The 72,089-nt window shown below is 33.8% G+C and overlaps 4 protein-coding genes across 9 annotated transcripts; 3 read left to right on the top strand and 1 right to left on the bottom strand.

The window, feature by feature from the left end:
• The first annotated feature begins 22,234 nt into the window (after positions 1-22,234).
• On the top strand, positions 22,235-28,354 carry LOC112282848 (hexanoyl-CoA synthase). Of its 3 annotated transcripts, none has more exons than XM_024520945.3 (14): positions 22,235-23,316; positions 23,596-23,722; positions 23,837-24,105; positions 24,344-24,548; positions 24,673-24,713; positions 24,910-25,038; positions 25,418-25,491; positions 25,631-25,851; positions 26,072-26,166; positions 26,344-26,560; positions 26,822-26,947; positions 27,030-27,128; positions 27,384-27,593; positions 27,683-28,354. In XM_024520945.3, exons 1-14 carry the CDS (start codon positions 23,045-23,047, stop codon positions 27,797-27,799), a joined length of 2,202 nt encoding a protein of 733 aa, XP_024376713.1. In that variant the 5' UTR covers positions 22,235-23,044; the 3' UTR covers positions 27,800-28,354. The 3 variants fall into 3 exon arrangements, 2 of the variants coding, with proteins under 2 accessions (XP_024376713.1, XP_024376730.1); XR_016502376.1 differs by having other exon boundaries at positions 22,272-23,316; positions 27,070-27,128; XM_024520962.3 differs by lacking the exon at positions 22,235-23,316 and having other exon boundaries at positions 23,943-24,105.
• Positions 28,355-28,365: 11 nt separating this feature from the next.
• Positions 28,366-29,922, bottom strand: LOC112282860 (uncharacterized). Its single transcript, XM_024520977.3, has 2 exons — positions 29,114-29,922; positions 28,366-28,860 (listed from the first exon to the last, which is right to left on the bottom strand). The coding sequence occupies exons 1-2, from the start codon at positions 29,708-29,710 to the stop codon at positions 28,588-28,590; spliced, it is 870 nt and encodes a 289-aa protein (XP_024376745.1). The 5' UTR covers positions 29,711-29,922; the 3' UTR covers positions 28,366-28,587.
• Positions 29,923-31,863: 1,941 nt separating this feature from the next.
• LOC112283598 (ATP synthase subunit epsilon, mitochondrial) lies at positions 31,864-32,568 on the top strand. Its single transcript, XM_024522515.3, has 2 exons — positions 31,864-32,172; positions 32,270-32,568. Exons 1-2 carry the CDS (start codon positions 31,968-31,970, stop codon positions 32,302-32,304), a joined length of 240 nt encoding a protein of 79 aa, XP_024378283.1. The 5' UTR covers positions 31,864-31,967; the 3' UTR covers positions 32,305-32,568.
• A 1,285-nt stretch (positions 32,569-33,853) lies between these two features.
• LOC112283582 (polygalacturonase QRT3) lies at positions 33,854-37,445 on the top strand. 4 transcript variants are annotated; one of them, XM_024522477.3, is made up of 4 exons: positions 33,854-33,992; positions 34,737-34,988; positions 35,359-35,598; positions 36,067-37,445. In XM_024522477.3, the coding sequence occupies exons 1-4, from the start codon at positions 33,939-33,941 to the stop codon at positions 37,207-37,209; spliced, it is 1,689 nt and encodes a 562-aa protein (XP_024378245.1). In that variant the 5' UTR covers positions 33,854-33,938; the 3' UTR covers positions 37,210-37,445. The 4 variants fall into 4 exon arrangements, with proteins under 4 accessions (XP_024378245.1, XP_024378259.2, XP_024378252.1 ...); XM_024522491.2 differs by having other exon boundaries at positions 33,875-34,142; XM_024522484.3 differs by lacking the exon at positions 33,854-33,992 and adding an exon at positions 34,031-34,202.
• The last annotated feature ends 34,644 nt before the right edge of the window (positions 37,446-72,089 follow it).

Here is a 72,089-nt window from a genome sequence, read left to right as displayed (position 1 = left end):
TGATTTTTTAAAAAAATTATTAAGAATTTTTAAGGTTTGGGTTAGGTTTATTTGAATGTAAATAGAATATAGGAAGATTTTTTGGATTATTCAAGCTTGTCAAAAAGGTGCTTTAAAACACATTGGGCATTATTTTTTTGGATTGTAATTCCAACTTTGAGGTGAGATTTAATTCTGCTATAACTAAATGCTTGGTATATTCTCAAGCTATTTTTTACATTTAATGACAATGTTAACAAATCCTTTTGTTTTTGATGTTAAGAATAATCTTTTATGATGTATCTTTTGAATTTGAATTCAAAGACAATATCTTTTATTATTAAAAAAATTTACACATTGCCACAAGTTAAATATAATTACATATAATATAAGCACAACATGAATTTCTTACAACAAAACACTTTGGATAAAACAAGTCTTTGAAGATTTTTCAAAGTGATTGTTGATGGCTCCAAATTTGGGCAAAATTCAACATTTTTGTTTATTTATATCACAATTATTTGTAACCAATGACTTTTTTAACATTGATCCAATTAACTTCTTCTATCTTTACCTATTTTAAAGCAACATTGTTTACATATTTTAATAAACTTCATTAAAGATCTTTCAATATCAAATTCTATGACTTTATTTTTGTGATAGTGAATTGTTTTATCAAAATGGTACATTTTGTACCATTTACAAAAATTATTACGAGTATAGAAACATTAAATTCTTCTTAGATAATATCTATTGATACCATCAACTTTTAAATGACATTAAATCTAATTGTAGGCCTTAGTTTATATCAATTTTTTAGAAAACACTCTTGAACATATTAAAGGTTGATATCAAGTTTACTTTAGCATTCCATGCACACTATAATCTATCATCTAAAGAAGATGAAAATCAACAACCAAAAGTTATAACAAAAGAGCAAAAGTTTTTTTTCATATTAAACTTGCCATTTATAATATTTTTTGGTTTTCATAAATTGAAATTTTTATTTAAAATTTGATTTAAAATTGGATTGTTATCAAGTAGGTTTTTTTGGTATTTACTTAAGTAATTATAAGAAATAATTATTAAAGTAAGTAAATAAAAGTGAAAGTAGAATAAATTATCTTATAGAAGATATTATCTTAGATAAGTTGCTAATAATCAAAGAATTGATTCTTGGTGGTTAAAAAGGGCATCTTATAGATATAGAATGAGGTTAAGGACCAAAAGTCAAAATCAAGAGAATAAAGTATGAACTAGAGAATATCCGAAGACTAGATAAGAGTAATTAGTATTTGACATAGAATATCTTTATAGTTAGTAAGATGCCAAAGGATCCTAAGACTGTGTATGTACAAGTTAATGAGTAGAAATTGTCTTCTAGGGTAGCAACCACCATCTATAAGTATTGAGTGTTGGAAATGAGAGATATCTTATTACATACTCTCTTTGTATACAACCTTGTTGATGCTAAGTGTTGTAACTTTACAGTGCTTGTTCTTCAATAGATTATGGGACCACTCACCTTTAGTTGTGAGTTTTGAAGTTCTTTGAAGTTTTATTTGTTATGAAGAGTAGATCTTTTGATTTTTGCTAATATTAGAATTTGATATCATCTACTTCTATCGTTGCATTTAGTTGTTGATGTAGTTTTGCTCTTACTTGTTGTTAAGTGCATTGATAATCTTGGAGGTTGTTAGATACCTTAGAATGATGTTTTAAAACACTAGTGTTGTATTTCTTTGCTGATTTATACCATTTGTGATCTAACATTATGATTTTATATAATAAACTTTCCTTGAGATCCTCTTATAGTGACAAGAAGTATTTTGTGAGGTTAGAAGTATTTTATGAAAGAAGAGAGGTAATTGAGGAGTGGCAAAGCTTGTACAAGAGGTTTAGATAGAGTATAAGACTTATAAAAAGAAAATTCAAGTGAAGTTGAGAGTGATTAAAGAGTGATATCAATAATTCACTCATCAAGAGGGCATTTTGGATTTCTAAGGCAGCAACTTTTTCTTGTTGATTTTGAGAGCTCTTTCTTTTCTTTTTTTGATTTGCTTTAATACACCTCTTTTTTAGACATGGCTCGAAGTGAAGGTGAGGATTTGAGAGTCATTGAGAAGTTTAGGGGTGACAACTTCTACCATTGGAAGAAGAAAATAGAGCTTTTGTTGGCTTCATTGGAGCTTTGGGATATTATAAATGAAAGTAAAGAGCTTCCAAGTGACAATGTTGATGTCAAGGTAAAAAAAGAATAAAAAAGTTGTGAAAAGAAGGCTTTTGATATGATTGCATCAAATTTGCATAATACCAATTTTTCACATGTAATTGCTTACAATGGACTAGCGGAAGCATGAAAGACTCTTTGCAACATCTATAAAAGTAGAAACCTTGCCAACATTCTATGGACAAGGAAGGACTTCTTAACGATAAAGATGGAAGAATGAGATGATCTCATGGATTATGTCAACAAGGTAAAAGCACTTACAAACCAACTAGCAATTGTTGACAAGCAAGTTGATGATAAAGACATTATGTTGACATTGCTCATAAGCCTTCCTAAGTCCTACAACTACCTCATTGTGGAATTGGAGTCTATTAACATGAAGGAGCTTACTTTGAATTATGTCACATCAAACCTTGCCTATGAAATAATCAAGAAGAAAGAAAAGGAGCTTCAAAGTAATGATTCTGCTATACTTTTAAAACAAGGCAAAGGTAGCTATTCTCACCAATAAAATAATTCAAAAAATAACATGAAAAATTACCATATTTGTGGAAAAATATGTCACTTTGCTAGGAATTGCTACAAAGTCAAGAAAAGAGACAAGGAGAATGCAAACAATGCTTGTGATAACTTTGATGGAGATGACTATGCTTTCATGGCCAGTGAAAGAACCTCCATGGCTCTTGTGTCCAAGTAGATTATAGATTCAAGTGCTACTAAGCACATGACACCATACAAATGCTTATTTGATACTTATGAATAAATTCTAGGAACCAAAGTTTAGTTGGGAGACAATGACATGGTACAAGCAATTGGAATTGGATCCATTGTTGTGGAAATTGTTGTAAAGGATCAAATCAAGAGGATTAGATGAAAGAAGTCTTACATGTACCAAAGATGAAGAAGAACCTCTTTTTAGTCAATAAACTTGTATCACATGGTTGTAAGATTCAATTTGATAAGAATAGATGTTTATTAAAGACATTGGATGGACAACATGTTGCCTAATGCCTCAAAGATAATAACCTCTACTTCATCAATTGTTAAAAAGTGAATAAAGTAGAAGTGGTAGTATTTGCTAATTTTCTATAAGATTAATTAATATTATCAAATAATTGTGTTCTTGATTTTAAAAAATATTCATCAAAAAATATTAATCATAATAATGTCTTTTGTAATATTTAATTATATTTTAGACACATATATATTATTATTAATATCATCCATCTTATATGTGTTTATTTGTAATTCATATTTTATGGTTATATATATATATATATATATATATATATATATATATATTCCATATAATTAGTATTATATGCATAATTCTATTTTATAGCTTTATTATTTTGATCTGGATTTAATGAAAAACTTTATATTTTTTGATTTTTTTAATGTTGTATATTATTTTTTGTAACATGAAAATAATGATTTTAATAATGGTATGATTTAATGAATTATTTTTATAGTATTATTATTATTGATAGTTATAGCATATTATGCATAATTTTTTTATTTTGATTAAATATGTAATTATTTTGAAATATGCATGTATGCTAAAATTTATTGTGTGTATAATTATAAACAAGATATTAATATATCACTATATATTTTGATTATACTACTTTATTATCCTATGGTTATTTGTATAAATAATTATTTTTTATTTGTGTCACATATTTGTTATTAATATTTATGTATTTATTTTTTATAACATATGTTCATGTTTATTGATTATATTCTTTTTTTGTTATTTACATCTATAATAATTTACATAACTTTAAGTGTTGTAGCATATATGGATTATTTTTTTATTTTGAAATAAATATTTTGTAAAAAAATTATTTTAAGTACATATAATTGTCATTATTGAAAAAGTAGAATTGAAGATGTTTATACATTGAGATTTGTAATAAGACCTTTATTTAAGAAATTTAAGTCTTTTTAAGAAATACAACATTATTACTTCGTATAATATATGATTTCTTTTTCTAATATTTTATTTTTTGCAAGGCTTTTATCAATTATATCTTTAAATAATATTAATATCAAGAAAAATTCATAAATAAGGGAATAAAATCAAAATAATAAGAAATAGGGAAATATGGTTTTTTTTCTTTGTTTTATTTGTTAAAACTATGTAATATAGCCTAATAAAAAGATTTTCTGATGAAAAATGCAATATACTACTTTTTTGAGTTCAATAATTGATTGCTTTACAATTGTCTTTAATTAATCACTTCTGCAAAGTACACATTTTAAAGAACTACAAATTTTAAAATTAAAATATTTTTCATTGAATAGAATCTTTCAAAAATGATGTGAAATTTTCTTTTGTACAAATGAATGACTATGAAGAAAAGATTTTTTGTAATGACCATAACTTTTGCAATCACAATCAATTCCATATTCTTTTGACATCTAAGCAAAAACAATTGTTTCCTTATTTGTAGTTATTTTGATTTTGTTTCTTTATTCATAAATCTTTTTTAACATCAATACATTAGATAGTGTTGAAGAATATAAAAGATAAAAATTTATGCTCAATTTTTTATATTATAATAATTTGAAGAAAATAAAAATTGTATCTTTTGAATGATTATGAAATTTGTTTTTGTTAAATTTTTTATTAGATAAAAAAATATTCTATATTTTTAAAAAAATTATTTAATTTATTGGATGTAATATTAAATTTATTTTACAAAAACTAAGCTTGTTTTAGTGATTATTATATTTTAATTATTTAAATGTGTATTAATCATTATTTTTTTTTTATATAATCTTAGCTATCAAAACATATTTAGAAAATTTGATGGTTTTCTTTTGTATAAAATTGTAAAAGTAATTTTTTAAAATTTAAAAAATAAAATTAATTAAATATTAATTTTATTGATATTAATTATAAAAAAAAAAAGAATACCATCAAAATGCTATCATAAATAATATAAAGGATTATTAATATAAATTATGATTATAAAATTATAGAAAAAAAATAAAGAAAAAACCTAAATTAATGTATTATACATATTGAGCATAAATATTAAGAAGTTTCAAATATGGCAATTTTACAAAACCAAATAATTAAAATTTAATATTAATATTTTTAAGATTACTAAAAATATCAAATCTAAAATATCACCATTTAAGCTTTATTATCTTTAAATATTTTATGAAATATAACCTAATATGGTGGTAATATTATTATATTGGAAAGTAGCATAATATGTAAAAATAATATAAAAATTTATAAAAAATTGAGCTATAATTAATAATATAATAAATAAATAAATAAATACTTATTTAATTTTTTAAAGTTTGTGCTTAAGTTTTGTAATTAAAAATAAAAGTCGTAGAATTTATTAATAAAGAATTTAGAGAGGCTTTGGTATCAAAGGTATAATATTTTGATTTTTAGGCCTTTCCATGTAGATAGATAAGGCAAGTTAATGGCTGATTTTATTTCTATTGATAGAAGGTCATATCCAATGGACTTCAAGATATTGTCTAAGACCATATTGGGATTTGAAGCCACTTTGAAATAGAAATTTGAGGTTCAAAGATTAGGGTTTATTAACTTGTATTGAAGGCTACAATTTTTGTGCAAAAATCAAGGAATTTAAAGTTTTTATGAAAGAAACATGGGCACTTCAAATTAGGTTCTTGAAATTATACCTACAACCACATTTTTTATGAATATAAGGAGTTATGTAAAAGCTTCTGGAGATTGGAAAGTGAGATTCAAAAGTTGACTTAAGAAACTACATTTTTTATAAAGAAACTGATAAATTCCAATTTGAAACAAGAAAAAAAGAGTTGTTGGAAGTTAATGCTTCACAACTATATTTTGTAAGTGATTTTTTTTATAAAGTTTTTGATTTGGACCATATCTTAAGTTTTTGAACAAAATTTTGGCTCAAAATTTCTATAAGTGTAGATGATTATGTTAAAAAGTTGCATATGAAATTTTATGGTATTTGAATATTGGATTTATAAGATATGGTGGATTTAATATGTACATGTGTAAAAATTGACATGTTTAGCATATATTAGGAATTAAGTGATATCTTAATATTTATAACAAATCTACAATTGATTTTTTTTTTTGTAGAAGTAGTTAAAGTTATAACTTAACTTGTAGAGAAGTTTGAATCCAACTACACAAATAGATTGGAAGTTATTGGGTGTTACAAATTTAAAAGGAATCTCTATAAGAATAGAAGTGGTTTTAGGATATCTAGTCACATCTAGAGGACTCTTGTCCATCCAAGACTTGTATATTTGATGTAATTATCTTCATGAGAGCAAGCTATAAATAATTTTTGTATTTTATTAATTTGTAAATTATTTGAATAATTAGTGGAAACTAGAGGCCTAATGCTTTTTTGAGACAATTTTTTTTTTTTTTATTACAAAAACATATTAAATGATATCAAGTTGATCTAACATGTCGACTTAACATTCTATGATCATATTTTTTTTTATTGTTTTTGTAATTTTTTATGCTTCCAAAGAAGTTTTTGAATCTTGTAGATAGGGGCAAGAGAAGTCATTTTGAAGTAAATGAGTATGCCGTAATTGTGTACTAACTGGAAGACCTAACAAATTTTCAAAAACTATACAATTTTGATAAGACTATCACAAACATACATATTTATTCTATTATTTATCTATATGTTTAAATAGAAGTAAATAAAAGTAGATTTATTTCATAATATTTTTTAGAGAAGCTTCTTAGAGGCTTCATAAATGCATCTTTGGCTTTATATGTATTTGTAATTGATTGTTAGGATAGAAACTTGATCAATAACTTAACCATGTCTTGGTAGCTTGCGAAATAAGCTAACTTTGTGGCGTACATATAGAAAACTTACCTTGCAAGTTAAGATACATATCTTGTAAAGTCAACACATTTTGGAGGTCCTATAGGATGTGGCTATGTGGCTCTTAGTTAAGAGTATATATGGAAGCAAGAATGAAGCCTTCTTCATTCTTATCAATGTCTTTCTAGTCTTTAGTCTTGTTTTAAGACTTTCTAGTTTTCTTGTCTTTTGTAATAGCCATTCTAATTTAATATTATATCATCTTTGAGTAACTTTATAATTCTTTGAATGACATAAGAATATATTAAGGATTTATTTTTTCAAGATTCATGTCTGTGACAATTTGACAAGAATGCTAATTTATTATTTTTATCTTATTTTAGGAATGAGTCCCACTTCTTTATTATATTTTGAAGGTTTTGGAGTATCCACCTTTGAACAAATAATCTTGTTTTCTAACACTAATTTTTTTTTTAAAGAAAGTGGTTTATCCTTTTTTATAGAAATTTTTATTTGATATTAGAGGTTACATATTATCTTCTTTTAATTTAATTTTTTGAATTTATTTGAATTATCTATAGAAAGAAAAATTATAGATGCTACATTTAATGGAAGTGAAAATAGATTTGTAACTATTGTAAATCTTTATGAGCTTGTAATATTCTAAAAATAAAATCTCATGTACTTCTAATGTGAATTATAGAAAAACTATTCCTATGCCTATGGAAGAAGTTCACACTCTATTTCAAGAAGTTGTATAGTTGAAGGAAGCAATTAGATCGACCTTACAATCAAATCTAAAACATTTTGTTTTTATAAATATGATGGGAACATGGATTAGTATGCTTAAAAATTTTAATGGAACAAAATCAAAATTTTGAGGATTTCTATAACAAGTCAAGCTCTATCTAAGGTTGCATCTCTTCTAATATTGTAATAGATTTATTCAAGTTAGATTCATACGTGCAATTCTATCAAGAAGTGCTCTCTTTTAATTTTTACCTTTAATGGAAAAAATTTTGTTACTCTTTTATAATTTGAATTCATTCCTATAAGCATTTATAGCTGCATTTTGAAAAAGTGATCAAGAAAGAGTAGTAGAGATGAATCTCTTATCTTTATAGCAAAGATCATGGTTAGCTACCATATATATTACTAAATTTCAAAACCTCACTTGCAATATGGACTGGAATATTAAAGCCCTTATCAATGAATTTTGATATAGATTAAAGAACAATATCAAAGATTTATTAGTGACAATGCCAAAGGAAAAATCTTTGGAATAATGTATTGCTCAAGCCATTACATGTAATAATTTATTATTTAAAAGACATAAAGAATAAAAACTTGGCTAGAGAGGAAAAAGTCAAATAATGATGGTAATTCTCAAGTTTTCAAAAACTTATTCATTAAAGCTAAAACCAATGCAAATTGATATGATATTTTTAAATTCTTTATAGAAAAGGAAAATACTTAATAATATCAAGATGGTTTATGCATATATTTTGGAGAAGCTAAACATACTACTTAACATTGTCCAAAGAAATAATGCAATGAAAAAATGAGAAGCATGGTTACCAAAGAAGACAATGTATCAAAAAATAAGTTTTTTCAGCTATAATAGGATTTGTGCAGTTGGAATCTTGCATAATTCATAGTTAAGGTTATATTATCTCCTTACTTCTCTCACCTTATTTTACAATAGAAGTTTATTTGATACCACAAAATTACAAAATCTTAGCTTTATTAGATTCAAGAGCCTCAACCTATTTTATAGATAAAGATTTTTTCAAAAAATAAGAAATATTATTAGTTAAAAAAATCAAATCCATACATTTAGAAGTCAAGCTTATTTGCTATCTTTTAGAAATGTTATTCATAAGACTATTGCTTTAAATTTAGTAATTAAACATCATAATAGCATAGTAATATTTAATGTAATAAGATCTTTGTCCAATTCATTTATTTTAGGATTATCTGGCTTAAAAATATATAATTTTGAGACAAATTGGATTTCTCATAACCTTAATTCTTTTGGTAGTTTAATTCAAAATTTTATTAAACTAAGTAGAAATATATAAGTCTAATATATGAAAATATTTACTAATGGGTACAAGATCTTTTATGCATACTACAAAAGAAGTGTCATTTTTTGCTATATATGCTACACTTATTTTTGATGGTGAATAGACATTAAGTAATATTCCTAGTCTATATTAAGATTTTTAGGACGTTTTTGAAAAGAAGAATGTAGATATTCTTCCAAAGTATCATTTTTATGATTATTCTATTGATCTTTAAGAAAGAGCTCAACCAATATTTGGACCAATCTTTAGCCTATCACAAAGTAAGTTGATTATACTCAAGAAGTATATTGATAAGAATTTGGCCAAAAATTTTAAATTCTATTCTAAATCTTTAGTTGAGGCTCCTATCTTATTTGTGAAGAATAAAGACAGATCTCTATAAATGTATGTGGACTATCAAAGACTCAACAAGATCACCATCAAAAATAGATATCATCTATATTTGATTTCAAAACTTTTTGATCAACTCAATCAAGTAATGATCAATATAAAAATAGATCTACAAGGAACATATAATTTAATATGCATTAAAGAAAGAGATGAATAAAAAATTATATTTCAAATAAGGTATGGATATTTTAAATATAATGTCATGCCTTTTGGACTCACAAATGCTCTAGTTGCTTTTCAACATCTAATGAATGATGTCTTTTATGAGTTTTTTGATGATTTTGTCATCTGTTATTTGCATAACATCTTAATCTACTTCAAAAACATAAAAGAGTGTGAAATTCATATTTATCAAGTATTAAAAAAACTTAGAGATATAAGATTATATGCCAAATTAAAAAAGTATGTATTCTACACTATTCAAGTTAATTTCTTAGGATATATCATTTTGAACAAAAGACTGATGATGGATTTGAAGAAGGTCCACATTATCATGGATTGGAAGATTCCAAAAACAATAAGAGATGTATAATGCTTTTTGGACTTTGTTAATTATTATTGGATCTTTATCAAGAATTTTTTTTAAGTTGTAGCTCTACTTATACATTTGACTTGTAAAGACAAACTTGAGTGGAATAAAGAAGCCAAAGTATTATTTGATGCTTTAAAAAAAAGATTTATTTTTGCACCAATCTTATATCTTGTTGACTTCTCTAAAGCATTTTTTATGGAAACAAATGTATTAGACTTTGCCTTAGATGCAGTATTGTTACAAATGGTATTACATAACAAAATCCATCTAGTAGCTTTATATTCTAAAAAAAAATCAATAGCGGAAATTAATTATGAGATCCATGATAAAAAAATTCCTTGCAATTGTGGATTTATTTTAAGGATGATGTCATTATCTAGAAGGTGCTTTAAGTCCAATGACCATGTATACAAATAACAAGAATCTCAAGTACTTCATGTTGATATGTATTTTGAATCGTCGCCAAGCTTATTGGAGCATGTCTTTATCAAGATTTGATTTCAAGATTGATTATCAACTTAATGTCTTATTATAATTTTTTATATTATATAAAAATTATCTAAAATATATAATATATTTATAAGTATTGATGTACATTATAAAGATTAGTATGTTAATTTAAGAGAGTTGATGTAAGAAAATTTATTTTAAAGTTTATTTATATTGATTATAGTATTTAAGTTATATAAGTTTTAGCTATTTAGTATAAAATTTAAAGAGAGGATTGGGGCTCAAAGATGAAGATTCAAACCTCTAAGAAACTTATTTGGAGAGATGAAAGCAAGGTATAGATGGATGAAGGCAAAAGATGAAGATTTTTATTCCTATTAGTCAAAGGCCATGCCTAATAGGCATTTAATAGATTGTCTACGACCATAACAAAGATTTTGGTGACTTCAAAAGATGCATTTGAAAATTAGAAGTTAACATTATAAGTTTTAAGATTTTAAAAATAAATTGTGTATAAATTTTAAAAGATTTGGAATTAGAATGATGAAATTATAGCCATTTAAAATTTAAGTGTCTTTTTAAGACATATTTTTGCTCTTTTGAGTATACAAGGAGTTTTATATTAGATTTTGGAAATTAAGAGATAGAATCATAAGAGTGATTTGAAGGCCTATGTCTTTTGTAAAAGAATTTTTGTATTTGAAGTTTGTTTAAAAGAGTTATAGAGCGTTGAAGATAGTACATGTAATTCAAAGGTAGTAAGTGAGTCATTTTATTAATAGTAATGGTTGGAGCCATATGTTGAGTTTTTGGATAAATTTTTGGCTCAAAATTTTTAAAAGTATGTAATATTAGCTTAAAAAGTTATATATCAAAATTTTATGGTATTTTATTAATTAATTTATAAGATATAAAGAAAATTTCACATAGATATATGTAAGTAAGGATTTAAAGCTACTATTAGAATTTTGGCAATATCTCAAGATCCATAATGAATTTACAATTGAAATTCTTTGTGGTAGTTTTTAAAAATACATTAATACTTTACAAAAAAAAATGGTTTATTTGGATGGTTTGATCATGTAATATATGATGTTGAAGTTTAGAAAAAAATTATATTAAGGATATATAAGATTTTATAATATTTTTATCACATTTTTGGTAATCTTTGGTACTGAGGACTTATGTAATGATATAATTGCTCCTATAGGGATAATTTTATATATAAAATTTTTGTTTGTTTGTTTATTTTTTATTTTTTATTTTTTTTATCTTGAGACTTAATTGAACAATTAGTAACAATAAAAAGCTAAGTACTTTCTAAAGGAAAATTCTCTCTATCCTCACACCAAAAAATAATAAGGTTTATTGGATGTCCTTCCTAAATGTTTTTATCTTGTACCAAATGAACAAGATGTATCTTTTAATTAATAAAAAATGATTATCTTGAAGCTGAAGCATTTTTACTTCTGAGTAATAAAATCAACATTGATTATTGATTCAAACTTTATCAAGCAAATTCAATTAAGTATTTCCTCTGATCTTCTTATCCATAATATCAAGAATAATTCTTTTAAATCTTATGATACTTCTAAGTTTGAGTTCAAGAACAACCTACTTTATTTCAAGGAAAAATTATACATTCTAGAAGGCAAGGCACAATTACGTATTTTTCAAGCTCATCATGATTTTTCAATAGTCAGAAATTTTAGATACAACAAGACTTTGGAGCTAATATCTAGAGATTTTTATTAGCCTCAAATCTAGAAGGCAGTCAAAGATTTTGTAGAATCATGTGATATTTGTTCAAGATCCAAAATTCCTTATTATCAATATTATAGACTTCTTCAGCCATTATATAATCTAAAACAACTATGGTCTTCCATTTCCATGGATTTTATCATAGATCTTCTAATCCCAGATTTGTATGATTTTACATTTGTCATAGAAGATTATTTTATGAAGATGGCATATTTTATACCATGTACAAAATCTATCATAGGTGAAGAAATGGCTAAGCTTTTTTTTGACAACATCTATTGCTATCATAGATTGTCAAGGATGTTATATCAAATAGAGAGACTAAATTTATATCAAGATTTTAGAGAATCCTTTCAAGTTTCTAAAGGTGGATATAAAGCTCTCTTCAGCTTTTCATTCTTAAATTGATAGACAAACAAAATAGGTAAATCAAGTTCTACAAAAGTATTTGAAGTATACTACCAATTATCATAAAGATGATTGAAAATTATTTTGCCATTGATAAAGTTTGCATATAATAATTTAATACAATCTTTTACTTAACAAACACCTTTTTTTTACCAATTATGATTATCATCCATGACTTGATACTTTTGACTTTTTAAAAGTTGATAATTTTACAACAAAATATTTGGTAAATTTTTTATCAAAATTATATATAACAATGAAGGTGTAATTAAAAGAAATTTAAGAATGGCAAAAGATCAATGTAAATACCTATTGCAAGAAATAACTACAATTGAACATGAGTGATAAGATATGATTACTTTGTCATAATATCAAGACTACTTTTTCTTATGGCAAGTTAGACTATCATAGGCTTGGACCTTTTTTTATTTATAAATAAGTTAATCTTTTTGCTTATCAATTATATCTATTGGAGTCTATGAAGATCCATCTCATATTTCACATATCTCTTCTTGATCCATATAAGATAGTGAATATCATGAGAAGAAGAAAAATTATATCTTTTTTTATAGAAGTGAATAATAATTAAGAATTCAAGGTAAAAGAAGCCTTAGATTGAAGGCGGTATCGGGGTAGAGAAAGTTTGCCTCAAGAAAGCGCTGGGCTTCTAGCTGCCAATAAATGCTCAATCAAGTCTAAGATATAAAAGTACCAAGTTTATATATATATATATAACATATTTCCTTTTAGAGAAATTACATCAATACATAAGCCCAAGTACCAAGATAACATCCAAATATATGATAAAGTATCTTAAAACCTTATATATCCTTATAAGAAATGTTTTTTGAACTTCAACAGCTCATATTTCATGATTGGACCGTCCAAACAATCCTTAATTTTACATAAAGTATTGATATACTTTCAAAAACTACCACAAAAAAATTTAACTACAAATTCATTACGGATCTTGAAATATCACCAAAATCCTAATAGTAGTTTTAAACCCTAGCTTATATACATCCACGTATTATTTTCTTCATATCTCACAAAATAAGTACTCAAATACCATGAAAATTTGATATATAGCTTTCTAACCTAATAACTCATATTTATAGAAATATTTAGCCAAAAATTTCTTCTAAAAACTCAAGATATGGCTCCAACCATTACTATCAACAATGTGACTTACTTATTGCCTTTGAATTATATGTGCTATCTTCAATGCCTTATAACTCCTTCATCCAGACTTGAAATTCATCAAATATTATATACAAACTGTAGTTAAGAAAGTGTTCTTTCTAACTCTAATCACTGATCTTTTATTGCTTTCCATATACATATGTTAGGCTTCAAAGAGTGACAGTAGGTACAAATTTGATACCTTAATTTTGAACACCTATATCTCCTTCATAAAAACTCGAAATCACACAAACTCTTCATCCAAATTATATCCAAAATCTTAAACTTATTGATCCTAGCCTCCAAAGCTCGAATGCCCCCAAAGGTGAAACCCTAATCCCTAATAAGGCTTTAGGCAGCCTCCTTGAAGTCCATTGGATATGGCCTTCGACCAATAGGAATGAAGATCTTCATTCCTTGCCTTCATCCAACCATGCCTTACTTTCATCCCTCTCAATAAGCCTCCTAATAGTTTAGACCTTCATCTTTAGACTCCAACCTTCTCTTAAGTTTTATACTAAATATCTAAATCCTACATAATATAAACACTATAATCAAAATAGATAAATTTCCAAATAAATTTTTCTATATCAATTCTCTTTAAATTTATTTACTAACCACTCTAATCTACATCAAGACTTACAAACATATTATATCTCTTAATTAATTTTCACATACTATAAGCAATTACAATATGACCGTGGTGCCAAAATAGGTTGAAATATCTTGTTCATTAGCACAGATATGATATTAATAAGCATACATGGTAGCTAGCAATGAATCTTGCAAATGTAGTAAAGAGAGTTGAAACTTTTCATTGACAACATCCATCAAAATCAAGATAAAGAATAGCAAATCTTTAGTATAAAAAAAATAAGATCTAAATAAGATAACATCCTATCTTGTAACTCTGTTTATAACTTCTCTATATTTGTGGCATTAAGGAAATAGAGAACCAACAACCAACAGATTCAACTCAAAGGCTTTTATTTGTTGATTTACTAAACAAGACATTGTAATTGTCACAACCTTCAATACAACGTAATTAAGCTGAAGATCTTCAAAAATAACATGTCTTGTCTCAAATAGATGGAAAAATATAACATGTTTGATATTACTACCTTAGAAGACACTTCTGGTGTTTAATAATTTTATTAGTTGTAGGAATAATTTTTGACGGTATTCCAAATGTTTTATTTGAAGGAAGTTACAAAGGCCTCAACAATGACCAAATAATAGAATAATCTTTTCGCCCTAGTATGAGATATTATTGATGGCTTAGAAGACCTATCAACTATCTTCAAAAAGAATTAAGACCAAAATATATAGCACATACAATTTGTTACATCTTAGATTTCTTCAACATATAAAGACCACTCTTCAAGGAACTTATCCTTAGAATGGAAGATACTATCACAAACATACATATTTATTAAAATATTAATCTATATGATTAAATAGAAGTAGGTAAAAATAAATTTATTTTATAATATTCTTTAAAAAAGCTTCTTAGAAGCTTCATAGACATTGCTTTGACTTTACATGTATTTGTAATTGATAGGTAGGATATGAACTTGATCAATAATTTAACCATGTATTGATAGCTTGTCGAACAAGTTAATTATGTGGCATATGTATAGAAAACTTACCTTATAAGTTAAGATATATGTCTTACAAAGTCAACACATCTTGGAGATCCTATAGGATATTGCAAAATAGCTCTTAATTAAGAATATATAAAGAAGAAAGCGTAAAATCTTTCATAAAAGTAAATTCTAACTTTCAATCCAAATTATAAGATTGCCTCAATTAAGAGTTGTTTGAAATTGGTGGTATGAAGTAGAATTTGCAAGAACAAGAATAAAAGAAGCATAATACAAAAATAAGTGAAACAAGAGCAATCAAGTAATTGTATACAATAAAATTAATCACAATTTATTCACTGAGTTTTCATCCAATAAAAAATAAAAAATAAAATTAAAAAATAAAATTTTAGAAAGGTAATTTTATTGTTCTTTTAAAAATGTAAGAAATATATAAATCCAAATTACTATGAATAAGTTATGAAAGATTAAAGATAAAAGATAAATAATAAAAAAATTAAGTGAATAATTTTTAGTTCAAAGATAACTTGCCTAAGAGATGAAGAGTTTCAAATCTCACCAAAGTTCACAAGTAGTATATATAGGTATCTAAAAGAAGCTACAAGGCCTTAGTCTTATCTTCCTAACTACCTTCAAGGTGCTATAATCTATATGGGATTTGTGCACCTTCTTTCTTACATGAACTACATTAGCTGCTGATCCTCTTATTTTTTTACTAACAAAACCAATATTTTTATATTTTTGACTTCACCATGGTATTTAAAAATATTTTTTTAGCTTGAGAACCTTGAGTGGTCTTCAAATCTTGCTCCATTTTTTTATAATAGCTCCCAAGGTGGTAAAACTCATTTTTATTAAAATCTTAAAATTTATTCTAAAAATTCCTAAAATCTTTTAAAAAAACTCTAAATAAACTCTAAAAATTCTTATAATATTTTTATAATATTAATCTCAATTTAAAGCTATATTTTCCTATCTTAATAATTTTTTATAATTAAAAAATAAATTTAAATCAATTATAAATCCTATTTTTTATATAACTAACTAAAAAGACATGAGGTTCTTTCTTCTACTTATTTTAATTATTAATTAAATTTTATTAATTTTTATTAGTAATAGATATAAATATAAGACTAATTTAAATATTAATCTTAATAAATAATCCTTGATACTTAATAATAAGTAAAAATACTAAACCAACTAAGACAATTGCCTCCAAGATTTACTAAAACTCCATTTCTACAACTAATATTCTAATTTTCTATTTGTCTAAGAATTTCTATACTATTCATTATATACTATATATTAATCACTCTAAATATATTTTTTTATCATAAAATAACTAATGAATAAATTTGATGACTCATACCTTCTTTATACTTGTCAACGCCTTTCTAGTCTTTAATCTTGTTTCAAGACTTTCTTATCTTCTTATCTTTGGAAATAGTCATTTTAGTTTAATACTATATCATTTATAAGTGACTTATTAGTTCTTTTGAGTTACACAAGAGTGTATTAAGGATTTCTTTCTTCAAGAATTATGTCCTTAACAAAGACAAAGGTATGTAGAAAGTAAAAAATTAAGACTAGAGCTTTATTATAGCTGGTTGCTCAAGAAAACAAGGCATTTAAGGACAAGTTTTATCTTTTAGTGGCTAATATGTTTAATTAATTGCATACTTTTAAAGCAAAATTTTTGGCTGCATATGATTAGTCAATTCATACCATTATTAGCATTGATGAGAAGAACTAGAGGCAAGGTATATACATAATATTTGTAAAGTTGGAAGATGCTTATCTATCATTTGTAAGGATGCATACTTTATACTAGATGAGGCCAAACGTGACATTTTTTATAAGAGGGATTCCACCATAATAACAAATACAATCTTGCCAATGTCATTGCAAGATTTTATAGTAGTATCGATTATCAATTCACCATTATTGTCACCTGATTTGAACTTATTGCCTAAGAAATTACTACTTGAGAATATATAGGAGGCTTAATTGTAAGACAAACTTAATAAACTAGAAAAGGTGTATAAAAATGAGCATAATTTCTTGTTCTTTTTTAATTTTATTTATTTTCTATCTTTATCACTAGCATCACCTTCCATAAGACATCCATTGCTTGGCGACATTACCACTATGATTCCAAAAAAGAAGAATTAACCGTTCATTTCAAAGCAAAAATATATATATTCAAAGCAGCATTGCACAATAGCCAATGCATTTGCAGAGTCATCATAACTAAAAATTTCCATAATATGAAAGCTTTTGATTCTATTAAATCAAAATAGTGAGAGAGTTAAAACTTCCTTATAAAAAGAGCTAGAAATGAAAGAAAGCTTGAAAAATAATAAAATGGAATATGAAAGAGAGAAATTGGCTTTAGAGTAAGATGAAAAGAAGATGATTCAAAAACATAATAATAAAGACAAGTTTTTTGATCCAGTCTAAGCTCAATTAATTTAAAGAAAGAATATACAAGAAATTTAATAAATTATAGCCCTTTTGAGGAAAGCATATTAATAAAAAAATTGGTTTATAAATTAAATTATAGTTTATAAATCATGTCTTAAATTTTAGAATTTATTTTATGAAGTTGCTCCATTGTCAATCCTAAAACCTAATACATTGGTCCGAATTTAATCATGTAGAATTAGCATGGAAAGAAATAAAGAAGAAAATGTGAGGGGTCTAGATGGCTTAAGTTTTATAAGCCTCAAATATAAGGTTTTGGAGGCATTGAATTCTAGAGATGATATTCTCACGAATTATTGCATAAGAGAGTGGAACTCAACACGTTTTGTCATGTTCACTTATTATATAGGCCATAGCATCTAGAACTTGAGACTTGATATATATTCTTATAAAATTTTAGAGATAATACATTTCATTTCTTGCAAAATAGCCGATCTTATAAATTTCTAGCCTTATATCTTTTCCTATATAAAATTCAAAATTTAGAAGAAAATAAATAAATAAATAAATAAATACATACATAGTTTTTATAGTTCTATACAAATTTTGATAATACATTTTGAGTCAATTTCGATAATAAATTTTATTTCTTGATCAATTACAAAATTGATTCACTTGACTCAATTTAAAGATTTTGCTCCTTGCAAAGTCTTAAAAACTAGTATATTTCTCCACAAAAGTCAAATACTTGAAGAACATAATTCAACCAAGATAGATAAATCGTTAGAATTCAATCTTAACAAATAACATAAAACTTTATTGATCTTCTTTAAGATGAAGTTCCTAACATAGGTTGCAAATCTTGTCCCAAAAAAATATTGATATTCCTTGAGGTCCCTTGTTAAAACATAGATACCTTAACCAAGGGCAAAATAACCTAGTTCTATGAAGAATTCACTTTGACTCAAGATAGATAGATATGTCTCTATGACGTAGTTGCTTTAATTCAAGACTAGCAATTATATTTATACTTTATTGCAGTGTCCCCTATTTTTTTCATTATTCTTGCTCTCAATTGATGGATCATAACACTGCATAGAATTTACAAGACAAAGAAATTATTTAAGGATATTGTGTTGCAAATCCAATGAAGAATTAAAAAATAGAAGCTATAAGATGTAGAGAATCAACTCTACTTGCATCAAAAGACAATTATAAATTAAAAAATTACCATCACAACTAAATTAATTAAGCAAAGTTTAAAATAATATCTCACTAGTGATAGCCCTTTGAAAAATCTTCTAAGGCACTCTACAACATCAATTTTTGTTAATTGATGCAGCACCATTCAAAATACGATAAGATATTGTATTGAAAAAAGATGATAGGAGAAGGAGATGGAGGGAAGTGAGGTGTATGTAAGTTGATAAAATCTCTCAAAAACATCATGTAAATGACACCCTATTACACTTTCTATTTTGTTCTACCCACAACATTGCTTCTATATCAAAATCACCCAAAATATAGCACTTCTCTTATATTACTTATTCCTTGTGCTTTCACACATTTAATAAGCTAAATATAGGGTATTAATACAAAAGTTATCACTATCATATATTTCTAGCATATATGAGGTATAGTAGCCATATAGAAGGAGCTAAGCTTTGCTTGTCCATTTTGTATTGTTTTTTTTTAAAAAAATATATATATTAATTTATTTTTTACAATCTTGGATGCTTCAAAAATAAGATTTTAGAGGCCTTGGTTTCACAATGTATTTCACAACAATACAAAGAAGACAAAAGTTACAATAAGATCCAAAACTATTATACTTATTTTCACTTTCATAATACAAAAAGAACACCACATAAAGATAAACTAAATCTTGATGGCTAAAGACTCAATAGCAAACCTGATTACAATCTTCTAGTTTGAATCATACATTGATAAAACACCCAATATATAATTGAATGCCATGGCTTTGTTTTAAATCATTTCTTTGAAGAGAATTGCCTCTTTTAACATGATAGTAGAATTTTCTAATGGCTCTTGGCCAATCTTAGTCAATATAGTCAACCTCATATTGTCCAAATGAGGCAGTATATTATGAAAAATACAACAAGCAAAGATCCAATCCACAATGCATTTCATATCTTTTATTTGATTGAATTGGATACAAATTTCTTTAAGCAAAACCCACTTATCTTTTAAGATCTCAATGCAATATTCATTTGCAACTTGTGCTTTAGCTAAACAAAATGGTTGATCAACCATTTGGTGGTTAGAGACTTGTAGCCAAGAATGTCCATCTGTATCATATTATAGACTAAATCTACCAGCAAGTAATGTCTAGGATTAAACAAAATTTATGAGGTTTTTAAATATTTCTATCTTCATGAACATTATTGCATCTATATAAGATGCAAGCTAGTTAGTGATTTGATTGACAATATAGAAATCAAGGCCATAAACAATATACGCATTCATAGAATATTTATTCTTTCTAATAAAGAATGTGTCTCCATCATTCTTTCAATGCTACCTTAAGAAGAATGGTGTCTTGTGAGCAAATCCAATGCAATGTTTAAAGCCAAATAAGTTGAAAGATTGGCTAATTTGAAGCCTTTGGGTAGTATATGGCTACCATAGATATTACTATTGGAGTGACAAAATGGCTTGAATCACCTCATTAATAAAAAAAGCACACAATGCCATTGTCAATACCATAAGTCCTTAATCTTCTAATGCTAGTTCTATTGCCGTTTGATCTAAAATGCCGTAGTGCTAAAGCCAATTGTCAAGCAATATTAGTTTGTAGAAATGGCTTCTATTTTTAAAAATGGAGTAGTGTTTGATGGATGAAATCACCATTTGAAAGCCCTCTCGCAATGTTATTGTTGTTGGAAAAACTTGGCATTAAGTTTATTTATAAAATAATTCAAAACTAAATTGCACAATTTAGATATAAGATGTTAATGAACATGAAACAAGACTTGTTGATTATGCCATGAACCATTGCAAGTTCCTATGCATCATGAAATTCAAAGAAATTGTCTTGAAACTTGTTATCAACCTGCTAATAATGTTCTTCAAACAATTCATCAAATTCCTCATCAATTGTAGAAATGGACAACATTTCTAAATCTTAAAGGATTTGTTGATTTTCAAAACACCAAGGCATGGTAGTAGATAGTGTAGTGAGGAGTCAAAAAAGAAAGAAAGTTGAAGCAAGCAACATGATTTTTGATATTTGAACCATCCTTCTTTTGATATTTAGATTTCAAAATCATCCATCTTACTAGGTAGGTGATTTGGTGAAGTATCAAGTAATATTTTGAAATATCATGAGATACTTTGAGCTTGCATCAATATGTGAAATATCACCTAAAAAGGCCATGTTTGAAAGTCAATGACTTGCATGTTAAAGTCAATGACTTGCATGCATGAAAAAAATTCTTACAATGGCTTGATTTTTATTATTTTCAAAATTAAAAAAAAAATATATGCAGTAAAAAATATATATATATATATATATATATATATCCTACATCAATTTAAATTGGATGTAAGATATATATATATATATATATATATATATATATATATATATATATTTGGTATTTTTTGATGCATCCCAATCTTGACAATCTTTTGTTCCCTTCAAATGAATTGATATTGCACTAACAATCCAATTTCATATGTTATAACATAAAATTTTAAACCCGGATTTTGGATCTACACAATTAAAATTAAAAAAGAAACATACTACTTGACTTGCTTGTATAACAAAACAACAATTTTTATGGTTTTAGATGGAAATGTTTGCAAATTTTCAATATTCAAAACTTTCTTACAGGTTCACACACATTCAATTGATTGCTCCATTTTTTATTTTGAATTAATTACATTATTATGATTGAAAAAAAAAAAAAAAAAAAAAAAAAAAACACACACACACACACACACACACTTAGTAATTGTCATAGAGATTTTAAAATAGCATTTTAATCCACTATAACAAATATTATAATCGTTTCATTCCACGAATCTGCTACAACTCGAGTCTTTGTTCTATAGGCCTTTGTAGGTGGACCTTGAGAATCTCGAACATAATTATTTATAAAATTTCCATTTCAGAAGCAAAATTAAATTGATATTGATTAGTTAGGCCTAATTGGGGCTAAGTCAAAATTGGGGCAGCGGTAGCTCTCCGGTCAAGCCAGTTCGGGCAGGAAATAAAAGTTACTTTTAGGAGAGCCTAAAAAAGGAAAAGTGACGACCTGTTGCCATATCGGCAGATATCAGCCACGTTCCCGATGGGGGTAAGCGATGGAAGTGACGCCGTTCCCAATGAACCTCATGCGGAAGCCATGAAGGGCAAGCTCCGTCGTCGTCGTCGTCGTCGTCGTCGTGATGCAGTTGGTGCGTGAGATAAGAAGCCATCGATTTCCTTACGTGGAGTCCACTCGGCACTGCTCCTCGTCACCCTGACTTGTTGATCCGATCCAGCTTTCAATCCTCTTCCGATCGGGTGCCGGGGCGTTTATTTTCGTCCAGTATTGAATCTTTTAAAGCGATTCTTACTGTAAGCCTCGGCTCTTACAAGAGTGCGTGGGAAATCATTGCGGCTGGGAATCGAGGAATTCTTTTGAGAGGATTCGCTTCTGTTTCTGAGGAGGAGGTTCGTGATTGAGGAAGTTCTTTAGCTTTTGTAGTCGCTTCGGAGGGCTTTTGTGCTCACGAAATTGTGTCGAGGATCGGGCTGAGAGAGTGCAGAGAGATTTGGTTTTAGGTTGCTAACCCCTTGATCGGTACGGTCTTTGGGTTCGAAACGAGGCTGGAGAAGTAAAATAAGTGAGGGAGGCTTTATTCTAGTGTTGATGTTGTGGGGGTTCGGGAGGTGAAAAGGAATTGATAATAAGAGAGTGAAGAATTTCGACGTGCTGGGCTTTACCCGCAGCAGTACATGCGATTGAGGTGATGGATGATTATACGACCATGAGACGAGGCTGAAACAGGAAGTCTGATCGAGTTTACTAATTTGTAATTTGGCGAAAGGACATTGATGAAGATGGTTGAAAGTGCGTAATTAGAGGCCGAGGTGTGATTGCCTAGTGGTCAGGGATTTTTTGAATTGTGGTGCTCACTGGATTCTTCTAGACAGAAGTTTGGCTATGGCGAAGTGCAGAGACAAGATTTTTGGCGAACTCACAGAAATGGATATCAGAGATACTGGGCTGTCACCTTCTAAGGCCGAATTGTTTTGCAAGAACCTCATAAGAATCGTACAAAGTACTCAGGGTTCAGTGAATTTGTGGATCAAGATATCGCAGGCGCTGCTCACTCCAGCCCATCCTTTTGCCTTGCACCGGCTGCTCTATCATACTACCTACAAGAATTGGAATAGCGAGCTGCTTGGGCCTCCTCCTGCATGGACTCCTGCCTTGTAAGTCTAGCTCTTCCTTCTATTCGAAAACTGTAGACAAAGATTTGAGTGAAGATCCGCCCAACTCGTTTGGTTCCTGTCGATATGATCTTACGCCAAGTGTGGAATTTGAAATGAAAAGGTCCAATATTTACTTGTATATATTTATGGGTGGCCTAAATACAGCTCTCTGGGAATCGTCGTATCATGTGAGCTCCCTCACTCGCACCTGGTTCGTAGTTTGCTCGTTTATGGTGCAGTCACAAGTTTGTGGGCTTATGTTAATGTTGTGTGATCAAGGGAGGATGCGAAGCTCACCAACATTGGTCGCATATTGGTAGCACGCGGGGCCGAGCTTCTTGCCTCTTACAAAGATCCAATTGCAAGCTTCAATGACTTTTACCAGCTATCCGTGGAGAAGCCTGAGGTACAATATGGTTGACATTTATGGAAGGAAAAACATGTATGATTACATCTTAAGGGTAGAACTTAATTTAATTAAATTTTTGATTTTTATGAAGTGAGATTGTAATATGTGTAGGTCTATTGGGATATTGTTCTGAAGGAGCTCGGCCTTAAGTTTCACGAACGCCCCTCTTGCATACTTAAGAGCGACGAAACAAATTTTCTTGGTGAGCCTTGTCCAGGGGGGAGGTGGTTGCCAGGAGCAATTCTGAACGTCGCCGAATGCTGCCTTCAACTTGATAGCGAAGAAAGGGGTCGAGAGATAGCAGTTATGTGGAGAAATGAAGGTCAGGATGACTCTCCAATCAGTTGCCTGACGATGGCAGAGCTTCGAGAACGGGTCTGGTAAGATCTAAAGCTTGTGATGGTCAAATACTTGGCAGTCAAGTGATCCAAAAAAGCATCGCAGGATGAGTGTGCTCATGTAGTGAATTCGCTTCTTGAATGTTCAACCCCAGACATGAAACAGGTCGATTTGGTCATTGCTCCTTTTAAACACCATGCTGTAATATGGTTAAAGATTTCTTGCATGCCGATTTGCTAGTCTTCGCAATTAAACTTCCATTGTCTCATTCTTCTGCAGTCGAGTCGCAAATGCCTTGGAAGGAGCAGGCTTTAGAAAGGGAGATGCCATTGCTATAAACATGCCTATGGACGTTCATGCAGTCATTATTTACTTGGCTGTTATTCTTGCCGGATGTGCGGTAGTGTCAATAGCTGACAGCTTTGCACCTTCTGAGATCGCTAGTCGTCTGAAGATATCTAAAGCAGAGGGTATTTTTACACAGGTATGACAATTATTATCTTTGAGCATTCTAATGCATGCAATATTCAAGCACTCTTTTTAACAATGATTATGTTCCAGAACTTTGATGATAATGACACCTATTCCATATGATACATGGCTCACAGGATGTAATTCTGCGAGGTCAAAGGACTCATCCGCTATACAAGTATGTTAAATCCATTGGTTTTGTTTATGATAAGGATTAGGTCCCCATTTTATTTTATCAATGAACTGAAGGTTGCTACTCTCATTCATGTTTAGTAAGCCTCTTGTTGTTTAACAATCTAGTTTTTAGCTTTATGTTCTGGTGATCTGAAACGATCTGCTACCTTCTCATGCTGTTCTGGTGTTTTCGTGAATAGTCGAGTCGTAGAGGCAAATGGACCACGAGCCATTGTGTTGCCTGCTCGGGATGATGGGATTCAAGTTGTTCTTCGCGAAGGAGACATGACATGGGATAAATTCTTAGAGTTGACTTCCACAGTGGACAGGCAAGTGTAAAATCTGTCAATAAACAACGATGTGGCTACGTACACTTTTCTCTTCAAAAAAGCTAAGCACCTACAGTCTATACAAAATTCCCCTCTTTTATCCATTTAGGTGGACGTCAACAGAGTAAGATCTCAGTTCCTGGTCACAGAACAATTTGTGAACTTTTCAAGGGTATGTAGGTGTTGCATTGCAACAAAATGATGGAATATTCTCTAGTAGTATATGACCTTTTTTACGTCTCACCATGTAGGTTTGAGTAAGACCTTTTTATTGTAAGATTCTTGAGTGTATCGCTATTCTAGCTGCAGTACACTTCACTTCAAGTTCTGTCCTTAAATACTTGACATAGTGCTCTCATCTTTATCACACTATATGCAGGCCAGATGATTTCAATGCGGTAGCAATGAATATTGACGACACGTCCAATATCCTCTTTTCATCAGGAACTACAGGTGCGAACGTAGAGATTTTATCACCTTCGGTTCTTCCAAAAAATGGGATCTCTGTTCAAAGAACAGGGATTTCCTTAAAGAAGGGATGCACTTTAAACGTTCTCGAAAATAATATCTGGCAGTGTTTCTTTGTCAACAGGGGATCCGAAAGCAATACCTTGGACGCATGCAACTCCTATCAAGGCTGCAGCTGATGCCTGGGCACATCATGATATCCGACACAGAGATGTGGTGGCATGGCCTACCAATTTGGGCTGGATGATGGGGCCTTGGCTCATCTATGCTGCTCTCTTGAATCGGGCGTCAATAGCCCTCTACAACGGTGCACCACTTGGATACGGCTTCGCGAAATTCGTGCAGGTATTCTTCTGCTCGATTAGAGAATGCTTTTGTGTTCCATGTCTTTGCAGGTTGAAGAAGCCTCCGTCGACTGTTTACTTGTGCTGATGTAAACTGCAGATTTCAGTGGACTGTTATGTGGTTCAGCCGGATTTGTTTTGCGAAGCCTCATTTACGAATGTTTTCTTTCCTTTATCAGGTCCTAATGGATTTGATGGATCTTAATTTTTTGATATCGTAGGATGCAAAAGTTACTATGCTGGGGCTTGTTCCAAGCATTGCGAAAGCTTGGAGAAACACTCAGGTTGTACACGGCTGTGACTGGTTCCATCTGCGGTAAATCACACTTTTTCGAACAAGTTGCTGTGCTTAAATACCAGTACTGTGCTTGAGATGATTTGTTTTTCTACTGCTAGGCTGTCTTTGCATAGGTTTTCAGCTCTTTTAATTATAACTTTTGTATCCTACTTATATATGGATGACTTTGCTTGATTTGTGTTGTTTGAACTACAGGTGCTTCAGTTCCTCTGGTGAAGCGTCAAACGTGGACGATTACTTATGGTTGATGAGTCAAGCAAAATACAAACCTATCATAGAGTATTGCGGGGGAACTGAAATTGGTGGGGGTTTCGTCACAGGATCAATGTTACAGCCTCAAACTTTGTCAGCGTTTAGCACGCCTGCTATGGGTTGCAAGATTGTAATACTTGATGATCGTGGGCAACCTCTGGTTAGTGCTGAAATTGTTCGTGTTATGGTCATAACATTTTGAACGAGCAACTGAGTGTATTATAGACGTCACACGATTTAGAACTGTTACCTTTTGTAAAAATTTCTAGGATGCGTTCATCTAGACTATTGCCTTCCAGACTGAGTTCAATCTCTCTTCTTATTTCACCCAGACAGGTCTAGCTTCTTCCAATCAGTAGTTCACATGTTGCTGCATGGTATGATGATACTAATATCGACATGATGGTTGTATTTGGTCCAGCCATCAGATCTACCAGCCACTGGAGAGTGTGCATTGGACCCATCGATCTTTGGATCATCAACACGTTTGCTGAATGCAAGCCACTACAATGTTTATTACAAAGGGATGCCACAGGTTCAAGGAAAGGTGGGTGTTGAAACTTCATCTATGCTTTGAAGGATCAGGTTGATTGATGTCTCATTTTTTACGTAAATTTGGATTTTTCCAGATCCTAAGAAGGCATGGTGATGAGATTGAACGTACTGTAGGCGGTTATTACCGTGCACATGGTCGCGTGGACGACACAATGAATTTGGGAGGGATCAAGGTGCGTTTTCAGTATTCACTCGGCAAGTAGTCAATTCTAAAAATGTGGCTATAATTGGGTGTTCTCACTTGATGTATGTCTATTTCAATTTACCAGTTACGGTATTAGTACACAAGATACTCTTTGATAGTAGGGAATGAAACTTGCAGACACTGGCGATCCAATGAAACGATGTCTATTGGGTCACCATTGACACAATTTGCCGCCCTATTTATTATTTTTACAATTAATGAAAGGAACTATTTCGAACTGTAGGTAAGCTCTGTGGAAATTGAGAGAGTATGTAACGCTGCTCACGAAGACGTTCTAGAGACTGCTGCTGTTGGCGTGCCTCCTGCTGGTGGAGGACCAGAGCAACTACTAATAGTACTGGTTTTGAAAGATAGTAGAAAAGCTATTTCTTTGGAGGACCTGAAGAAGGTTTTCAATGCAGCAATTCAAGCAAAGCTGAATCCTTTGTTTAAGGTAGCTCTCTGAAATTCAAAAAAAATGAAAGTTAATTACGCCATTTCTGTCATATTACGTCAATCTGACGATAGTTTCCCCCTTCGTAGGTGAATGCAGTGGGGATTGCTCCTTCACTTCCTCGCACTGCCTCTAACAAGGTGATGAGGCGGATGCTTCGCAGCCAATACGGACCAGTCACTTGTCCAAAAAAATCCAGTCTTTAAGTGTTGAAGCACATGCTATGAAAAGAGGTGATCCTATTGATGATTCAGCAGCAGCTCGATATGGTTGAAGTTTCTCCCTTGAAGCCCAATCGCTATGAACAGTGAATGATAATTCAGGAAGGAAATTTGAATTTTTTTTCTTCACTATTTCTTTTTGTTTTGGAGCGTGAGAGATTCGAAACTCATGGAATCAGCATTCAGTTTGCAAGGGATAAGTATCCAAAAATTAGTCATGAGGTGGAGTTTCTCCGAAAACTTTTCCTATCGGACTGCAGCTATCATAAATTCATTAGTGTAATCCATAGTTTATGGTACAGATTCATCACATTTGTACCAAGCTACTAGTGTGATAAGCGATGGATTTAGAACAGGCGCTTGTATGATGACAGCTTTCAAATGTCACTGTGGTAGTAGAAAATTGTTCTGTTGATTACACAACCTGCTCCAGGCTAAGTTACGTCACCTTTCAATTTTTGTACATTTGTGGAGCAAAATTTATTTTTTAGTATGTGTAATATTTCAATTCGTGATCAGTGATAAAGTTTCCAAATCAAAGTTGTGTTCAATTTTTCAAAAAGCATGATAAACAACACATGTTATATGGCAAGTTACAATGGTACACATTATTGTCAGCTCCCCATTCCTATTTTCTGGACACCAAAAAGCATCTATAACTTGTACATACCTGTGATGATCTACACAGAAAGTGATCCTCAATTAAGCCCTCTTTCTTGTGCCCTACAACCTATTCACAACAATACCATTCCTACAGTTTGGAGTCAATACATCTAGGATGACTTCTTGTCCTCCTCTGACTTCTTGCCCTCCTCTGAGTGCGGTTTCTTCAGAAGCGAGGGAACTGGCAGCTTCGATGGGAGCATTGAGGACATGGAGCTCTTCTCTTGTTTGGGATGCTCAGCCTGGTATTGTGCTCTGTCGTTGAAGTAGGTCTCAAAGGCGCGAGGCAAAAACATGGGAATGAGAAAGCAAAACAGGTTGATGGTGTAGTATATAGCATTGGCTGCTGACAATGCACGACCGAAGTAAACCCAGTATTCGTCCTGTGAAATCATGGAACCATCTTTTAGTTCATGGTGAACGATAAATATTAATCTCCGAAAGGATTGGTAAAATAGTAACAGGATTGGTAAAATAATTTAGTAGTGCACTAACTATAGATTCCTTGCCAACAACGCCAACCCAGTGATTCTAATGTAACCAAGTATAACATCATAGAATATGGATTCAATTCAATTCCATTAGCTTAAACAGCATTAGTGCCAGAAAATGGGATATGAGAAGCAGAATTCATACCTGAATGCGGATATCTTGCCCAACCTTGTTGGTAAACCATGTGCTGATGACCCATCCATTTAACGAAAACAAGCGGCGCATACTGTACAAAATAGGCAGAAGCGCCCGAACTGGAACCGAGAAGATGTTCAACCCGGAAATAAGATTCTCCGACAACACTTGAAACGACAGCAGGAACAAGTGAGGTGTCGCGGCACGAACCGAGTCCTGATCATTCCGCGCAAACCCGCCTAACACATACGCTAGGGGCAAGAACAGCCCAATAACAGTCCCGAACACGACATACAGTTGAAACAAGCGATTCCCCTTAAAAACCTGCAGCGATTCTGCGTTCCCGTAATTCGGAAACACCAAAGCCGACAACAGAAACGCATAGATGGACAAGAACACCGGGAAAGCAAGATCCAAGAGGGGAACCAACCCAGACGCCGAAAACACGATGATGAACGCCACCAATTGAAGCTCGATCACGCGGAGGGAGCCCATGATACCTCCGAGACCGGCTGTATCGCCGGCTCGGCGATCATACTTCTCTCCGTGTGTCTCATCGATGTGCTTCGGAATGCGAGGGCCTGCAGCCAGCGTCGCCCCAGACATCGTCGGAAAACCTCTTCGAAAAAAAAAAAAAAAAAAAAGAAAAAAAAAAGAAAAAAACACAACAAAACTCAAACAACCTCCTCAGACACTCTAAATCACTACCTCTGACGTATAAAAAACAAAACCCATAAATGTATTCAATAAACAAATCTATCAAGAAAATTGGGTATGATGAGAGTGTAGAAGATGAGTCAATTTGTCTGCGAGAGATCAAGGACTGAAGTAAGAGTGAAGGAGTTGGCGCGATCGATATAATATGGTGGCGCCGATGTGGAAGGGGGGCATTGTTGATGACTTGGCGTTTGACAAGTGAAGGAGTCTCGGCATTGACACGTTGAGTCCACGTGTAGTGATATAATCTGGCCGAGGGCCACGTATTGTTGTTGGCACAGTCAACGAGATTCCGCAGTGTGGACAGGGTTTCCTCTTACGTTGTAGCACTTTAAAGTGGACCTTCAGAAAAACGTCTCCCACTCACTTTTAAAGTAAATTTGCCCTGAATAGGGTATGCATGATTATTGAATCTTTAAAATTGTAGGTTATGGTGTTAGTTAAAATGAAATTCATAATTGGTGGGACGAATTGCAATACAGACATTTTAGTGTACGTATAGATTTTTTGGATCAATTTTACCATCGAAAAAAATTAAATCAGAATAAATCTCTCAGCAAACGAGTGACTGAATGAATTCGTTTACATTTTTCAAAAAAAATTTCATTAAGAAAATTCATTTTTAAAAACAAGTCCGTACCACTCATTCTACCTTTCCATTCAGTGTCTAATTTCAACATAGATTAATTAGAATGTTTTGCTACTTAAAGTTGCAACATTTTATATGTCACAACAATATGCAATGATGTACGGATATAAACAGATTTATATATATATATATATATATATATACACGTATTTTTATTTTTTCATTCATCTCTTATGTACATTATACACTTCAAATTTTACTTTTGCTCTAATACCCACATTGATCTTGGAAATTGGGTAAAAGATGATAAAGTTGTTTTCTTCTATGCACATAGTGAATAACGTTCACATTGTCAAAATTAAAATTCAAACCAATGTTACACTTTATATGTGTAATGATTGCAATTAATAAAAACCAAGAGAATTATGTACAAATAAACTTTTAAAGTTATTAGAAATGACAAATGATGTGCTAGTATTTTACTTTGCAAATTGATGTTGTAAATGATCTTGATTTCTATACAGAAAATTGATCACATGAACAATAATAAATCCAAATCGGTTTTGGATTCAAATTTAAGGACGTGATCATTTATTTATAATTCATTTTATCTTAATGAATTGTGCTAAAATAATGAATAATGCTGACTCATTTGTAATTCAATTTGTATGTGTTGTTCCGACTTGTCATAAACTCATCAAAATTATATGAACATTTATTTTTAATGATTATTCTACTTAATGCCCAATGTGGATTATTTGCAGCCGTTACTCTAGCTATGCTGAAATATACTAATTATAAATGACTGATGGACAGCTAGTTATTATTTGTGAATTAGACCATTGATTAGTATGATTGTGTAATAATAAGTGAGAAATAAAGTAAAATACAATTTTATTTCTTACTATGGCTTCAGTTTTGTAAACAGCTATTGATTATTGTGAAGAGAATATTATTTTACATTCTTTGTATTCAAGTGTCATATCTAAATAATAAATTTGAAAAATCATTTAACAAAAATTGTGCTTTCATAAAAAGAATCAAATAAAGAGGAAAATTTCAGCTCAAAATGTCTCTCTATTCAAAGGTAAACAGTGGAAAATATTAAGATTTTAAATAACAGCCTCTCTATGAAGGCATGCATTTGGAGTTAACACGTTTATTATGAAACCGTCGTAGATAATCACGTTCATCCACAAATTATCATCCATATTGACTGTCTAGAACTTTCGGCGCAAGCGGCAAAGCTTGGGTAGACGGGAAGTGTGAACGGATCTCTGGTGGACGGGAACTGTCACTGGTCCATCAACTAAAGATGAAAGTATGTCCATGTACATCCGTCATTTGTTCTTCGTTGAATGGACGAACGAGAAGGCTACCGGGAGAACCTGGAAACTGTGGAGTCTAGAAGCCATTAGAATTTCGGAACCCTGATGTGGTAGAGCTCGTGATTTCAAGTGAAGGTGTGCGAGAGCCGATCGGTGGATTGCAGACTGTGTTTTGCTCACTTTTGTTTAGGGTTTGTGTGTTTGAATCGGTCGCTTCCCTTTCGTGACAATGTCGAGTGCAGCAGCGTCGACAGTAGCACAGGCGGCTGCTCCTTACTGGAGAACCGCAGGCATGACCTATCTTTCTTACGCCAATACATGCGCAGCCATGGTTCGCAACTGCTTGAAGGAGCCGTTCAAGTCCAAGGCGCTCCAGCGGGAGCATGCGTACTACAAATTCCAGCCCTACGCAGAAGGCGCTCCACAGAAAGCAGGTTTGTTGCTTGCTGTCCTCGTGGTTTGTTTAGAAAATTGGGAACCGTTTTGTCGAATGTGAAGTACTAAATCTTGCGTTGGGTTTCTACCATGTAGTGGTGCGAGAGACTGGCGCGCCGTCTACGAGTTAGGAAGGAGCGGGAGTGGGTGAATTTCTTTGACATCTAGATTTCGTGTCCAATCTCCTCGCAGAGTTGGTGAATAAAGTTGCATCTATTAGGATAGATCATTGTTAATGTGTGCACCAGGAATTGGGTCGAAGGCTAGTTTTCGAACCTGATATTGCAGATTTTTAATCGCAAAATCATGTTTCTCGTCAACAAAGGTTGGAAAACCCTTGATTGGAACCTTAGTGCCCAGTTGGAAACATGCATTTTTTACTTTGATCTGGCTTATCGGAAATGTCTAACTTGTTTAAGAGCTGGTAATTGTAAGCCAGATGAAATCATCTTACATTAGGTCAGATTGCACCTCTATCCCCATCCCCCTGTTGGTAGACCCCTCGATTTGCCTGCAGTTCAATTTCACTGAAATGCAGACCTAGGTTGTTGTGATGTATTGTATGATGGCTTCATACACTTAGCAAGGCGTTGGTGTTTTGACTTTGTTATGGGTTGCAGTGCGGCCTTGATAATGTCTCAAAATGGCCTAGTATTATATGATTTACAATTGAGTTGCGGTATGTAGTGCCCCTCGGAATCGATATTTGAGATGTACTTGAACTATTTGAGGAGCGATCGAGTCACACTGTTTACATGGTGAGTGGGGAAGATGGATGATTAATCAACACAGTTTCAAGATGACGAGTTTTATTTACAACAGAATAGACTAAATTACTGTAGCCCTGAACATTCGATGTGTGATCTATTACTTTAGAGTAATTAGCGTGTGTCCCTTCCAGCCGCATGTGTGGATTTTATCTTAAACTGATTAATTCTGATTTCAGCTTTTGAAGTGGCTTTTATACTACATTATTCAGAGACGAAGAAGTAGGTTAAACTTTCTAGGCCAAGCATTTGATGTTCGTCTTTGTAAACGAATTCTTATTATTAGAGAACAAAAGCATGATGACGCGACAGTTCTAGAAATGCATTGATCATTTTTCTCGGTTCACTGAAGATAGAACTCGTGATTAAACATCTCCAAAATTCGTTACTTGTAAAGATGCAGCTCCATTCTACAATGATTAGTGGTAAAGATCAAGAATTAAATCTTTTTAAGGTTCTTTGATAATAAAAAGTTGTAAATTTGAGAAGTGATTCTCTCCAAAGAATAATTGTCAAATTCCAATTTCCAAAAAGGCACTCTTACTCATAGTTATCTATGCGAACCACCAGATAGGAGGATTGAAATGAGCATAAAAAGACTTGTATGACATTTTCTCGTTACTGAGCTTTTGCATGTTGCACATGATCTGTCTGATAAGCCAACAAGAAGTCCAACCGTAAGTCATCAAGATTGATGTCAAATTCATATCACAAATATCTTGCAATATTTGCAGCCATGGAGAACATACTAAAATAAAATAAAATGATTCTCTCAGTTCATTAAGTAACAATGATGGAGCACACAGAATCATGGTTTGTAGCAGAATTATGCGTATAATAGATAGGCAACTCTTGTGTAATCAATAATTCAATGGAGGTCATCTAGTTCTGATTCTATTCCAACAACCACCGAAAAGAAGACCTGTAGTGAAGAAAACCATTGTGTCCTAGAAAAGTCTAGTACAAACATAGGCTGGAAGGACCACATTATCTTGACGATGCTGACGCAAGAGTCCTTTCTATCCGACACTTCGCACAAGAAAGCAAGCAGGGTGAGTGACGCTCCCGGGAAATTTTGTGCCTACAAGAATGGAGATTTCGTTGTTCAAGCTTGTGGAGTAGCCCCCAAGCGAAAGACGACAGTCTTCTTCTTTCGCAGGAATTTGTGGAGCAGTCACCATCGGTTGTCCCAATCAATAGAGGTTTGAAATTTGGACAAGGATTGATTGCTCCCATTGATGAGTTTTGAAGTGGAGCACGAGGTTCAAGTTCTTCGCATTCGACAACTGGGTCGCTGCCATTGCTTACAGCAGTTTTAGATTAGCAACCAATCACTGTCACGATGTGGGTGTGTCATGTGCTCGGAGCCGGGAATTAGAATTGGTTTTGTGGGTGGTTGCTCTCTGTGGCTAACCAGGAGGGCTTTGTCTAGTTGAAACTGTTGTTGAAGTCTGGCTGTGAGAATCTCTCGGTGTAAGTTAGGATGCGTAATTTTTTCTTACAGTTTGAGGATGGAGATTAGTGTGCAGTGCACAATTTGGCACGTCATGGGTCGGGTTTCGGCTACAAGCATGTAGAAATGGGTCGCCCAGTATTTTCCGATTTTGTTTGTTTGTTTTTTTTTTTTTTTTTGGTGTGTGGGGGGGGGGGGGTCCTGGATTGCAAGTTCTGGCAGTTTTTGAGGTTAGAGCATTGGGGCTGATGCTCGGCATCTATTTTTGAAGTAGGGGAGTGTATGTGCGACAGCGAGATGTTCTTTGGAATTATGTATTGAAGGGCTCTTGACGTGTGCGCAGGATATTGCAATGAGAGGTTTCCATTCGCAAAATGTGGTGCTCTTTGTTAGCATCTTTGTCTTGATTGCACCAGGGTACTGCTACCGTTTGTCGGATGCCTTGAAATCGGGTGAAGGGGATCTGAGGATTCCACGTTTTTCTGTTCAAATCGGGCACCTTCATCCCAGTAGAGAGAGAGCAGAGAGGTTGCAAGCCTCGATATGGCACAAGACGAAGATCATGGCTGCTGAGGAAGGTCGCTTGCATGCCAAGGTCTGCTCTCCACTGTTTTACATCTAATATGTTAATGCGTGTAACGCGTATATACCGTGGGTCTTCCGGATAAGACAGTCAATGCATGCGGGAAGTGTCTACTTGCGTTACTGCAATGTGGATTTCATATTTCGCAATTTATTTACATCCTTCATTATTGGGACGTTCCCAAGCGATTTATCTAGGTCATTTCGAAGGTTTTGGTGTATAAATTAGCTCACACATTAACTTGTGGACTTTTCTGGCATTTTATCGAAGGCTTGGCATTTGGAGGGCAGTTTTGGGAAGTCCAGAACAACTCTGACTTTCTGCATATTTTCATGAACTGAGAATGGTTTTCTGTCACTGACGCCAATCTATAATCCTGCAGAGGAATGGTGCGTACTCTAGAATTCTTTATGTGACGGATTACTCCGCTGATCCGACAGGTCAATACGATAGCACCCGTGCTCTGCAGACTGCAATTAATGAAGCCTTTAAGATTGCTACCAGACATGAGCTTCTTCCTGGTATTCCGGATCTTGGAGGCGTAGAGATTCACTTGGAAGGAGGCGATTACATTATCAGCTACCCACTGCAATTCCCCAGCAAAGGTGGTGGTAACCTTGTGGTATGGTTTTCACCTTTCAGAGATAACATTCATGTTGAGACGGCAGTGTCTTAGGAACGCGATGGACCAAAAACTCTTCTCTAAGCTTGTGGCCAGCTTCATTGCCTAGTTGCAAGCATTGGTTACTACAACTGTATTCGAGAGCAGAAGCATTACATTGAGATAGAGGGAGCGTCGAGATTCTATTGCTCAAATACAGCGTGTTCTAACCATCAAGTGCTGATGAAGTCGATGGAGAGGACATGGCTTTGAATACTGTTGTGGTTGCGTCGTGTGCTCAGCCTTTTCATTGAAATTGAGTTTGTGAAGATGCGATCTAATGAAACGTGAAACAGCTACCCCTTCTTCTTCTTCTTCTTCTTCTTCTCCTTTCCTCGACATCTGGTTAAAAGCAAGCTAAGGAAGTGGGTTCAACTCATGAATGCGGTGATATATTTCTGACATGGACAGTGGAAAGTTGAAATTCAGATACATGGTGGCACCATCAGGGCAACGTTTACATTTCCACGGGACGGTTACCTAATTGAGGCGTGGTCGGCTTACTCTGTGAGTCTGAGAGCAAATCAAACGAAAGCTTCACTTCGGGAACGCAAGCAACGTAGTTTGCCCTTATCCAAAGAATTCTTGGCCTATGAAGACATCATCATTAGAGATCTTTTGTTGGACGCTAATTTTAGGGGTGGAGGCATACTCTTAGTGGATTCTATCCGCGTAACTGTGGAGAATGTGTACGTTACTCACTTTGAGAGCGATGGTATCTTGGTGGAAGGTGGTCATGAGACTATCATTCGGGATTCGTTCTTTGGTCAGTTTATTACAACTGGCAAAGATCCGAGAGAGTCGGACTTCACAGGAATTGGAATCAATCTTATTAGCAATGACAACGTTGTTTCTGATGTTGTCATCTTCTCAGCAGCCTACGGAATTGCAGTCAGTGGAGTGGGAAACTTCATCACAGGGGTGCACGCGTATAATAAGGCCGCCAGGTTAGGTGGTGTGGGTATCTACCTGCAGTTACCAGGCTACACTCAGACGCGAATTGTTGGATGCCATTTGGAGGGTACAGGAATTATTGCTGAAGACCCTTTACAACTTGAGATATCGAGCAGCTTTTTCTCGGACGATGCTAATATTCTGCTGCGATCAACCAAGAAATCCCACGCTATTTCCTACTTGACAATCATAAACAATATGTTTACAGGATCATCTCGTGGCGTTCCTGTTGTGCAACTTGACGAATCTGCAGGCCGTTTCACCGCTGTGTATGACACGATAGTGGATCAAAACACTGCTTATGGGATGAATCTGAAGGCTACCGTCGCTAGGGCCACACTCGCATCCTCTTATACTTGGCGTCTCAATCTCAACGAGCGGCTCCTATTCCGAGATTTCATTCAAAACGTGCAGTATTCCCTCTACGTCAGTTCTAACTATTTTCCTAAGCATGTGTTGCGAAGTGTGAAGGACAATACTGTGGTGGTTGATTCAGATACACGAGTGTCAGGCACTGTGTCTGTCTTGGTCGATCAGAGCAGTGATTCACTCTCCCTCCGCACCAGCGTTCCTGAGGACACTGAGCTCACAAGATCTAGAGTCTTGTTTGTTCGGTGAAGTATCTTCTGTTGTTTTGACTATGATACTATCTTTAGTGTAATATACGGTGGCTCTTCTTGCTTTTGTGTAGTATTTGTTTACACCCGAGACGAATGGGCTAGGCTTGATACGCTAGCAGTTGCAACCGCAGTTCCCCGCAGAGCTTGAACAGTTTCCTGAGAAGTTCACGACTACTTTCAAAATTGCAGACAATGTACCGCCGTAAATATTTATTCCCTTGATGTCTAATGCTACAGCTTGTGTGGAGGTGTCTGAGAACCTGGGATTGAGAATGGTTTCTCATGTTGTTCGAATGCATGTGTTGACGATGCTGTAGAGCTTTGCTGCTAAGGCATAGATTATTTTGCTCATTCATCTTTTTCCTATAACACATGAATCCTCCCCAGTTATGTGTGGTAAATACTGTAGCTTGCATGACACTAGATGAATACCCATTCCACAATTATTATTACCTAATGCTTGAAACTGTTTTATCTTCTCCCTTTTTCTTGTATGTGTGCATATTACTTCCAACTACTTTTGTGTCTCTCTAAAATATTCTCAACATGTTATCAACATGACTTCTGAACATATTATAGACACAATTGCTCTTGTGCACCTTGTCCTTTGCCATTTCCTTGTTTGTTTTTCCTCACATTGCTACATCTTGCATGTTGTGCCTTGCAAGACATTGCTGCCAAACTACTACGCCTTGCCACCAAATTATTCACATCTTATTGCCTAATTATTGCGCCTTCTCACCGTGTATTGCTACCATCTACCACTACTACGGTTGTTGCCATAGTTTATTGTGGATCCTTGTTTCTATAAAATAATAATAATAAATAACATTTTTGATTTCAAGTTTAACTTTATCATTTTATTTGGCTTTACATTTCAAGATATATATTACTCAATCTTTTCTATTTGATCTTATATTTTCTTCTTAAATTTATTTATAATAAATGCTTCAACATCTTCAACTGCCTCTACTATGTTTCTAACTATTACCACTACATCCTAACATTTTTAAGCTCTTTTATTTCCATCATTGGTTGATGATGAAAACAATTATCTATTATGGGCTAAAATGGCAATAATAAATTTATTTGTAGAACAATTTTTAGATGGAATTCTGTTTGAAGAGTCTCCTATTGTAAGTACTTCTATTCTTCTTGCTATCCATTGAAAAGCACTTCTTTTCTTTCATCGTCATCTTATATCTGTATTGCAACATCAATATTTAAAAATGGAAGATTCAGCTAAGCTTTGGAAAAATCTTAAATTCAGCTTTGATCATCAAAAGACTATTTTCTTTTTGCTTGTATGTCATAATTGCACACATTTATGTGTCTTGGATTTTTCAAATTTAAATGCTTTTAATAATAAAATATATTATATTGTCTAAAAATTATAGTAATGTGGACAAAGCATCTCTGAAGAAGAAATGATTGAAAAAATTCTCTCTATATTTCTTCTTATATCTAATGTACTTGCACAACAATATAGGAATATGAAATTTCAAAGTCATGTTCATCTCATGTCTTATCTACTTCTTGTAGAGAAACAAAATGAATTACTCTTATATAGTTTAGAAGTTCATTTGTTAGAACTTTGGTTCTAAAAGTATCACAGATATATATATTTACCTCAGTAGTTACTTATATGATTAAGTAGAAGTAGGTAAAATAGAATAATTTCATAAAGTCTTCTAGAAAAGCTTCCTAGAAGCTTTATAGATGCGGTTTTGATTTTAGATGTATTCGTAGGTTAGAAACTTGGCCAAAAAGCTAACCATGTATTGATAGCTTGTGGAACAAGTTACCTCTGTGTAATAGCTTATGGAACAAGCTAACTACGTGGCGCATACATAGATAACTTCCTTTGCAAGATAAGACATGTGGCTAATAAAGTCAACACATGTTGGAGGTCCTATAGGACATCGTCACGTGGCTCTTAGTTAAATAGTATATATAGAGGCAAGAGTGAAGCCTTCTTCACTCTTGTCAACGCCTTTCTAGTCTTAATCTTGTTTCAAGACTTTTTAGTTTTCTTGTTTTTTGGCAATAACCATTCTATTTAATATTACATCACGTTTTGAGTGACTTTTTAGTTCTCTTCAGTGATAGAAGAGTGTATTGAGGATTCCCTTTCTTCGAGATTCATGTCCTTGACATTTTGACAAGAGTGCTAACATATTATTTCTGTCTTGTTCTAAAAGTGAGTGGATTACCCCACTTCTATTATTGTGTTTTGAAGGTTGCGAACTACCCACCTTTAAATAAAAAATCTTGTTTTCTAACATTGATCTTTTCCTTAAAGAGAGTAGATTATCCCTCTTTGTGGGATTTTTTTTTAGAGGTTGCGGATTACCCTCTTCTAATTTAACTTTTGAATTCGCTTGAGTTGTCTATAGAAGGAAAGATTATGGATGCTACTCTCAATGGAAGTGAGAATAGATTTGCAACTAATCTTCATGAGCTTGTCAACACTCTAAGAGTTGAAATCTCACATATTTCCAACGTGAATCATGGAAGCATTGTGCCTACGCCTATGGAAGAAGTTCAGAATCTGCGACAAGAAGTTGTGCAGTTGAAAGAAGCAAGTAGATCAGCGTTACAACCAAATCCAAGGAGTTTTGCTTCTACAAGTATGACAGGGACAAGGATTAGTATGCCTAAGAAGTTTGATGGAACAAGTTCAAAATTTTGAGGATTTTTGCAACAAGTCAAGCTCTATTTAAAGTTGCACCCTTTCCAATATCTTCATGGATTTATCCAAGTCGGATTTACAGGCGCACTACTATCAAGAAGTGCTCTCTCTTGGTTTGCACCTTTAATGAAAAAAGATTCACGACTCCTTTACAATTTAAATTCATTTCTAGAAGTATTTACGGCCACATTTGGAGAAAGTGATAAAAAACAAATAGCAAAAACCAAGCTTCTATCCTTACAGCAAGGATCACGATCAGCCACTACATATGCTGCAAAATTCCAAAATCTTGCTTGCGATGTGGACTGGAACCACAAAGCACTTATCAACCAATTTCGATATGGATTAAAGGATAGCGTCAAAGATTTGTTATTAACAATGTCGAAAGTAGAATCTTTAGAACAATTTTTTATTCAAGCCATTACATGTGACAATCATTTATTTGAAAGGCGTCATGAACAAAGATTTAGTTGGAGAAGAACAAGTCAAGTAATGGCGGCAACTCTCAAGTTTTCTGAAACATATTCATCAAAGTCAGAACCAATGCAAATTGATATGATACATTTTAAACCTCTCACAAAGGAGGAAAAGACTCGACGTTGCCAAGAGGCATTGTATTTATATTGTGGAGAAGCTAAGCACACTACTCAATATTGTCCAAAGAAGCAACACAATTACAAAATGAAGAGCACAATTACCAAAGAAGATAGTGTGTCATAAAATGAGTTTCTCCAGCTACAATAGGGACTGTGCGGCTGGAATCATGTGCAATACCTAGTAAAGATCCTGTCTTCTTCTCAGACCTCTCACCTTGTTTTATAATAGAAGTATATTTAGGACCTAATAATCACAAAGTCTTTGCCTTGTTAGATTCAGGAGCCTCAACATGTTTTATAGACAAAGATTTTGCCAAAAATCAAAAAATACCTTTAGTGAAGAAAGTTAAATCCGTACATGTAGAAGTCATAGATGGTTGTTCGTTGTCTTTTGGAAATATTATTCATGAAACTATTCCTTTAGATATAGCAATTAAAGATCATAATAACGTAGTATTATTTAATGTAATAAAATCTACCTCTAATTCGGTTATTTTAGAATTATCATGGCTAGAAAAATATAACCCTCAAATAGATTGGATTTCTCATAACCCTAACTTTCTTGATAGTATAATCAAAGATCGCATTAGCAAAGTAGAAGTATGTAAGTCCAGTACGTCCAAACCTTTACTAATAGGTGCAAAAGCTTTCATGCATACTACAAAAGAAGAATCATCTTTTCCTATATATGCTATATCTATTTCTAATAGTGAAACAATGTCAAGTGGTATTCCTAAGTAATATCAAGAATTCCAAAACGTTTTTGAAAAGAAAGAAGCAGATATTCTTCCCGAGCATCAACTTTATGATTGTTCAATTGATCTGCAAGAAGGAGCTCAACTACTAATTGGACCAATTTATAGCTTATCGCAGAATGAGTTGGCTGCATTAAAGGAGTACATTGATGAGAATTTGGCAAAGAACTTCATACGCCATTCTAAATCTCCAACCGGGGCTCCTATCTTATCTGTGAAAAAAAAAGGCGTATCTATAGGAATGTGTGTGGATTATCGAGGACTCAACAAGATCACCATCAAAAATAAGTATCCTTTGCCTTTAATTTCACGACTTCTTGACAAACTCAAACAAGCAAAGATCTATACCAAAATAGATCTACGAGGAGCATACAACTTAGTTCGTATCAAAGAAGGAGATGAATGGAAGACTGCTTTTCGAACTAGGTATGGACATTTTGAATATAATGTCATGCCTTTTGGACTCACAAATACACCGGCCACTTTTCAACATCTTATGAATGATATTTTTCATGAGTTTTTAGATAATTTTGTTGTTTGATATTTAGACGATATTCTAATCTACTCTAAAAATACAAAAGAACATGAGCTTCATGTTTGTCGTGTGTTACAGAAACTTAGAGATGCAGGATTATATGCCAAATTGAAAAAGTGTGTATTCCACACTACTTAAGTTGACTTCTTAGGATACATCATTTCCAATGAAGGCCTTATGATGGATCCCAAGAAGGTTCAAACTATCATAGATTGGAAGATTAGAAGAACAGTACGAGATGTGCAATACTTTTTGGGCTTTGCTAATTACTATCGAATCTTCATGAAGAATTTTCTCAAGTTGTAGCTCCACTTACACATTTGACTTGTAAAGACAAACTTGAGTGGAATAAAGAAGGAGAAGCATTATTTGATGCCTTAAAGAAAGAATTTATTTCTGCACCAATCTTATATTCTGTTGACTTCTCCAAGGCATTTTTTATGGAAACATACACGTCAGATTTTGCTATAGGTGCCACATTGTCATAAATGGAAACAAATGATAAACTCTATCCAATATTTTTCCATTCGAGAAAATTTTCAGCAGCCGAGATTAACTATGAGATCCATGATAAAGAGCTCCTTGCAATTGTGGATTCATTTCAAGAATGGCATCATTATCTAGAAGGCACCTCAAGTCCAGTTACCGTGTATACAGACCATAAGAACTTCGAGTACTTCATGTCAACACATATCTTGAATTGTCGTCAAGCCTATTGGAGCTTGTCTTTATCTAGATTCAATTTGAAGATTACTTATCGACCCAAAAAATAACAAGGTCTATCGAATGCTCTTTCTAGACGTTCTTATCTTGCACCAAAAGAAAGAGATATATCTTTTGATCAACAAAGATCAATTCTCTTGAAGTCCAAGCATTTTCATCTTCAAGCTATAAAATCAACATTGACTGTTGATTGAATATTTGTAAAGCTCGTCATGACATTTTGGGTACAATAAAACTTTGGAACTAATATCCAGAGATTTTTGGTGGCCACAAATGTAGAAGGTAGTCAAAGATTTTGTACAATCTTGTGATGTTTTCTCAAGATCAAAAACTCCTCGTCATCGACTTTATGGACTTTTTCAGCCATTACCTATTCCAGAACAACCATGGTCTTCTGTTTCTATGGATTTCATCATGGATCTTCCAATCTCAGGTTCTTATGACTCTATATTTGTGATAGTAGATCATTTTACCAAGATGGCACATTTTGTACCATATACAAAATCCATCACATGTGAAGAAACAACTAAGCTTTTCATTAACAATATCTATCGCTATCATGGATTGCCAAACGATATTATATTAGATAGGGGGACTCAATTTGTATCAAGATTTTGGAGAATCCTATTCAAGATTCTAAAGGTGGATATAAAGTTTTTTTCAGCTTTTTATCCTCAAACTGATTGACAAACAGAATAGATAAATCAAGTTTTGGAGCAGTATTTGAGATGTACCATCAATTATCATCAAGATGATTGAAAAACTCTTTTACCATTGGTAGAGTTTGTATATAATAATTCGGTACATTCTTCCACTCAATAAACACCTTTCTTTGCCAATTATGGTCATCACCGATGTCTTGATACTTTTGACTTTTCAAAAGTTGATAATCCTGCGGCAAAAGATTTAGCAAATTGCTTATCAGAGCTACATACAACAATGAAGATACAATTAAAGGGAGCTCAAGAACGACAAAAGTCCAACACAGATGCCTATTGCAAAGAACAACCACAATGTAATGTAGGTGATAAGCTATGGTTTCTTAGTCGTAATATCAAAACTACTTGTCCTTGTGATAAATTAAATTATTGTAGGCTTGGACCTTTTCCTATTTGTGAAAAAATCAATTCTATTGCCTATCGATTACATCTATTGGAGTCTATGAAGATCCACCCTGTATTTCACATATCTCTTCTGGAGCTGTATAAGATAGTGAATATCTTGAGAAGAAGACAAATGCCACCTCCTCCTATAGAAGTGGATAATAACCAAGAGTTTAAGGTGGAAGAAGTCTTAGACTCAAGGTGGCACCAAAATAGGTTGGAATATCTTGTTCATTGGTGTGGATATGATATTAGTGAATGCACATGGGAGCCATCAAAGAATCTTACAAATGCAACAAAGAAAGTTGAAGTCTTTCATCAACGACATCCATCAAAACCAAGATGAAGAATAACAAATCTTTACTATAAAAGAAACAAGATCAAAGGAAAATAACATTCTACCTTCTATCTTTCATTGTAGCTTTTGTGTATTTGTGATGAGATAGAGCACTAACAACTAGCAGATTCAAGTCAAGAGCTTTCATTTGCAGACTTACTAGATAAGACATTGTGATTGTTACAACCTTTAAGACGACTAAATCGAGATGAAGATCCTCAAGAACGACATGTCCTTCCTAAAATAGATGGTGAGATACAACGTTTTTGGTATCACAACCTTGGAAGAGAATTCCGATGTTTAGTGATTTTATTAGAGGTAGGAACTACTCTTGATGGTGTTCCAAATGTTTTATTTGAAGGAAGTTATGAAGGCCTTAAAAATGACCAAATAACAGGGTGGTCTTCTTGCCCTGATATGAGACTCTATAGATGGTTGAGAGGACCTATCAATCATCTTTGAAGAGAGCAAAGATCGAAGTATGTAGCAAATATAATTCGCTGTATCTTGGACTTCCTCAGTATATGAAGACCGCTATTCGTGGAATTCGTCTCTAGAAGGGGAGGAGGTAATGTCACTGACATATATATTTACTTCAATAGTTACTTATATGATTAAGTAGAAGTAAGTAAAATAGAATAATTTCATAAAGTCTTCTAGAGAAGCTTCCTAGAAGGTTCATAGATGCGGTTTTGACTTTAGATGTGTTCGTAGGTTAGAAACATGGCCATGTATTGAGGCTTTCTTTTTTCAAGATTCATATCCTTGATCAAGATTTATAGTCATAACTATTTCTACTCATATAGAAAGAATAAATATTTTATTACTAATTATAATAAAAAATAAAAATTAAAGATACATAAATATGAGATGATTGGATATTTAGCACATGCATGCTATCACAAACATACATAATTATTATAATATTTACCTATATGATTATGTAGAAGTAAATAAAAATAGATTTATATTATAATATTTTTTAGACAAGCTTCCTTTAAGCTTTATAGATACTACTTTGATTTTATGTGTGTTTATAGGTTAGAAACCAATAAGTTAATCACATTTGATAGCTTATAGAATAAGCTAATTATATGGCATACATATAAAAAACTTGCCTTGTAAGTTAAGATATGTGTCTTACAAAGTCAACACGTTTTAAAAGTCTTATAGGACATCACCATGTAGTTCTTAGTTAAGAGTATATATGGAAGCAAGAACAAAGCCTTTTTCACTCTTCTTAACGCCTTTCTAATCTTTAGTTTGATAAGAGTATTGACTTATTTTTTTTTTTCAAGTCTTGTTTTAGAAGTGAGTGGATTATTCCACTTCTATTGTTGTATTTTTAAGGTTGCAAACTATCCACCTTTAAACAAATAATGTTATTTTTTAACATTGATTTTTTCAAAAAAAATAGTAGATTACCTTTCTTTTTAGAAATTTTTATTTGATATTAGAGGGTACAAATTATTGTCCTCTAATCTAACTTTTGAATTTTTTTGAATTATCTATGGAAGGAAAGATTATGGATGCTACTCTCAGTAGAAGTGAGAATAGATTTGCAACAATAACAAATCTTTATGAGCTTGTCATCTCTCTAAAAGTAGAAAGGTAGAATGTAAAAGATAGAATCTTTCAAATAATTTATTGCTCAAGCCATTACATGCAATAATCAATTATTTAAAAGACTTCAAGAACAAAGACTCGACTAAAAAGAAAAAAGTCAAATATTGACGACAATTCTCAAGTTTTCAAAAACTTATTCATTAAGGCGAGAACCAATGGAAATTGATACAATAATTTTTAAATTCTTCAAGAAGTAGAAAAAGTCTCCACAGCATTAAGAAGGTTTATGCTTATATTGTGAAGAAGCTAAATCCACTATTCAACATTATCCAAAGAAACAAAACAACCACAAAATTAGAAGCATGGTTACCAAAGAAGATAATGTATCAAAAAATGAATTTTTCAGCTACAATACAGATTGTGCAGTTGAAATCTTGCATAATTCATACTAAAGGTCATATTCTCTCCACAAGAGTGTATTGAGGCTTTCTTTTTTCAAGATTCATATCCTTGACAGTTTGATAAGAGTATTGACTTATTTTTTTTGTCTTGTTTTAGAAGTGAGTGGATTATTCCACTTCTATTGTTGTATTTTTAAGGTTGCAAACTATCCACCTTTAAACAAATAATGTTATTTTTTAACATTGATTTTTTCAAAAAAAATAGTAGATTACCTTTCTTTTTAGAAATTTTTATTTGATATTAGAGGGTACAAATTATTGTCCTCTAATCTAACTTTTGAATTTTTTTGAATTATCTATGGAAGGAAAGATTATGGATGCTACTCTCAGTAGAAGTGAGAATAGATTTGCAACAATAACAAATCTTTATGAGCTTGTCATCTCTCTAAAAGTAGAAAGGTAGAATGTAAAAGATAGAATCTTTCAAATAATTTATTGCTCAAGCCATTACATGCAATAATCAATTATTTAAAAGACTTCAAGAACAAAGACTCGACTAAAAAGAAAAAAGTCAAATATTGACGACAATTCTCAAGTTTTCAAAAACTTATTCATTAAGGCGAGAACCAATGGAAATTGATACAATAATTTTTAAATTCTTCAAGAAGTAGAAAATGTCTCCACAGCATTAAGAAGGTTTATGCTTATATTGTGAAGAAGCTAAATCCACTATTCAACATTATCCAAAGAAACAAAACAACCACAAAATTAGAAGCATGGTTACCAAAGAAGATAATGTATCAAAAAATGAATTTTTCAGCTACAATACAGATTGTGCAGTTGAAATCTTGCATAATTCATACTAAAGGTCATATTCTCTCCACAAGAGTGTATTGAGGCTTTCTTTTTTCAAGATTCATATCCTTGACAGTTTGATAAGAGTATTGACTTATTTTTTTTGTCTTGTTTTAGAAGTGAGTGGATTATTCCACTTCTATTGTTGTATTTTTAAGGTTGCAAACTATCCACCTTTAAACAAATAATGTTATTTTTTAACATTGATTTTTTCAAAAAAAATAGTAGATTACCTTTCTTTTTAGAAATTTTTATTTGATATTAGAGGGTACAAATTATTGTCCTCTAATCTAACTTTTGAATTTTTTTGAATTATCTATGGAAGGAAAGATTATGGATGCTACTCTCAGTAGAAGTGAGAATAGATTTGCAACAATAACAAATCTTTATGAGCTTGTCATCTCTCTAAAAGTAGAAAGGTAGAATGTAAAAGATAGAATCTTTCAAATAATTTATTGCTCAAGCCATTACATGCAATAATCAATTATTTAAAAGACTTCAAGAACAAAGACTCGACTAAAAAGAAAAAAGTCAAATATTGACGACAATTCTCAAGTTTTCAAAAACTTATTCATTAAGGCGAGAACCAATGGAAATTGATACAATAATTTTTAAATTCTTCAAGAAGTAGAAAAAGTCTCCACAGCATTAAGAAGGTTTATGCTTATATTGTGAAGAAGCTAAATCCACTATTCAACATTATCCAAAGAAACAAAACAACCACAAAATTAGAAGCATGGTTACCAAAGAAGATAATGTATCAAAAAATGAATTTTTCAGCTACAATACAGATTGTGCAGTTGAAATCTTGCATAATTCATACTAAAGGTCATATTCTCTCCTTAGATTTTTTACCTTATTTTACAATAGAAATTTATTTAGGACCAAAAAATTTCAAAGTCTTAGCTTTGTTAGATTCAAGAGCCTCAGCCTATTTTATAAACAAAGATTTTATCAAAAAAAAAGAGATATTGTTAGTCAAGAAAACTAAATCCATACATGTAAAAAATATAGATGGTCGTTTGCTATCTTTTGGAGATGTTGCACATGAGATTGATTTTTTAGATATAACATTTAAAGATCATAACAGTATAGTAATATTTAATGTAATAATATTTGTATCTAATTCGATAATTTTAGGATTATCTTTATTAAAAAGATATAATCTTTACATAGATTGGATTTCTTGTAATCTTAATTTTTCTAATAGTTTAATCCAAAATCTTATTAATCAAATAAAAATATATAAGTCTAATATATACAAACTCTTATTGATAGGTACAAGAGCTTTCATGCATGTTGTTAAAGAAGGGTCATCTTTTGCTATATATGCCACATCTATTTTTGATGGTCGAAAGATGTCAAGTAATATGCTTAGTCAATATTAAGATTTCCAGGATGTTTTTGAAAAGAAGAATGAATATATTCTTGGAAAGCATCATTTTTATAATTGTTCTATTAATCATTAAGAAGGAGCTCGACCACCATTTGGATCAATTTATAGCCTATCACAAAATAAGTTAGCTACACTCAAGGAAAATATTGATGAAAATTTGGCTAAGAATTTTATACACCATTTTAAATCTCTAACTAAGGCTCCTATCTTATTTGTGAAGAAAAAAAAAAAAATTTTGTGGATGTGTGTATAGTATTAAGGATTCAAAAAGATCACCATCAAAAATAAGTATCTTCTACTTTTGATTTTAGGACTTTTTGATTAATTTAATCAAGCAAAGATCTATACAAAAATAGATCTATAAGAAACATATAATCTAGTATATATTAAAGAAGGAAATAAATAAAAAAAACTATATTTTGAATTAAGTATGGATATTTTGAATATAATGTTATGCCTTTTGGACTTACAAATGCTCCAATTACTTTTTAAAATATGATGAATGTTATTTTTATGAATTTTTTGATGATTTTATTGTGTGTTGTTTTGACGACATCTTAATCTACTCTAAGAACACAAAAGAGCATGAAGTCCATGTTTGTCATGCATTATAAAAACTTAGAGATGCAAGATTATATATCAAGTTAAAAAAATATGTATTCCACATTATTTAAGTTGACTTCCTAAAATACATCATTTCCAACAAAGGACTAATGATGGATCTGAAGAAGGTCCAAACTATTATGGATTAGAAGATTCTAAGAACAATAAGAGATCTGCAATGCTTTTTGAACTTTGCCAATTACTATTAGATCTTCATCAAGAATTTTTTTCAAATTGTAGCTCCACTTAAACGTTGACTTATAAAGACAAACTTGAGTGCAATAAAGAAGTCAAAGCATTATTTGATGCTTTAAAAAAATTATTTTTCTCCCAATCCTATACTATATGTTGACTTTTTAAAAGCATTTTTCATAGAAACAAATGCATCAGACTTTATTTTGGATGCTATATTATTACAAATAAGAATAGATAACAAATTCCATCCAATAACTTTCTATTTTAAAAAGATTTCAATAGTCAAGATTAATTATGAGATTTATATCAAAGAGTTCTTTGCAATTGTGGATTCATTTGAAGAATAGAATCATTATCTAGAAGGCACTTTCAGTCCAGTCACTATATATACATATCACGAAAATCTCAAATACTTCATATTGACATGTATTTTGAATCATTGCGAAGCTCGTTAGAGCATGTCTTTATTGAGATTTGATCTGAAGATTAATAATCAATCCAAAAAATAATAAGTTTTGGCAAATGCCCTTTCTAGATATTCTTATCTTGCACCAAAAGAAAGAGATGCATCTTTTGATCAATAAAGAACAATTCTCTTGAAGCAGGAATATTTTTATCTTTGAGCAATAAAATCAATATTGACTATTGATTCAACCTTTGTCAATCAAATTTAATGAAGTATATTCTTTGACCTTCTTGTCCATGATATCAAGAATAATTCTTTTAAATTTTTTGATACTTCTAAGTTTGAATTTAAAAACAACCTAGTCTATTTTGAAAAAAAATTATACATTCCAGAAGGCGGGGCATGATTATGTATTTTTTAAGCTTGTCATGACTTTTCAGCAACTGAACATTTTGGATACAATAAGACTTTAGAACTAATATGTAGAGATTTTTGATGGCTTCAAATATAGAATCTAGTCAATACTTTGTACAATCATGTGATATTTTTTCAAGATCCAAAATTCCTTGTCATCAATCTTATGGAATTTTTCAACCATTACCTCTTTCGAGATAACCATGGTCTACTGTTTCTATGGATTTTATCATAGATCTTCTAATCTTAGATTTGTATGATTCTATATTCATGATGGTAGATTGTTTATCAAGATGGCATATTTTATACCATATACAAAATTTATCACAAGTGAAGAAACGGCTAAGCTTTTTCTTGATAATATCTCTCACCATCATTGATTACCCAAAGATATTATATTTGATAGGGGGATTCAATTTATATCAAGATTTTACAGAATCTTTTTTAAGTTTTTAAAGGTGGATGTAAATCTCACTTCAACTTTTTATCTTCAAATTGATGAACAAATGAAAGGATTGAATTAAGTTTTAGAGTAGTATTTGAAGTGTACTATTAATTATCATTAAGATAATTAGATAATTCTTTTGCCATTGGTAAAATTTGCATACAAAAATTTAATATACTCTTCTATTCAACAAACATATTTCTTTTCTAATTATAGTTATTATCTACAACTTGATACTTTTGACTTTTTAAAAGTTGATAATCTTACAATAGAAGATTTAGTAAATTGTTTGTCAAAGTTACATGCAACAATGAAGGCATAGTTAAAGAAAGCTCAAGAACAACAAAAGATCAATGTGGATGCCTATTACAAAGAACAACCACAATTCAACATGGGTGATAAAGTATGATTATTCCATCGTAATATCAAGACTATTTGTCTTTGTAACAAATTTGACTATCATAGGTTTGGACCTTTTTCTATTTGTAAACAAATCAATCTTTTTGCTTATCGATTATATCTATCGAAGTCTAAGAAGATCTATTCCATATTTTACATCTCTTTTTTTTTAAGTCATATAAGATAGTGAATATCTCAAGAAGAAAATAAACGTGATCTTCTCCTATAGAAGTGCATAATAATAAAGAGTTCGAAATAGAAGAAGTCTTAGATTCAAGAAAATGCTGAAATAGGTTGAAATATCTTGTTTATTTGTGTGGATATAATATTAGTAAATGCACATGGAAGCCAGCCAAAAATCTTGCAAATGTAGCAAAGAGAGTTGAGGCTTTTTATCAATAATATCCATCAAAATCAAGATAAAAAATAGCAAATCTTCACTATAAAAGAAATAAGTTTTAAAGAAGATAGTATACTACCTTCTACCTTTATTTATAGCTTTTATATATTTGTGAGATTAAAGAAATAGAGAACTAACAACTAGTGGATTTAAATCAAGAGCTATGATTTGTTGACTTACCAAATGAGACATTGCAATTGTGACAACCTTCAAGATGACATAATTGAGATGAAGATTTTTAAAGATGACAAGTTTTTCTTCAAATAGATCACAAAATATAATATGTTTGGTATTACGACCTTGAAAGAGACTCATAATATTTGGTCATTTCATTGGAGGTAGTAATAATTCTTGGTGGTGTTCCAAATGTTTTATTTGAAGTTATAAAGGCCTCAACAACAATCAAATAACAAGGTGGTCTTCTTATATTAATATAAGACATTATTCATAGCTGAGAGGACCTATCAATGCTCTTCAAAGAAAACAAAGATCAAAATATGTGACAAACATAATTTGTCGTATTTTAAATTTTCTCAACATATAAAGTCTGTTCTTCTTGGAACTCATCTCCAAAAGAAGAGATAATATCATAGACATACATATTTACTCTAATATTTACCTATATGTTTATATAGAAGTAGATAAAAATAGATTTATTTCATAATATTTTTTAGACATGCTTCCTTAAAGCTTCATAGATGCTATTTTGACTTTACATATGTTTACAGGTTAGAAACTTGATCAAAAAGTTAATCACATGTTGATAGCTTGCAGAACAAGTTAATTATATGGCATACATATAAAAATCTTACTTTGTAAGTTAAGATATGTGTCTTGCAAAATCAATACATTGTCACGGACACAAAAATATAGGCTCGAGATCTAACAAGAAGTTCAAGAAGAACTGGCAAGAACTAGATTAATCAGATGAATACAAGAACAACACTAGAGAGGTGAGCTAGAGCTCTAAGAGATGTGTTGTCGAGACTAAAGAACTCTTCAGCCTCGATTCTAATATATATTCTTATTTAAAAAGCTTCTCAAGCAACTTCTACCAACTAGAAAGCTTCTATAAGGTTCCAGAGACTTACTTCTAGAAGGTTCTAGAAACTTGTCTCTAGAAGGTTCTAAGGACTATGTTCTTAACATCTTCTATCAATTAAGAAGCTTCTAGAAGGTTCTAGAGACTTGCTTCTAGAAGGTTCTAGAAACTTGTCTCTAGAAGGTTCTAAGGACTATGTCCCTAACATCACCCCCTCCTTTAGCTTCGAGGTCTCTGAGAAGCAATGTTGTTGTTAATTAGTATCAACGCAAGAAAATGAAGATCTGTCGCATAACGTCTGCTATGAACTCCAACTATTCTTCACGAGACAAGTGGTTCTTCGGCCCTTGAAGTCAACGATAGTGGCCCACTCCTTCAACTTCTGACCAAGCATGAACTTCTGTATCCTCATTGTGAAATTGTCTTGCAAATACGCCTTCTAGCTGACCATCGTAAGCACGCTCAAACTCAAATACAATCACCAGTGATCGGTTACTCGGTATCCTTTGTCATCGTCGTGGTGTAGGCGGTTCTTCATCTTGGGGTCGCCTTCGTGAGCTAGTCGGTTGAGATAATCTGACTGGCATAGTATCTATCTCTTGGCTATCCATATCAGAAGACCAAACTATGGCTACTGAAAAAATTCTACTTTATCTTGGAGAAAATAACTATATCAACTACGAATTTTGGTGGTGCTCTCCCCTTTTTTTATATTCTTGGGTGAGCAAGCTTTAGAAAGAAGCTATCGTCGAACTGGCTTAGGTTTATGAGGATGTTGTTGATGAAACTCCTGTACCTTTTACAACGCATTGGCAAGATTTTCAGTTGGCTCCGACGTTTGTTCATTAATGTCGTAGCCGCACCAATGAACAAGATACTCCAACTTGTCCCACCTTCGTCGTGAATCCAGCACCTTTTCAACCTCATATTCCTCGTGGTTCTCGATCTCAATACTAGGTGGCGGTGTCGTGTTGTAACACGAGTATACAGTGAAAATAAAAAGAAAGGGGAATTTTATTAATATTCAGTTACCTCGAATATTGGGAGCATCGACCAACTCCAGTACAAATACTGAGTGGTCAGGTTCAATCACTCCGTTACAGTCAGCTGGGGCATACTGAAATGCTCCATTCAATTCCAATAACGGGAGTCAACAGGAAGAGAAGGACCAATTCACACGACGGGTTCGAGGAGCCAATTGGATCCAATTTCGATAATCCAATCCGGGTCCTCTTATCCAATACGAGACCTGAATTGGCCGGTCAATCCAATGCAGTCTAATTACGGGAAATCCAGGTCTTACTACGGGTCTTAGCCAATCTGACGCGAGGACCAATTTGACCCAATTACGGGAACATCCAGGTTACTACGAGCATCTTTCCCAATATAGGACCTAAATTGGTCGGACGACTCAATGTGGTCCCGATTACGGGGTTCGATTCTGTTTCAGGCTATCTTGTTCTCTGTGCCATTTCAGGGAACGTTGTTTTCGGTAAATGGATTTCTTAAAGGTAAAAACGGAGGAGAAAGCTTGACGGCGAGAGCCAATTTTGGATCCAAGCTTGAGGTGGGAGCCAATTCCGGATCTAAGACGGAAGATTGAAGAAATTCAGAGGATAAGGTTAGGGGGGATATAGTTTTGAAGGGGGGGGGTTTTTTTCATTGGAGGTTTTGGAAGATCAAGGGAATTAGAGAGAGGAGCTTCATGCTTCGGGTCGGGGAAGGAAAGACATAGAATTTGGATTTTTCTTCTTCATAGAGTTTTGGGAAGATTGAGGCAATCGCTGCTGAAGTCAGTGTTGTAATGGTGAATCTGGATTTTTAAATGAAGTAGGTTTGAATACTCTTGACTGTTTTGTAAAATCGAGTTACGTCTGTGATTGAAAGATTAAAGGGGTGTCTATAGGATTGAGTATGCGAAGTGAATGAAATTTATTGGATTAATCTAACAGGACAGTCAGTGGATACAAGATCGTAAGTACAAAGGGGTATTGAAGATTAACAGTTTGGATTGTTCGGGATTCTTTGTAACGTCTAGAGACCTATCGGCTGGGGCAAAAAAAAAGACTTCGACAAGTAGTCGAAGAGCATCCGTATAGATTTACGGTACATTGTTGCAGTCGTTTATATTCCAGCAGTCAAAAACTAATAGACTGCTTGACTATCGGCGAATCTCCATACTACCTTCTACAGCCAAACGCCCGACGCGTTCTCGAGCAAGAAAGCACGTAATACGACATAAGTGGTGAACCCGACATGAATGCTTGAGGTAGAAGGTATTGGATTTTGGTTGATTTTATCTTTATTTTTATGGAAAACGAAAATAAAAATTTTGAAGGATTTTCGGGAGAAGTTTCTGGTGGAGAGTCTTCTAAAGGACAAGGTATGCACATGGATCCGTCTATTGCTAGTTTGTTTCAAGCCTTCTCATTGTCAATGCAGCAACAGCAAAGCAATGATCGAAAGGAAGCTTTGGCAACCAAAGAATTGCAAGCAGTGGTCAATAAAATTGATCAATTTGATGGGAGGAATATTTCAAGGTATTTAAGATGTTATGTTCGTGAAATGGAATTAAATCGGGTTTCTGAGAAGAAAATGGTTGCACTATTTGGACTTGCCACGATACCGGAGATAAGGGACCACATTACATCAATTACGGATCGTTGTGAGAATTCATGGGAGGATTTTTTACATGCATTGAAAGACGAATATTTCTTAGAAGATGCTGATCGCGTTACTAAGAAGCTGTTTCTGGGATGGATTGAACGGCCTAATAAGAATTTGCAAGCAACAGAGCTACTAAGGGAATTTGAGAGGCAGTACTCTCAATTATCGAAGGTAGAAAAATTGACATTGGAGCCGAACAAAGTTGATCTATTTCTTCAAGCTGCTGATGGAGAATTGCAAGAAAAATTAGAACCCCTTCTTGAAGACAAAGAAGAAGATGAAGGATTGACAACGAAGTGGAAGAACGTTGAAGATGCGATGGGGTTGCTTACAAAAAAAGAAAGGAAGAAGGATAGGAGCAATATTCCGAAAACAGTACAAGCACCCAAAGCTCCAGTACGTACAACACCACCGACAATGCCTACAGTTCAACCTTCGACATCCTTGTCAAAGAAAGCAGATATGGGTATGGAAGAAATTATACGAGGAATGCGAGATCTTCAAATCAAATTGGCAAGACTTGAAGAAAATACTTCTATAAACAATTCGAAGAATATTTCAAAACAAGGATATGTACAAAGATGCATTTGGTGTGATGATGCTTCACACACTAGAAAAGATTGCAATGAATTTAATAATATGATACGACAGGAAATTATTTGCTGGAAAGATGGGAAGATAGCATTGAAAGATAGGGAGGATCTTCTTCAAACCAATTTTGGCAAGGGAGGAATGAGAGCATTGGTTCAAGATTACTTAAAAGAGCATGAAACAATAGCACGAGAAAGTACAAGTTATGGTGCTAGAGTAGATGATGAAATTGGTGGAAGTACGGAAACTAGTGAGTTTTGGGCTTCTGCCGTTTCTACAATGCAAGAAGGGAAATTACCTCGAGAAGCGTTATTGAGAACTACAGCTACAATACGAGGAAGAACAGGTTGGGAGGATCCTGTTGAGTCTCTTTCAAATCATGCATATATTGCTAAGAGCCAACATGAAGCTTTGATGGAAGAAAAAAGACGAGGAAATTTTGATGATACTAGAGAAGGAAATTCTTTTAAGAGGCAAACTCGAGGAGACAAGGATCGGGAGGCAGCTTCACAAGAATTGCCTGTAAAGGATACCTCAGCATCATTGGGAGAAAAAACAACGGAGACAAAAGATAAGTGCAAATCAATTGCTTATAAGCTACTTTCTGACATTGAAGCGGCAATAAATTTGAAAGGGATGTTGGAAGAACGTATATTAAATGCTAAGGTGGAATTCACATTGAAAGAAGTCTTGGAAATTGCAAAGAAGGAGTTTCATGATGTTATCATTGACAGCATTAAGCAAAAGAGGCAATTAATGAGCGAAACTAGAATGAGTCATGCTATTGATGCAAGAATATGTAGAGATGAAGAAGAGGTTGATATTGGTTACAAGCAACCAATAAATGAAAAGAATGGGTATAATCAGCGAGTACGTTTCGAAGATTCTAGTGACAAGGAAATGGAAACTTTGAGCCATTATACTCGAAAGCATTAGGCAAGGGCAACTACTGAGGTATTGGTGAAGGTAGGAGATATAGAAGAACCAATAGTTGCCTTGGTGGACCATGGTTCTGAAATAAATCTCATGTCTAAAGATCTTTATAAGAAGCAAAAATGGCCAATTGATATGGAACATGGATGGGCAATACGAGCAGTTAATGACACACGAGGCGAGTTATATGGAGCTTGTCCAGATGTCAAAATTCGGATTGGGGATGTTGCGACGGAGCAACAATTCTTCGTTCAAGATACAACGTCTTATCCGTTGATTTTAGGACAACCTTATATCACGGCAACACGGATGGAAACAAAGGTACTTGACGATGGTTCTGCTTATGCAAGGGTACGGAGCGAAGATGGGAAGAAAGCTGTACAATTTCTAACAGTACCTCCTAACTATGAACGGAATTGAGATAGGTTGAGGGAGAAACCATTGCCAAAGATTGTTGAAGGATTTAAGGATTTTGGGGAGGTACCACTGTAAAGCGAGATTATGGAGGTACAAAAGAGGAGGTACTCTCGCGAGATGAAGGTGCCTTTGATGCGAGTTTTATTGGTATATTGGAGAATGGAAATATTATGTATAAGAAAGTTGATGATTTTAAAAGAAAAGAAAGAAAAAGATTATATGATATTGAAGGACAGTTACGCAAGATAGGTACATTGTAAGATGATGAGAGGATTTTGGGTGTTTATGAAGAAAATGGGCTGGAAGATTCATTGGAATTGATTACATCTATTGGGTTAGAGGATAATGATAAGATTGTTGAGATTCATTTGAGAGAGGTTTATACCATGCTTGAATCTTTTCAAGCACCAGAAGTCACAGTAGAGACGAGATATAAAACGGCAGATAAGAAGGTAAAGCCTGTTGCCGGACCATTATCAGAGGATTCTAAAGAACAAATGGGAGAAGCATCAAAAGAAGCAAGTTTAAGAGATCCAATGAGTATTGGACATCAGTTTACTGAAGAGACTTTTGAAGAATTGAAGATTGGTTCTGATGGTTCTTTATTGCCGAAGGAAATTACTTGCTTCAAAAAGATGTTGGCTAAACAAGGTAGATCGTTTGCCTTCGAATCTCATGAAATTGGGTGTGTGGATCCAAATATTATAACACCTATGGTTATCTTCACTGTACCGCATGTACCTTGGAATCTAAGACTGATTCCAGTACCGAGGGCACATTTACCTAAATTGGTGGAACTATTGAAAGAAAAGATAAAGATGAAAATATTAGAACCTTCATTTGCGCCGTATTCTAGTCGATGGTTTACGGTACCTAAGAAGAATGGGTCACTGCGGTTTATTCAAGATATGGAGCCGGTGAATGCTGTTACTGTCAGGAAGGCAGGAATTGGACCAATTGTGGATGAATTTACTGAGGCGTTTGCTGGAAGGGCGATCTATTCAATGGGTGATTTGTATTCAGGTTATGATCAATTTCAACTTGCCGAAGGAAGTAGAGATATGACAACGATGAGAACACCGCTTGGATTGGTTAGAATGTGCACTCTTCCTCAAGGCGCGACCAACTCAGTTGCGTATATGATGAATGGGATGAATAAGGTATTGAGAGATTTTATTCTGGAAAAGACTATGCCTTTTCTGGATGATGTTCCTATAAAAGGGTGCAGAGAAGGAGACAAGGATGAAACTTTAGATACGAGGGGGTGTCGCAGATATGTTGTTGATCATATACAAGATTGTGAAAAGATTTTAACTCGGCTTGGAGAAGTTCATCTTACATTATTGGGTATGAAGTCCGTATTTGGAGTGCGAGAGGTTGTAATTGTTGGACATTTATGCAGATCTTACGGAAGAAAACCAGATCCGACTAAAGTTGATGCAATAGGAAGGATGAAAGAGGATTGTGGTACTTTAACAGAGGTTCGCAGGTTTTTGGGTGCATGTGTATTTTATCGAATCTGGATCCCTCATTTTGCTCACATAGCAGATCCATTATATGAACTGTTACGCAAGGGCTACCGATTTGAATGGAAAGAAAGGCATATTCAGGCAATGCAAAGATTGAAGAAATTATTGATGTCACCTCCAATATTGAGGAAGGTTGATTATAAGTGCAATAGACCAGTGATTTTTACTGTAGACGCTAGTCCAATTGCCATTGGATGGGCGGTGGGTCAAGATGATTCGAATGGGAGTAGATTTGCAGTTCGATTTGGGGCTAAAGTTTTAAGCATTCGTCAGCGTACATATTCGCAAGTCAAAAGAGAACTTTGGGGAGTTGTTTCAGCTATGAAAGTTGAAAAGGACTATTTGATTGGGGCAGTAGTAGTAATTGAAACAGATTGCTTGCCATTGCTTGGAATGATTATTAACTGTTCAACGCCAGATATTGCAATGTTGAGATGGATTGCTTATATTAAGTCACTAAATCCTGAATTTAAGCATATCACTGGGAAGGACAATTTAGTAGCAGACATGCTATCTCGAGCAAGATACGAGAGGGAGGACGAAATGGTTGAAGACATTGATGATGTCGGATTGAAATTCTATTCAATATCAAATCTCAAGAGAGAAGACAAGCTATTTCTTGAAGAATCTTATGAAGGAGAATTATTGGATATTGGTCATTATTTGAATACCTTGTCTAAGCAGGGAAATTGGTCTATAGAAAAATTCAAACAAATAAGAAAAAAAGCATATGGATTTTTACTTCGAGATGGATTCTTATGGAAGAGACCGAAAAAAGGAATTGGGATGCCACAACGAGTGATAGGCAAAAAGGAAGAAAAACTAAAATTATTAAAGGAGTTTCACGATAGTTTATGGGCAGGGCATAGAGGAATCTGGGCTACTTTTGCTAAACTCAAGGAACGATATTGGTGGAAAAATATGTATCGAGATGTGCTCTCATTTGTAGAGTCATGTGAAATCTGTCAATCGTATTCTAATATCCGACATCGAGATGGTCTTCATCCTACGTATCCTCTGGCTATTCATTTTAAATGGGTTGTTGATTTGGTTATTATGCCGGTTGGGTTATGGCAGATGAGATATTTGGTTTTAGCTCGTGAAGATTTATCAAATCAAGTAGAAAGAAGAGCATTGAGGACAAAATCTACAGAGGGGATTTGTAGGTTTTTGCTTGAAGATGTCATTTGCCGTTACAAGTGCGTAGGAAAAATCACTGCAGATCGTGGAGAATTAAATGCACAAGAAGCTCGTAAGTTCTTTGAAAAATGTGGAGTTAAACTATCACTGACTACTGCTTATAATCCGGAAGGGAATGCGAAAAGCGAACGCGGTCACCCGCCGATTGTGAAAGCATTGGTTAAAGCTTGTAATGGGAAGGTTAAAGAGTGGCCACGGCTTTTGTCATTTGCATTATGGGCTGATCGAACAACACATAGTTTGGTGACAGGATATATGCCAGTAGAACTTATGACAGGTCAAAAACCAATTATGCCGATTGAAGAAAAGGTACTTACTTGGAGTATGCTACCATAGGAAGATGGATTGACAAGAGAAGAACTTCTGGCTATTAGGATTCGACAATTGGAGCAAAGAACGGAAGATGTCCAGATAGCATTGGGAAGGTTAAAAAGAGCAAGGTTAAAAAACAAGGTGCGATTCGATAAGCAACATCGATGAGACCAAAAGCAATCGAGGAAGGTGACTGGGTACTTGTTTATGACAATAGTCTGGATAATCAACATAGTACTTTGCGGAAATTTTCAAAACGTTGGTTTAGACCATATGTTGTAACAACTGTTCATGATAATGTGACTTACTCATTACGGGAGTTAGATGGTACAAAATTGAAAATACCAATTGTAGGGAAGCGAGTAAAAATATTTAAACGAAGACACGCAGAGATGAATATGGAAGACCTTAATGAAGGTACAGAGATTCCGCAGCAAGAAGATGAAAGTGATATGGATAATGAAGGTGACGAAGACGAACTGGACAAAGACGTAGGGGATATATTCTGAATCAAACAGCAATTGGGTAAATTGGTGCATACCGGAGGATGCACAGGTTTAGAGGGGGTGAATGTCGTGTTGTAACACGAGTATACAGTGAAAATAAAAAGAAAGGGGAATTTTATTAATATTCAGTTACCTCGAATATTGGGAGCATCGACCAACTCCAGTACAAATACTGAGTGGTCAGGTTCAATCACTCCATTACAGTCAGCTGGGGTATATTGAAATGCTCCGTTCGATTCCAATAACGGGAGTCAGCAGGAAGAGAAGGACCAATTCACACGACGGGTTCGAGGAGCCAATTGGATCCAATTTCGATAATCCAATCCAGGTCCTCTTATCCAATATGAGACCTGAATTGGCCGGTCAACCCAATGCAGTCTAATTACGGGAAATCCAGGTCTTACTACGGGTCTTAGCCAATCTGACGCGAGGACCAATTTGACCCAATTACGGGAACATCTAGGTTACTACGGGCATCTTTTCCAATATAGGACCTGAATTGGTCGGGCGACTCAATGTGGTCCCGATTACGGGGTTCGATTCTGTTTCAGGCTGTCTTGTTCTCTGTGCCGTTTCAGGGAACGTTGTTTTCGGTAAATGGATTTCTTAAAGGTAAAAACGGAGGAGAAAGCTTGACGGCGAGAGCCAATTTTGGATCCAAGCTTGAGGTGGGAGCCAATTCCGGATCTAAGACGGAAGATTGAAGAAATTCAGAGGATAAGGTTAGGGGGGAATCGGGGGGGGGAGAGAGTTTTTTCAAGCTTTTGCAAGGTTACCAGTTCGGTTTCATTGGAGGTTTTGGAAGATCAAGGGAATTAGAGAGAGGAGCTTCATGCTTTGGGTCGGGGAAGGAAAGACATAGAATTTGGATTTTTCTTCTTCATAGAGTTTTGGGAAGATTGAGGCAATCGCTGCTGAAGTCAGTGTTGTAATGGTGAATCTGGATTTTTAAATGAAGTGGGTTTGAATACTCTTGACTGTTTTATAAAATCGAGTTACGTCTGTGATTGAAGGATTAAAGGTGTGTCTATAGGATTGAGTATGCGGAGTGAATGAAATTTATTGGATTAATCTAACAGGACAGTCAGTGGATACAAGATCGTAAGTACAAAGGGGTATTGAAGATTAACAGTTTGGGTTGTTCGAGATTCTCTATAACGTCTAGAGACCTATCGGCTGGGGCAAAAAAAAAGACTTCGACAAATAGTCGAAGAGCATCCGTATAGATTTACGGTACATTGTTGCAGTCGTTTATATTCCAGCAGTCAAAAACTGATAGACTGCTTGACTATTGGTGAATCTCCATACTACCTTCTACAGCCAGACGCCCAGCGCGTTCTCGAGCAGGAAAGCACGTAATACGACAGCGGACATTGCACTCTTCCAAGAAAAGACGACTCGATAAGGCTGCAATAGAGAAACATGAAAGACTGGATGTACCTTTATAGAAGCCGATAATTCCAAACGGTACGCTACTAGATTGATTTGCTTCTGGATGATAAATGGTTCCAATCTTCGATAGTCCAACTTATCACATGGTCGCTTGATCTTGATATTCCGTCAAAGAAGCCATACTTTATCTCCAATTTTGAAAGTAGGTGCTTGATTCTGAAATCTATCTGCAAACGCCTTGTAGGATTCTTGAGCGGATTGTATTTGAAGCTTCAACGTATTTTGAAGCTCTGATAGTTGTTTCGCAAATCCTTCAGTTGCTGGATTGTTATTTGTTGACGGACTCAATAAATCAAGCTTTGGATGATACCCATAGTTGGAAAAGAATGGTGTGTATTGAGTCAACGCATAGAGGGTGTTGTTATATGCAAACTCGGCTACCAGCAGATATGTGGTCCAATTGTCTTGTTGATAGTTGATGCTACATCGTAAGTATTGTTCCAAGACTTGGTTCACCCGTTCCGTTTGGCCGTCAGTTTGAGGATGAAAAGCCGAAGAAAACTTGATATCCACCTTCAGTATCTCAAAGAGAGATCTCCAAAACTTTGATACGAATTGGGTTCCTTGATCTGATACGATATCATCTGGTAGTCCATGATATCGATACACATTATCGAGAAAGAGCCTTGCTGTGACTTCACTACACAATGTCTTCTTGCAAGGAACAAAGTGCGCCATCTTTGTAAGCCGATCTACCACAACAAAGATGCTGTCAAATGAATTCGATGATGGTAGGTCCATGATGAAGTCCATGGAAACTGAAGACCATAGTCGACGTGGAATCGACAATGGCTGTACGAGTCCATAAGGGCGATGCCGATGATTCTTGGATCTTGAACAGATGTTACAGGAGAGGACAAAATTTTTCACATCCTTCTACATTTGGAGCCACCAAAAATCTCGAGAAATAAGCTCCAAGGTCTTATTGAATCCAAAATGTCCCGCAACTGGAAAATCGTGGCGAGATTGAAGAACTCGGAGTCGTGCTGGTCCTTTTGAGATATACAATCGCTCCTCAAAGTATAAAAGATCTCCCTCCACATTGAGTTTGTCGTCATTGGCACGCTGCTTGATATCAATGGCTACTGAATCTTTAATGGTCGCGACACGTACGTGATTCAAGAAGTCAGCATCAATTGGTACAATAGTAGCGCAAAGCTTAAATTACCTTGGCTTCAACAACGTCATACATTGTTGATCAAACGCTGCTTCTCCAACCTTTGGTACAAGATACAATCTCTTTGATAAGGCATTAGATAGTCCATGCTGCTTTCCAGGTCGATAAGTGATAACAAAATTGAACCTAGATAGCAACATACTCCATTGAGCTTGACGTCGATTTAGAACTTGAGTCGACATGAAATACTCCAAATTCTTGTGATCTGTGTATACGGTCATTAGGTGTGCAGCTCCTTCAAGAAAGTGATGCCATTCTTGGAAAGAATCCACTATAGCAAGAAGTTCGTTATCGTGAATCTCATAATTGATTTGAGCAGCAGAGAACTTTTGAGAATAGAATGCAACCAAATGGAGCTTCTTGTCTTCTCCCATTTGTGAAAGTACAGCTTCCAAAGCAAAATCCGAAGCATCAGTTTCTAAATAAAAGGCCTTTGTAAAGTCTGGATGTACCAAGATTGGAGCCGTAGTAAATGAGGTCTTCAGGTCTTGAAACGCCTTCTCCACTAGAGGTCCCCATTCTAGCTTATTCTTGCATGTCAATCGAGTGAGAGGAGCAGTAACTTGAAAGTAATTCTTGATGAAGATCCGATAGAAGTTGGCAAAACCAAGAAAGCATTGTACGTCTCTAACCGTCTTTGAAACCTCCCAGGACACGATTGCTTCCACCTTCTTGGGATCCATCTTCAAGCCTTCCGTAGTCGCAACAAACCCCACAAACTCCATCTCTATTTGGTGAAATAAACTTTTCTCCAACTTGGCATATAGTCCTCGCTCGCGTAGTTTCTCCAAGACCAAATGAACGTGCTTTTCATGCTCTTCCTCATTTTTAGAGAATATCAAAATATCATCCAAATAGATGACAACAAAATCGTCAAGGCGCTCTTGAAAAATGTCATTCATCATATGTTGAAAGACCGCTAGAGCATTGGTAAGACCAAAGGGCATGACATTATACTCAAAATGGCCATACCTTGTATGGAATGCTGTCTTCCACTCATCTCCTTCCTTGATTCGTACGAGGTTGTAAGCTCCCCTTACATCAATTTTTATAAAGTTCCTTGAACGTCCAAGTTGTTCTAAGAGACCAAAAATCAAGGATAACGGATAACGATTTTTCTTTATTACCTTGTTGAGGCCTCAATAGTCCATGCACATCCGCAACAAGCCATCTTTCTTCTTCACAAATAAGATGGGTGCTCCAGCTAACGATTTTGAATGACGGATGAAGTTCTTGGCTAGATTCTCATCGATATACTTCCGCAACTCTGCCAACTCCATCTGCGATAGATTGTAGATTGGGCCAAAAGGCGGTTGTGCTCCTTCCTACAAGTCTATGGCGCAATCATATGGTCAGTGTTCCAGTAGCATGTCGACATTCTTCTTTTGAAACACGTCTTTAAAATCCTTATATTGCTCCGATATACTTACTATCGAGATCTTCTCCCTGGTAGTTGGAGCCACATAAATGACAAATGGTGTGCCTTCCTTAGACGATTTTATAAATGCTCTTGCTCCAATGAATAAAGATTTCTCTATTCGAGATTTTTTACTAGGCTTGTTCTTGGGTAGTTTTGTGGGAAAGGTCATCTTTCGCAACATCCAATCTATGGATGGATTATGCTTTTTCAACTAGGAAAGACCAAGAATAACAAGATTTGATGGGGTTCTAATAATATTGAAAATAATATGATTACTATAGCCCTTAGACGTCACTTCTATAGGTTCTGATTCATGGGTGACACTACCAGACAATAAAGGTCGTCCATCTATGACCTCAACGTGAATAGGTTTGGATTTTTGTACTAAAGGGATCTTATGACGCTTTGCAACTTCTTCGTCTAAGAAACAAGCAGATGCTCCTGAATCTAATAATGCTAAGGTTCTCAGTTTCTGAGGGCCAATAAGTAAAGGGATTGTAAAGCAAAGGGCAGGTTGAGCAGAAAGAAAGGAACCTGGTTGTTGTTGCGATGTTTCAATGTCCAGCCGCATGGTTCTTATTGTGGCTGGGCATCATCGTTTTCTTGAACAAACGCGCCCCTAGTCCTGATAATACGTCGATTTTGCTTCTTGGGACAGTTTCCAACTTTGTGGCCTTCTTCACCGCAATACAAGCATAGAGCTTCCTCCATGTGTCGCTTTTTTTCTTCTAGAGTAAGGAATTTGACACATACCGCATCAATTTGCATGTCTTCTACCTCTGAATGTGAATTCACACTGCTTGCCGATATAGTTGCGGCGTGGTGAATCGTATGTTGTCTTGAATGTTGGTCTTGGCGACGTTGGAATAGGCAATTATCGCATTTCACAGCTTCGTTAAAATCTTCGTTGAGCATTTGCGGATCAAGAAGAGTTAACAGCAAATCCTTCATATCGTCCCTTAAACCCCAATAGAATTGACTCATCAACGCTTCTTCGTCCCAATTGATGTCGCATGCTAATTGCTTGAAGTCCGATGCATAGACTAATATAGAGCGCATTCCTTGTCGTAGTGACCAGATCTTTGTTGTAGCCCATCGAACCTTATCGTGTTCACCAAATGCTTCCGCAAATGCCTCCAAAAAGGTTTCAAAGTTGTTTAGTATGGACGATCGTTTCTCAAACAAAGGAGCAAACTATGATAGAGCTTGCCTTGTAAGTAAGATTCCAACAAGCCCAATATGTGACTCCTCCATTGGATAGCATTCGGGCTGTAAAACTGTTATCAACTTGATTTGATTGACGAATCCTTGAAACTTGGAATGCATACCATGAAAATTATTCGGAAGGCTAACTCATGGCTCCTTATGTTGTAGAACCAGCGGTGCTTGTTGAACCTGAGGCAAAGTTGCTTCTCCAAGTGTAGAAGTTTGAGGCTGGTACAACCTAGATTGTGCCATCCCAGATGCTCCATCATTATGAAGCCTTGCCACGACTCCTTTAATCTCTGTAGTTCTTTGCGATAACGTAGTAAGGGCATTCATGATAGCATCCAACTTGGACTCTGAACTTTCTGTTGTACTAATGTCTTGGCCTCCGGCCATTCTAAGAGAAGGACAGAAATGACTCTACAAGAAGACAATATTGGTTTAGAGGAGGGTACTCCGCAACCTCTAAAATGCCTTAAGAGCTTCAAGAAAAAGAGTAATCCACTTTCTCCAAGAAGAATAAGACTCCAATATTGTAACAAAAGAAGTATTAGTTTAGAAGAGGATAATCCGCAACCTCTAAAATGCTAGTATACTTTCAAGCAGAGGAGTAATCCGCACTCTAACAAGGAAGAAACTAGCTCTGATATCTGAGGTGAGTGAAGTCTCGACAAATTGTCACGGACACAGAAATATAGGCTCGAGATCTAACAAGAAGTTCAAGAAGAACTGGCAAGAACTAGATTAATCAGATGAATACAAGAACAACACCAGAGAGGAGAGCTAGAGCCCAAGAGATGTGTTGTTGAGACTGAAGAACTCTTCAGCCTCGATTCCAATATATACTTCTATTTAGGAAGCTTTTCAAGTAACTTCTACCAACTAGAAAGCTTCTAGAAGGTTTCAGAGACTTGTTTCTAGAAGGTTCTAGAAACTTGTCTCTAAAAGGTTCTAAGGACTATGTCCCTAACATCTTCTACTAACTAAGAAGCTTCTAGAAGATTCTAGAGACTTACTTCTAGAAGGTTTTAGAAACTTGTCTCTAGAAGGTTCTAAGGACTATGTCCCTAACATACATTTTGGAGGTCTTAAAGGACATCGCGATATAGCTCCTAGTTAAGAGTATATATAGAGGGAAGAGTAAAGCCTTCTTAATTCTTGTCAATGCCTTTTTAATTTTTAGTCTTATTTCAAGACTTTCTAGTCTTCTTGTCTTTGGCATTAGGCATTTTAGTTTAATATTATATCATCTTTAAGTGACTTTTTAGTACTTTTGAATGACACAAGAGTATATTAAGGATTTCTTTCTTCAAGATTCATCTCTTTGATATATGTTTGTTGTTCCCATTGCATTCAAGCTTGAGTGGACCAAAGCAATTGAACTAATAAAAGTGGATTCAAGCACGAGGAAAGACTGATTATATGAATTGGGTCTGTTAGTATCACAATTAACTATACTCTGATTATTTGAAATCAATTATCAAACTACAAAATACTGAGGCTTACTACTTCTGTCTTAATTCAATTTATAATCTATTCTACGATTATCAATTTAATAAAACTTCTCTCAATCACAATTCTTCATAAGCAAATAATAAAAAAAATAAAGAAATAGCACCAAGCTTAGCTTGGCTTATGACTCTCAGTCTGGCTCTCGGCTTACGACTCTCAACCTATTTATCCTACCAAAAGATGATCTGTTGGCTAGCAGATTCCAAAGGTTATGACCCTTTGAATTTTTAACCATTTATTCCACTAATAATCTATTATTGCCAGTTAAACTACCTAGCCATCAGTTTAATTCTCAAGGTTGTCAATAATCAACTAGTAACTTATCACAAAGTTTATTTAACTATTCTACATAGCTCCACTCCTAATTGTGTAGTATCCTCGCAAACACACAATTGTTATCTATCTAAAAACTACTAAATAAAACTCTACAAAAGTACTACTTCTTCTGGCCCATGCAATTGTTCATTTGCTGCATTATCAAATGTGCATTCCATCGAATCTAGTTCCAATTGCAAATCTTCTTCCTCCTCCTCCAGTCTGTCCATCGACTCCTTCTTCAACTAGTTTGAGAGATCTTCATTATACTCGTCCAATTCACGGACTTGAGCTTCCAATTTCAAGATTTAGACATCCCAAAGTTCCAATTATTACTGTTGCTGACTCATCCATTCTGGAACATCTTCAATCGACACTCGTGACCAGCTCTTCACTATTAACTCTTAACTGAAACTACTACTCTTGAAAACACAAGAAATACAAAAAAATGGCACTTCAGCCAATCCAAAATAACACCACAGAATGACTTTAACTGGTGCCCTACTCCTATTCTTTTACTATCTGGTGATAATGACAATATGTTACCCATACTGTCCAATGGGAAGTAATCTTTCTTGGTGGCCGCATTTAATTTTTAGAAATCTTGACAGATGCAAACTTTTCTATTCTTTTTTGGTACCATAACAATTGGAAAAATCCACTCACTATTTGGTACCGGATAAATAAAATCAACTACAAGAAGCTTGTCTAATTCTTCCTTCACCATGAGGGAATATTTAAGATTAAGGCGATGTTGCCTCTGCCTTATCGATTTAGCATTCTCCTCTAAAATGATACGATGCTCACAGACTTCAGCAGAGATACCTTTTAGATCAACATAAGTCCAAGCAAAAGCGGATTTATGATGCAAGAAAAATTCTGTCCAGTAGGTCAACTCTTGTTCTTTAATACCTTCATAGACCTTAATTGTCCGAGGCTCTACTGTGGTTGCCAAGTTGATAGTTTGATAGAAAGGTGCACTGGCGATGTTCAATTTCAACCCCCGCACTAGTTTATAATCAGTCAGTAAGTCCCATATGTGCCAAGTACTCAATCCTGTGTCCACGGCATTTACATGGTGCACATCATACTTGGTCATCTAATCAATACTAACTTTAGCAGAGATTTCCAAATCCATCAAGTATATCAAGTACTTCTACGGACCGCCACATTGGTACACCACTCCAGGGTGTTGGTCTGCTTTGACGGATGCCTCCGTAATCAGTGCTACTGCATCATCATCAGCGCTAAGCTCATCATCTGACGTCAAGTCACATGCTGGCAATTGAGATTCTCCGTGATAGTGTACTGCATACATTTGTAACACCATTTTATCTCCGCCCTTGCCTATTGTCAAAGTACCCTGACCCCAATCATTCTTGGCCTTCGCTTGATAAAGCCAAGGTTGTTTCAATAAAATTGGATACAATAAAGTCGAACGTTATAACCGAAAGATGATGTAGACAATTTCATATGCAATACCAATAATTATAGTTTGAACAATCCGTAAAATATCCATTGAGTTAACTCGGCTATTATCAGCCATCCGTAATACCAATGTTGTGGATATTAAGTATTCCAAATCTAAAGCATCCATTGTATCAGCATTCATTAAATTGACACTAGAACCACCATCCACCTGAATACCCGAGATCATAACACCATCAATTGAAACATCGATGGTTGGTGCACTTGGATCAGGGTTCAAACTGACTTCACAAACTTTCTTATTGCGTTGCTTATGCCATATTAATGATGAATTTAATGTAGAACGAGACTCTGGTGCGACTGCTAGAAGTTGCTTCATAGAAATACAAGGCCAAATAGCGTCTAGATCCTTCAAAATGTCATAGGGTTCCCGTAATTGGATCCAATTGGCTCTTTGCTTTAGGATCACCCAAATGTTGAATTGGTCCTTTCTCCTTTTGTTGACTTCTTCTATGGATAGCTTGGACTACTTCTACCCGATGAACTGGTGAATCTTCAGGACCTTGATTTACCTCCTCTATTTTTCCTTAGCTTTGGATCCGCTGATTTCGATTATTGAAATTGAATGGAGTATTACATTGCTGATAAGTATGTCTCAATTGCTTACAATTCGCACATACTGGCGCAAAATTGTCACTGGCTCTAGGATTGGGACATTCATTGGCATAATGACCAATCTGTCTGCAACGAAAATAACAAAGTGGTCTTCTTGTACTCCCATCTCACATATTGGATGTCTCCATTGGTATATACCTACTAGGCTTATTCCATATAGGGTTAGAAAATGATCTTGGTTGTCTCGTTTGTACAAAAGATACTTGGTTCGATGATGTCAGTGGAGCATATTGCTGATACCTTTACTGCTCCTTCATGTAGTTCTAGGATTTGATACAGACCCCTGATTGAAATTGGAACTTTGAAAATTATTGAATGTTCATTTTTTTCGATTAGATCGATTTTCATTCCATCCATACATATTTCTTGTTTGAACTTGATTGACTTTCCATTGAGTTGGTGGGATCATGGTCTGATTACTGAATTATTGTTGGCTTTGTAAATGCCAGTAGTTTTGGGTAGGGTGCTTTCCTCCACAAAATGTACATTGAACATCCGTTTCTCTGGGTGATGGACATTCCATATCAAAATGACTTTGTTCCTTACAATTATTATACTATAAATTAGGTCTCGTATTAGAAGGCTTATGTCATTTCTTCTTATCTTTAGGCAAATTCACAGCCAATTCTTCCATCTCCTTTATTAGATTTAATAACAGGGCTTCATTTGGATCTTTAACAATCGCATTTGTAAACAACTCTGGTTGTTGATAGATTGGCGATCTGAAATAAGGTGTCATCATTATTGGCGCTATTGCTTGGAGTGGTGTAGCACTAATTGGTTGTTGCAACATAACATTCTTCACATTGGAGACAGCCATTTATAGATAATTACCCATCGACACATTTCCTAGTTGTATTTGTTGGCTTCCTCAACTTGGAATCATCATGGCCCTCATTGTTAACAATTGGTCACAATGACATTCTTCCCATATCTTTGCTTGTACCAATGATGCCTCTATCGTAGCTGGTCGAGCCTCTTTTACAAACATTTTCAATTCTGGTGGATGCAAACTGTTAATTAATATTGACAATATAAACACATCTGGCATTTGATTATTTGACCATTTACGAAGTATATCCGTGATCCGGCCATAATAGGACTGTACGGATTTTCTCGCAAACATCTTGCTATTCATAAAACTTTCTTGAAGTCGATCTTCAACTCGAATTGGTCTAAAATGGATTAGGAAGGCATTCCTCAAGGCCTCCCAATTGGAAAATCTATCCATTGGTTGCTGGATATACCATTCAAAAGCTGTATCTTTTAAAGTTGCTGGCAACCATCTCAATCAAATATCTTCAGTTCTACCATTATTAACCACGCAAGCTGTCAAGAATTGAGATATATGGTGATCGGGATCAAAGTCCGACCAACCACTAAAAGTAGGTAATAGTGCCACACTTGTAGTTTGGTCTCCTACTGCTCCCATTTGTACTGCAATTGGTTCTTCTGACACTTTCGCGGCCATTGGTGTTATCACTAGTTTCCTTACTATTTGAATCTGAATTTTTCTTCCTTTGGTTTTTTTTAGACATGCAATTTCTTTTTGTTATTTCCGTAGGATATTTCTTATGCGTAATTGCTCTTATCTTTCTTTTGTTTGTCGATTAATTCTTTGATAATCCTCCCCTCCATCATTATCACTCATAATCTTTCATTCTTCTTTACAAAATTAATACTGCCTTAAATTATAACTCACATATTTGTAATCCTAAAACTTGTTCTTCTCATGTTCTCATTCAACATATAATTCCATCTCCCATACAATCAATTTCTAACATTTCATATTGCTATCATTTTTCCGATAGTGATGCCAAAATGTTGTTCTCATTGCGTTCAAGCTTCAGTAGACTAAAGCAATTGAATTAATAGAAGTGGGTTCAAATACGGGGAAAGATTGGTTATATGAATTGGATCTGTTAGTATCACAATTGACTGTACTCTGGCTATCTGAAATCAATTATCAAACTACAAAACATCGAGGCTTACTACTTCCATCTTAATTCAATCCATAATCCATTCTACGATTATCAATTCAACAATACTTCTCTCAATCACAATTCTTCATAAGAAAATAATAAAGAAAACAAAGAGGTAGTACTAAGCTTACCCCAACTTATAACTCTCAGTTTGGCTCTCGGCTTACAACTCTCAGTCTGGCTCTTGGCTTACGACTCTCAACTTATTTATCCTATCAAAAGATGATCTTTCGGCCAACGGATTCCAAAGGTTATGACCCTTTGAATTCTTAACCATTTATTCTACTAACAACCTACTGTTACCACCTAAACTGCCCAGCCATCAGTCTAATTCTCAAGGTTGTCAATAACCAACCAATAACTTATCACAAATTTTATTTACCTATTCTAGAATGTCATACTTCAAAATATTTTGTTAAAATATACTAAAAAAATAAGAAATTTCTAGTTCAAGTTCGTAAAGTTCATACCAAAGATGCATCCATTGACTCAATTATTGTTAATGATTTAGAGGCTTATATAAATGACAAAATCTTTAATGGTGAGTCAAATGATGCACTCATTGATTATAGAACAATACATACTATCCTATGTAATATATATTTTTTTACAAAAAAATATTCAACTTGACAAACTAAAAATTTGATGACCATAGCTAAAACAAATGCGTTTTGTTTCCAAGAGAGAATAGCA

Source organism: Physcomitrium patens, chromosome 1 (genome assembly GCF_059467195.1).
Source record: "Physcomitrium patens ecotype Gransden chromosome 1, ASM5946719v1, whole genome shotgun sequence".
Lineage (NCBI taxonomy): Eukaryota > Viridiplantae > Streptophyta > Bryopsida > Funariales > Funariaceae > Physcomitrium > Physcomitrium patens.
This window is presented reverse-complemented; position numbering and strand designations above follow the sequence as displayed.

Coding starts and splice junctions, on each gene's coding strand:
- LOC112282848 (XM_024520945.3), top strand. CDS start 23,045: ATGGCGAAGTGCAGAGACAAGATTTTTGGCGAACTCACAGAAATGGAT. Junction 24,549..24,672: donor CAGAGGGTATTTTTACACAG/GTATGACAATTA, acceptor CATGGCTCACAG/GATGTAATTCTGCGAGGTCA. Junction 25,852..26,071: donor GCTTCGCGAAATTCGTGCAG/GTATTCTTCTGC, acceptor TTGATATCGTAG/GATGCAAAAGTTACTATGCT.
- LOC112282860 (XM_024520977.3), bottom strand. CDS start 29,710: ATGTCTGGGGCGACGCTGGCTGCAGGCCCTCGCATTCCGAAGCACATC. Junction 28,861..29,113: donor GGCAAGATATCCGCATTCAG/GTATGAATTCTG, acceptor ATGATTTCACAG/GACGAATACTGGGTTTACTT.
- LOC112283598 (XM_024522515.3), top strand. CDS start 31,968: ATGTCGAGTGCAGCAGCGTCGACAGTAGCACAGGCGGCTGCTCCTTAC. Junction 32,173..32,269: donor AGGCGCTCCACAGAAAGCAG/GTTTGTTGCTTG, acceptor TCTACCATGTAG/TGGTGCGAGAGACTGGCGCG.
- LOC112283582 (XM_024522491.2), top strand. CDS start 33,939: ATGCTGACGCAAGAGTCCTTTCTATCCGACACTTCGCACAAGAAAGCA. Junction 34,143..34,736: donor GGTTGTCCCAATCAATAGAG/GTTTGAAATTTG, acceptor ACGTGTGCGCAG/GATATTGCAATGAGAGGTTT. Junction 35,599..36,066: donor AAGGTGGTGGTAACCTTGTG/GTATGGTTTTCA, acceptor GTTGAAATTCAG/ATACATGGTGGCACCATCAG.